The 72089-nt window shown below is 39.9% G+C and overlaps 3 protein-coding genes and 1 long non-coding RNA gene across 4 annotated transcripts; all 4 read left to right on the top strand.

Annotated features, from left to right (window-relative positions):
- The first annotated feature begins 25502 nt into the window (after window positions 1-25502).
- Window positions 25503-26078, top strand: LOC138897714 (uncharacterized). Its single transcript, XM_070183721.1, has 2 exons — window positions 25503-25928; window positions 25995-26078. Exons 1-2 carry the CDS (start codon window positions 25503-25505, stop codon window positions 26076-26078), a joined length of 510 nt encoding a protein of 169 aa, XP_070039822.1.
- A 788-nt stretch (window positions 26079-26866) lies between these two features.
- LOC138897713 (uncharacterized) lies at window positions 26867-28860 on the top strand. The gene is made up of 2 exons (XM_070183720.1): window positions 26867-27596; window positions 28547-28860. Exons 1-2 carry the CDS (start codon window positions 26867-26869, stop codon window positions 28858-28860), a joined length of 1044 nt encoding a protein of 347 aa, XP_070039821.1.
- A 6039-nt stretch (window positions 28861-34899) lies between these two features.
- Window positions 34900-37461, top strand: LOC138896673 (uncharacterized). The gene is made up of 3 exons (XR_011410065.1): window positions 34900-35139; window positions 36031-36098; window positions 37265-37461. It is a non-coding gene; the product is annotated as an uncharacterized lncRNA (long non-coding RNA).
- Window positions 37462-47625: 10164 nt separating this feature from the next.
- Window positions 47626-61019, top strand: LOC104092888 (delta-aminolevulinic acid dehydratase, chloroplastic). Its single transcript, XM_009598573.4, has 13 exons — window positions 47626-47767; window positions 48603-48916; window positions 49944-50055; window positions 50136-50209; window positions 55778-55846; window positions 55921-56004; window positions 56121-56190; window positions 58042-58097; window positions 59084-59205; window positions 59633-59704; window positions 59799-59880; window positions 59963-60040; window positions 60596-61019. The coding sequence occupies exons 2-13, from the start codon at window positions 48623-48625 to the stop codon at window positions 60761-60763; spliced, it is 1281 nt and encodes a 426-aa protein (XP_009596868.1). The 5' UTR covers window positions 47626-47767; window positions 48603-48622; the 3' UTR covers window positions 60764-61019.
- The last annotated feature ends 11070 nt before the right edge of the window (window positions 61020-72089 follow it).

The following is a 72089-nucleotide window of genomic DNA, read 5'->3' as shown; positions in this document are numbered from 1 at the left end:
CATACACCTATGCCGAAATCGCACCATGCACCACATAAGTCGGTTGCCCATAATAACATCCTCCGACCACAATAGCTGTAATTTCACGAATCTGATGTCCGCAATACATCTCATGACGTATATAATCCTTTTCCAAATCTCACAATACTGCCACAATGAAAAAGACGTGTAGAAACTCATAACCACCTACCGAATCAATAATTCATGGAGTCTCTCCTCCTGACAAAAACCATTACCTTATTCTGAACTGAATAACGATATTTTCTCTTTAATGTATCTTATATAAATCTGGTTGCGCTTATTTCAGGTCCAATAATCTCGTCTCACCCCGTACAAGCTTCTCAGGCAATAAGCCATCTCAGACACTGCCAAAAATCTTATATGTCGCCCACAATGCGCCAACAAGATATAATTCGAATGTGATACATAATGAAGAATAATCTCTGGGGAAGGACTACCCAGCATGCGTAACGAATAAAACGGCCGAATAGATGTCGTGAACCCACCTCAGGTGTGAAAAACAAGACACACAAAATAAGTGTAAGGAGATATGCTCAACATCTCGTTGTTACGGCATGCAACCCGATCCACATAACATGCCCGTGGCTGCGTGCCACCCGATCCACACATAAAAATCACGATGAAAACACACATACCAAGCCGTAACGCTTAAAATTATGAAAAACCCGAATATCGACCACGAGCACGCCAAGTGCATAATACCAAATCTTGGGGAGAAGGATAGCACCATATGTTATGAAACCCAAGCACAACTAAGGTGCAATGATGACCTGCATCTTGAGAGCCACCTGCTCACATAAAACCACGAGCTACACGGGACCTCAACACGTGTGCGAATAATCAAGCCGCCTCACAACCCACATGGCATAATAGAGATTTATATGGAATAGCCGACGACAGGCATAATATCCAATGCCTGACGAATCCTCCGTAAGCAATGCTTATGACGAATGAACACATCTGACCTGACATAGAGCACACACTCACATTAGGCCCACTAATGGACCTTTAACTTTCCAAAGATCCACAATGGACCTATTCATGACACATAAGAATAGCCGCCCAATCCGGGACGAACTCACACAGCCCACAACCCAAGGAATAGAATGCCTCTCAGGCATAAACTCTCACATTAATGATAGTACCATAATCTTCATACTTGATTTCAATCCTTAACAATCAAGTGACTAACATGTCACACTGATACAGATCTCCCAGTGGGATACTCTCACATGACCTTTCGCACCAGTTAGCAAGGTCTGCATATCCATACCACCAACCATTCTAATCTATAAAGTAATTCACAATCCGCAACTCAATACACAATGCCTCTTCCACATAACACCATTCTCAGGTGACATTAAGATAACGCCAGCTTACTCTAAACATCTGAATTCTTCCCTGCTTATCCGAGCTCGTGACATTCTTATCAATACCGAACTGCAACCTTGATCCTCAACTTCCAATTCCCATGCCGCTCACTGCACCTATCATGCTGCTACGCGACAATACACGCATTTACCATAACCCTTGAATTACTAGTGGAATAAATACTTCATTGGCTAGAAACCTTTCACTTAACTCATTTCAGAAGAACCAATGCAACACGCAACTGAATTCCCAAACCACAGAAAATACAACCTCAAGTTGTGATCTAAACTGTCATAACTCTTCCGGAATCCATTTACATAACAAAACAAAATGGGCAGCCCGGTGCACTAAGCTCCTGCTATGCACGGGGTCCGGGGAAGGGCTGTACCACAAGGGTCTATTGTACGCAGCCTTACCCTGCATTTCTGCAAAAGGTTATTTCCACGGCTTGAACCTGTGACCTCCTGGTTACATAGCAACAACTTTACTAGTTACGCTAAGGCTCCCCTTCCCAATGGAAATCAAATACTTCCCAAATCAATCAGGTCATAGTGGATATTAAGTCCGCACGTACAACCACAAACTACATGTATGAATTCACTCGCCGAAGGAACTGATCATTGCCACAATCATGCCGACTCAACCATTATTAACCGACCCAACTTCTCTCAATGTACTCTTGACCTGGCTTAGAAATATAATAGCTCCATTCACAACATAATGAACTCAATCTGAACTCATCCCGAGTGACTCGAATCGCGAGACCACATCGTCTCAATACCCATGAATCATCTCATACCTCCTTACGCGCACAATAGCATCTTTAACTGGCACACCCGTTCTGCAAGACCTTCTGCGAAACCGAAGCTATCTCTTCCCTTCCTCCAATACTGCATCGTATACCCGATGATAACGTAGAACATTCCAAGTCCCATTCATAATCCACTATGAAAACTCGATCCTTAACCATACAACAAGCCCGAAATTCTTAGGCACTGCAATTTAATTCTGGAATCCACTTGAACAGTTGTTGAGAGTCAACCACTCCGACCTGGTCCCGAATATAACCAAACTTCAATGCTCTGCTAGCACATGAACACCCCTTCAAAGAGGCGACCGGCTGAATTCTTTTCCTTGTACATTACATCCACAAGAAACATAAACTCTGGGTCTTCCCGAAACCTGCACCTTAATCGATAAGGTAAAGTATAGCACACATTCATCAAGTTTTTTTGCTGAATTACCCCTGATGGTTCCTTTTCTTAGTCATAAGTAATCCACCAACGCATTGATAACCAGAAACCGCACAAGCAGACCGCCACGTGATCCACTCGTAGACGATGGGGCTCCCCAACTTAGCTTTAAGCTACCATCATATAATGTAGAGCCCATAACGATTCCTCCTTCTTATTTACCATGATCCTGTACTGTTAACCCGCCAAATTTCTTGAAGTCTTTTGTTAAGCTTTTCATGAACATTCCGAATCATCAGTCACAATTACATATTCGACCTCATACCGGGTAGCAAGTAGTATTCCTTGCAGAAGCTTCATCAATATCATGCAACTGCTAACCTGCTCACATGAGATAATCCACTTATGGAATTCCTTACTGACATCTTCCAATGACGCTGCACTGGGTACAACTACCACAAAATCAAAAAATTCTCCTGAGCTCATACTCGCCCACCAGCTGTATAAGTATGCTTCTTCCCTATTGACATCAACTGAAAGTTCAACAATACCTTCCGAACTCAAGTCATATTACATCTGGAACGATCATCAAATCTTCACATGTCACGACCCAAAACCAACCGTCGTGATAATGCCTATCGTGGAACTAGGCAAGCCAACTACTTAACCAGGTCAACCAAATAAAATCTTTAAAAATTAAACGGAAGTAGTTAATATTTAAGAAAAACCATTTTAAAACCGAAATAAAACCATAACGCAATACAAATCTCTCCCAAAACTGGGGTGTCACCGAGTACATGAGCATCTATACCAGGATATAGCCTACTACAATGTTTGAGGAATAAGAACTGAAATACAAATAAAGATAATGAAGGAGAGGTAGCTGCGAATGCCATGCAACTACCTCGATAGTCTCTGAGATCCTGACTCCTCACTCAGCAGCCGTTATAACCGGAAGCACCTGGATCTGCATACGAGATGCAGGGTGTAGCGTGAGTACAACCAACTCAATAAGTATCAAATCCAAACTTTGGACTGAAAGTAATGACGAACTCAACCGGCACAGTTCAATATAGAAATAACAGTTCAGAAATGTAGACATGCTTTCAAGTTCGTTAGATATCTCAAAACAGTAAAATGGATCAAATTTGAATAATATGAAGAATATAACTCTTGTACTTCTACATGCCAATGCACATGCTGTATATGACACGCCATGCTGACAACCTCATGTGCTCACACTCTCAAATGCTAAATCATTCAGTACTGTATATGGCCCATACGGCCCAGGGAAGATCCATCCCGGAATATATACATCACTGCCTATCAGTCACCAAGTACTGAGTAGGGACAATCCAGCCCGTGGGGAATATCCATCCCCAGGTATATAATGCTTCGGACAATATCCATGTCGAGGGAAGATCCATCCCTCAATATAATTAATCGCGTTCACTGGGGGTGTGTGCAGACTCCGAAGGGGCTCCTTCAGCCCAAGCGTTATCATAATCAGTATAACTTTTGCGGCGTGCAGCCCGATCCCATAAATGTCACTCATAATCTGGCCCTCTACCTCACTCAGTCATCAATCTCTCCAGTTTCTCTCTCACGGGCTCATAGTGTCATGATACTAGCCCGAAAATAATGATATGATGTATCAATAAATAACAAGAGAGACTGAGATATGCTATGAAATGAATGAATATAACTGAGTACAGAATATCAATGAAATCAGTAAGACAACAGTAAGAAATGACCACTATGGGTCCCAACAGTACCGGCATAATGACTAAATATGATATCTAGCATGAGTGACAGCTCAATTACTTTATCACATGATGAAAATACGGATATCAACAAGATAGAACTACTAGACAGTGCCGTGGAATCGACCAGGTCATAATTTTCACGGTGCATACCCGCACGCCCATCACTTGGCATGTGCGTCACCTCAATACCAATTACATAACACATATATTCGAGGTTTCGAACCCTTAGAACCAAATTTAGAAGTGTTAACCTCAATTCGGGCAAAACTCTACTCCAACACGCCTTTGCCTAAAAAATCGACCTCCAAATGATCCGAATCTAGCCACAAGCAGTACAATACAATCAATATGGCTAAAGGAATCAATTCTATAAGAAATTACGAAGCTATAACTCAAACATCCGAAATTAGCTCTAAACAGGCCCCTAGGCCCACATCTCGAAATATGAAAAAAATTACAAAATCCGAAAGCCCATTCACTCCCGAGTCTAGTCATACCAAATTCATCAAAATCCGACACCAATTGGTTATTCAAATCCCCAAATTCAACTCTCCAAATCCCTAGCCTCAAACCCCCAAATTACACCTCAAAAACACACCAACTAGGTGAAAAATCAATGAGGAAACATAATTATTGAAGAAAGATGAACACAAGGAACTTACCTCAAGAATTCCCTTGAAAATCCTCTCAAAAACCTCCAAAATCCGAGCTCAAAACATTAGAAATGATGAAAATCTCGGAACCCTCGCTTATATAGTGTCTGCTCAGGCTTTCCGTACCTGCGACCACTTACCCGCATCTGCGGCTTCGCGGGTGCGACCAAGTCACCCACTTCCGCGAAGGGTTCCACTCCTGTGGACCAAAATCCCGCTCCTGCGGGCTCGTTTCTGCAAGGAAATGTCCGCTTCTGCGGAGTCCAGTCCACAGTCCACTTCCGCTTCTGCAGTTCTACTACCGTATTTGCGGTCACGCAAGTGCGGGAAAACCATCTCACCTTTGGCCATCTGCTGCCTCACCATAAACTCCTCATATGCGCTACCCTATCCGCATCTACACCAGCAGCCTTCAAACTTCAGCAACTTCAAACCTTGGTCCGTTAACCACCGGAAATCAACCCGAGGCCCCCGGGACATCAACCAAACATACCAACAAGTCTTAAAACATCATACGAACTTAGTCGAGTCTTTAAATCACCTCAGACAACATCAAAAACATGAATCACACCCCAATTCAAGTCTAATGAACTTTGAAATTTCCAAATTCTACAAACGATGCCAAAACCTATCAAATCACGTCTGATTGACCTAAAGCTTTGCACACAAGTCATAAATGACACTACGAACCTACTCCCACTTCCGGAAATCCAATCCGACTCTGATATCATAAAGTCTACCCCCAGTCAAATATTACAAAATTCTAACTTTTGCCATTTCAGGCCTAATTCTATTACGTACCTCCAAATCACAATCCGGACACGCTCCTAAGTCTAAAATCCCCCAACGGATCTAACGGAAACATCAAAATTCAAATCCGGGGTCGTTTACACATAAGTCAATATCCGGTCAACTTTTCCAACTTAAGCTTTCCATTATGAGACTAAGTGTCTCAATTCATTCTGAAATCTCTCCGGACCCGAACCAACTAACCCGATAAGTCATATAATAGCTATAAAGCACAAATGAAGCAGTAAATGGGGGAACGGGACTACAACTCTCAAAACGACCGGCCGGGTCGTTACATCACACCCCTCTTCATTTCAAGTAAATTATTTTTTGCCGTATTCAATCTTTCTCTATACACCAACCACCATCCTAACTAAAATTCGTAGACCAAATCACCTTCCATCACGATTCCCAAAATCACTCTAAACTCTCTCAAAGCACGCGACTATCATGCCACGGAATCCATAGGCTAATCTGCCACTCTCAATTCGGTTAAACCATCTCTTTTAAGCAACTTCTCAATCTCTGCTTTTCATGCTTGACTTTCTAGTACTTCAACAACCGTGAAGCACTTCCCGCCATGTCCTCCCTCATACTTTGTTACCTAAATGTTGCATCAAACCAAAATCTATCTCTGTAGCACCTGAACCAATAGATTGTTACCGACTCTATAGCTCTTCGAAGATCATCTCCCTCGAGCCATCAACATTAGAAATACCAATTCGATTCTGAACCGCTTAACACCGCTATCTCTGACAATCGCCCCTCAGGCACCATTTCGCAACACTCTGCTCCGAAGGAAAAATCAAAGGAGACCATAACACCGATGAACCGTAATGCGTTCAAACAAGGATGACGACACCGCATCACAATGAAAATTTCCAACACGCTCGAAGATATCAAGTCTCGTCGTTACTCTATCAACCAAAATCTAAACATCCATCTTTAGTTTGCCTTTCCTTGGCTGGAATTAAATATTGAACCTCTAAATCATCTACTGATAAATCCTCCTTTTAAATCATTCTCAACCTCGACACATAAACAAGCACCTTACCATTACACCAACACAGTGTGATAACAACGCCTGAACATCATAATGATCTGCACATAGCCTCGAAACCATAGGAAATACATATACTGGGCTGAAACGACAGTACATTATTCCGCAAGGCGATGACAATAGTCTGCCCGAATACGCAGGGAGAAATATCTTGCACCATGTCTGCAGTACCACTACAACTCCTCGACACCCAATTGATAAGAAGCGCTTCGCGTCGCATAAGATTGAGTAGGAAGGAATTAAAGGCACAAGCCTCAATGGAATCAAACCGCACGATGAGGAAATAAAGAAGGGAAGTGCTCCTAACAGGCCTATAGCCTCTCGAAGATAAGTACAAACATTTCTGTACCGATCCGCAAGACTCTACTAGACTTGCTCATGACTCGTGAGACCTAAGTGAACCTAACGCTCTGATACCAAGCTGTCACGATCCAAAATCTACTATAGGTCGTGATGGAGCCTAACACCGCCGTCAGGCAAGTCAACGGTAATTTACCAATTTAATTTCTCATTTTAGTATTTTGAAATCATAATTTTCCTTAACTGAACAGTATAAAATTGAATTTATAGAGTAAATGAAAATATTTACATGAACCACAATAATTAATAACAAGAAGGAACCCCCAAAATCCGGTGTCATAAGTGCATGAGTATTTTCTATGAAGCACAACAACAATACAACATCTGCCCAGAATATAAATAAGACAGGATAAAATAACTAGTACGATGGAGACTCGGTGGACTGCAATGCGTATCCTGGGTTGCAGCTCACATAAAGTATCCTCAACAGATGCGCCTACGCGCCAAGATGATCATCTAGTGAACCTATTAGTTCCTGCACATTTAGTGCACAAGTGCAGCATGAGTACGTAAATCAATGCGTACCCAATAAGTATCTAGCATAACCTCGGAGAAGTAGTGATGAGGGATCGACATCGACACTTACTAGAGGTCCAAATAAATAACATGATAATTCATAACAGATATGATGTGCACAACAATATGGGAGTAAATCTGAAATTTCAAAATTTTCCAATTATTTCTTTTAACGTATAAATTTCTCGATCTTGCAATCTACCTTAATAGCTCAAAAATTGCCAAGTGCCAATACTAAATAAATAAGGAATACCATAAAATGCCGGACATCAGTGGAAGGTTTATCTCGTGAACATTCACACTACTAGCGATATAACGTACGATTTCGTCGAGGTCATTCGTCCCGATCCAGAATAACGTGTACACTACCGAGGGACGTGCGACACGATCCATAGATACATCTATATACTACCGAGGCATTCGGCCCTCTCCACAAGAAAAGGAAGGAAGTTACCAAATTACGAGACACGTATTTACAATACCATACATGGGTACAAAATGAATATAATCTTTACCGTTTCTCAAATAACTCGCCCACAACTCAAAGTGTTAAGGCTTGGCCTAGTATTTGATGTTTGGCATATTTCGATATGTGTTGATGTTACTTTGCCCATGTTTTAACCACTTTTTGATGTTATTTAATCTTTAAAACACCCAACATGGTGTAATTATTGGTTTGATGACTAATTAAGTTATGTGTGACGATTTAAGGTGTTCGGAGTGCAAAATATGAAGAAAAGGTGGTTTAGCCAGAGGAAGAAGGGTTGGATGCATCGCATCCAACCTAGGAAAACATCATCCTGCATGCAACCTTAGCAGTGAAGTTGGGCCATAGCGTCCGCCATCGCGTGCGAAACTGGGAAGTAGAAGAGAAGGCTGGATGCGTCGCGTCCACCATCGCGTGCAAAGCTGAGAAATAGAGGACAAGGTGGATGCGTCGCATCCACCTTCGCAGAAAAAATTGAAATGGAGGACAAGGTGGATGCGTCGCATCCACCTTAGCATCAATCCCTGAAGCCGAATTGGACTAGGAATAGGAGAGCTTTGGCCCACGACTTTTATACGCAATATATAAGCTAAAAGCGCCTCTTTTAGGTTATCTAACATATTGGGAAGGGGGAAAAAGCCACGAAAAAGTTGTGGAGGCCGGAATTCATCGAGTTTCATCTTTCTCCCACCAAACTTAGTAATTTTTATGTTTCTTTATATGATTTGTTGTTTGGCTACCATGTCTATGTGGAGCTAAACTTCACGTTCTAGGGTTGTGGTTCTTTCATGACTATTGTTATTCGGATATTGATTTTGACTTCTTGATTTATCATATTAGTTTATTTATTCAATCTTGCACTTAATTATTTAATTGCTTGATCACCAATTGAATATTATCTACGAATCTAGAATTGAACTCGAAAGTGGGAATTCTATATTGCATATAGGATTGAGTAGGGCAAGTTCTTGAACTCGGGCATCGGGGAACAGATTCGTGGTTAGGATAGACATATACCTAATTTCCTTGCTTGGTTGATTTACAGGAATTATAAATGCGTTCTTGTTGATTCTAACTCCATAGACATATAGGCGTTAGGTTAGCTTGAATAGGCGAGTAAGAACTCGACAGATTCTTATGAGCATTAACCCTGTCAACCAATAAGCTAGATAAATTAGTCGGTCAATTCAATTGAAGAATACAATAGGATTGTTAGATAGCCCATAACCCTAGATCGTTTTCATTACATTGATATCATTAAAAATCTGCTCTTTCTCTGTTCAAAGTTTATTATTTATATTTTTCTTATTTAATTAGTTTAGAATAAAATATTTTTAGATTTAATTCTTGTTTAGATAATTAGGATAGTCTAATTTAGTTAATAGTTAATCATAAGTCCTCGTGGGTTCGACATCCGACTTTTAGTCACTTTATTACTTGACGACCGCGTATACTTGCGTGAGTGTGTTTGGTCGCAACAAGTTTTTGGCGCCGTTGCCGGGGACTTAGAAATTAGCTACGTGACTAAGTTAAGCTTTTATTAGATATTTGTTTTCAAGTTTTAATTTTTAGTTTGCCTGGTTTGTGTCAACGCAGGGTTTTCTCTCGAATGCAGAGGAGTAGAAGTGCAAACAACCTCATTCCTCTTGATCCAGAAATCGAACGAACACTACATAGAGTGAGAAGGGAACACGAAGCTAGAACGAGAATAGAAAGAGATTTGGACATCGCAGTCCAACCACAGCCAATAGATATGGCAGGCAATGAAGAGCGTCCGGTAATTGAAGCCGCAAGGCCCAATCTTGCGAATATGACTCAGGCTATTGTGAAGCCTGATATCACTGGGCATTTTGAACTCAAACAGTACATGGTACAGCTGATTCAGTCCACAGGACAATATGTGGGTCTATCTCATGAGGACCCGCAGAGGCATATTCAGAACTTCTTGGAAATCACGGACACTTACAATTATCCGAACGTCTCCAAGGACTATGTCAGGCTGACACTATTCCCTTTTTCACTGTTGGGGGAAGCTAAAGAATGGTTGCAAAAGGAGCCCGCGAACTCTATCCACACTTGGGATGATCTAGCAAGGAAATTCCTGATCAAGTTTTTCCCAACTAAGAAGACAAAGTCGTTGAGGAGCCAAATTCTTGGGTTCCAACAACGGGATGGCGAGACACTTCGTCAAGCTTGGGAAAGATACAAGAAGCTACTCAGAGACTGCCCGCATCATTGTCAAACTGATGAGGTATTGGGTCACACTTTTGTTGATGGGTTAGATGAAGCATCAAAGATGAATCTTGACTCAGCTTGTGGGGGTAGTTGCATGGCAAGACCGTATAGTGAAATACAACTCTTGCTAAATAATTTCACTGCTAATGACCATAATTGGCAAGGAGAGGGGGATTCACGAAGGGGAATTAAACAGAAGGCCGCCGGTTTGATTGAGCTTGATGACTTTTCCGCCATGAGAGCCGATATAGCAAAATTGGCAAATCAGATGAATAGAATGACAACACAACAAATGCAACATGTACAGCAGATGTCTATTTGTTGCGAACTATGCATCTGATGCCGTTATCCTTGTTTAAGCAATTAGGTCTGGGAGCTCCGAGACCAACCACCGTGATGTTGCAATTAGCTGATAGGTCCATAGCCTACCCCGAAGGAGTGATTGAAGATGTGCTGCTGCAAATTGGAAAATTCATCTTCCCAGCTGACTTCATTATTCTAGACTTCGAGGCTGATGAACAAGTTCCAATCATATTGGGACGACCTCTCTTGGCTACTGGCGATGCAATAATTAAAGTGAGAGAAGGGAAAATGATTATGAGAGTGGACAACGAGGAGGCAGTCTTCAATGTCTACAAAGCAATCCAACTCCCCCGCCACTATGAGGAGCTCTCTATGATATCTGTGGTGGAGGTGGATGAGAAACTTCTTGACACGAGTGTATATCTAGGCGACTGTTTAGAAAAAGCAATCATGATGTTTGATAGCTTGGAGATGGATGATGAGGTTGAGGAGATGAAGGGAATCCTAGATACATCATGTGGTTACATGCAAGGAATAATCCCGTTTGAGCCCCTGAATAGGCCAAGTGGCCCCCACCAAAGCCGTCAATTGAAAAAGCTCCAAATTTGGAACTTAAACCCCTACCCCCTCACCTTCAATATGCTTATTTGGGAAGTTCTGACACTTTACCTGTTATTATTTCTGCTCACTTGTCTAAATTACAGGAAGAAAAGCTATTAAGGGTGCTACGTGAGCACAAGCGAGCAATTGGGTGGACAATGTCTGACATTAAAGGCATTAGTCCAGCTTTCTGCATGCACAAAATCCTCATGGAGGACGGACACAAGCCAAGTGTAGAACACCAACGCCGACTAAATCCAATCATGAAAGAAGTGGTAAGGAAAGAAGTGATTAAGTGGCTTGATGCAGGTATTGTATTTCCAATCTCTGATAGTAAATGGGTAAGCCCCGTTCAATGTGTGCCGAAGAAAGGGGGGATAACCGTAGTAGTTAATGAAAATAATGACTTAATTCCTACAAGAACTGTAACTGGATGGAGAATTTGCATAGATTACAGAAAACTGAACAATGCCACCCGGAAAGACCACTTTCCCCTTCCTTTTATTGACCAAATGCTTGATAGATTAGCTGGCCAGGAATACTACTGTTTCCTGGACGGTTATTCGGGGTATAATCAGATTGCTATAGCCCCAGAAGACCAAGAGAAAACTACATTTACATGTCCTTATGGCACGTATGCGTTCAAGAGAATGCCCTTCGGTCTTTGTAATGCACCTGCGACTTTTCAAAGGTGTATGATGGCTATTTTCACTGACATGGTTGAAAGATATGTAGAAGTATTCATGGACGATTTTTCTGTGTTTGGATGTTCTTTTGATAGTTGTTTGATGAACCTTGATAAAGTGCTAGCTAGGTGTGAAGAGACGAACTTGGTGCTAAACTGGGAAAAGTGCCATTTCATGGTACGTGAAGGTATAGTTTTGGGGCACAAGGTTTCAAAAGATGGTCTACAGGTGGATAAAGCAAAGGTGGAGACGATCGAAAAATTGCCCCCGCCGACATCCATCAAAGGCATTCGCAGTTTCTTGGGTCATGCAGGTTTTTATCATCGTTTCATTAAAAAGATTTTTCGAAAATTTCTTCCCCTTTGTGCAGGCTTCTAGAGAAAGACGTTACCTTCAAGTTTGATAATGCATGTCTGAAAGCATTTGAGGAGCTGAAGGGAAGATTGGTGACTGCACCAATTATCATTGGCCCCGATTGGGCACAACCATTTGAGTTGATGTGCGATGCAAGTGACATAGCAATTGGAGCGGTGTTGGGGCAAAGGAGGGATAAAATCTTTCACTCCATTTATTATGCAAGCAAAACTATGAATCCAGCTCAGATGAATTATACAGTGACTGAAAAGGAGTTGCTTGCAGTGGTGTGGGCGTTTGACAAGTTCAGATCCTATCTAGTGGGAACCAAAGTCATCATCTACACAGATCATTCAGCTATCAGATACCTATTTAAAAAGAAAGACGCCAAGCCGAGGCTGATTCGTTGGGTCCTCCTCTTGCAAGAATTTGACTTAGAGATCCGAGATCGAAAAGGGACAGAAAATCAAGTGGCCGATCATTTGTCCAGATTAGAGAGCCGGAACCATGTAGCTGAAGGAGGGTCAATTAAAGAAACATTTCCGGATGAGCAAATATTAGCAATCACCTCAGGTGAAGCCCCATGGTATGCAGATTATGTGAATTTTATCGCAAGTGGGGTAACGCCACTAGAATGGACAGCTGACAATAGAAGAAGATTCCTACATGATGTAAGGTTCTACGTGTGGGATGAGCCATTCCTATATAGGCAGTGTGCAGATCAGTTGGTGAGAAGGTGTGTTCCTGAGGAAGAGATGAAGGCTATACTACATGACTGCCATGCGTCACCATATGGAGGTCATCACGGCGGGGATAGAACCGCCCAAAAAGTGCTACAATCAGGTTTTTATTGGCCAAAATTGTTTAAGGATGCACATGCCTTCGTTAAAAATTGTGATAGATGCCAAAGAACTGGAACTATCACGAGGAAGCACGAGATGCCCTTGCAAAATATACTGGCGGTAGAACTTTTTGATGTTTGGGGGATTGATTTTATGGGACCATTCCCATATTCTAACGGACACAGATACATCTTGGTGGCGGTCGACTATGTTTCTAAGTGGGTAGAGGCCATAGCTCTTCCTACTAACGACGCAAAGGTTGTGGTAGGCTTTGTAAAGAAGCACATCTTCACACGTTTTGGGACCCCAAGAGTGTTGATAAGCGACGGGGGAACTCACTTTTGTAACAAACTGCTGAATAATATTCTTGCAAAATACGGAGTCAAGCACAAAGTTTCCACTGCCTATCATCCCCAAACGAGTGGTCAAGTAGAAGTTTCCAACAGAGAGGTCAAGCAGATTTTGGAAAAGACAGTAAGTATGAATAGAAAGGACTGGGCCGGGAAGCTGGATGACGCATTATGGGCATATCGCACTGCGTACAAGACCCCAATAGGCACTTCTCCGTACAGGTTGGTTTATGGGAAGGCCTGCCATCTGCCCGTCGAGCTTGAACACAAAGCATATTGGGCGATTAAAAAGCTAAATATGGAGATGGACTTGGCCGGTGAGAAGAGATTGCTACAACTCAACGAGCTTGATGAGTTTCGATTGCATGCGTATGAAAATGCCAAATTGTATAAAGAGAAGACCAAAAGATGGCATGATAAGCATATCCAACATCGTGAGTTTGAACCAGGTCAAGAAATTCTACTGTTTAATTCAAGGCTAAAGCTTTTTCCAGGAAAGCTTAAATCTCGATGGTCGGGTCCGTTTGAAGTGGTTAGTGTGAAACCTCATGGTGCGATAGAATTGTGTGATAAGGGGTCCAATACGACATTCTTGGTAAATGGCCAAAGAGTAAAACACTATTGGGGTGGTGACATTGCACGTCACAAGACCACAATGGATTTAGTGGAGGCATGAAGAACATGTTGCGTCGTGCCGCGACGTTAAATCAGGCGCTTCTTGGGAGGCCACCCAAGTTAGTTAGTTTATTTTTATTTTTATTTTTAAATTTTTTTTTTCTTCTTTTCGTAGGACATAGATCTTTTTGTAGGACATAGATCTTATTCAAAAAAATAAAAAATAAAACTAAAAAGTTCCCCAGATATGAGAAAACGAGGCGGATGCGTCGCGTCCCCCTCAGCAAAAAAAAAAAAAATTTTTTTGACGGGCCAATTGCTCAAGGCAGTGAAGTCTGCCTATCGCGCCCGTATCGCGTCCGAAAATTTTTGAAGGAAGACAAGGGGATGCGTCGCGTCAAAGCTCGCACGCACAGGTAAGTAATATATATTTTAACACATCTTAAGATAACCTATTCGAAAAAAAATGTTTCTTGCGACGCATCCACTCGTCTCTTTTTGGCGACGCCTACGAACGCAGAACAGAATTCTCTCATCGAAATTGTAACGCATACAAACGCAATAAGCTCAAACGCGACAGGTACGCATCATCCTCTTCGTTCTTCCGTTGGCTTCTCTCCTAATTCGTCTCTCCTCCCTCCTTCAATGGTAGCAACAAGTAGGTTTTGCAATTTCAAGATTTTTAGGGCTGTCGTTCTTGGTAGTTGTAATGGTTGCGAGATGATAAACTATAATTCCCTTCATCTCGTCCAACTTTGGGAGGGTAGTTGCATTGCTCAACTGATAGAATGAACTAGGCACACTTGTTGCATACCACATGTTCGACGAATTGTCCCTGAGGAAAATTTAGGCGTCGGTGAAGTCTGAGTAACCGAGCAACATTGGTGTATGCTTGAGAATAAGTGTGGGGTCGAGTGAGGGGCTATGTGAAATTGAATTTTTGAAGAGAGTTATCACATACTTGCTGAAAGTCATGAGCTACAATTCCATGAAGAGTGAATGGCATGACTTTACGAATAAATTGAAGTCTGCAAGCTGTTGCAATTGCTTTCAAGCTGAACTTCGCTGTTTCATCTGCTAATTGTTGAATTCTTTGCATTGCAGGTACTTAGATTCGTAAAATGACAACAGCGAGTAAACCATCCAAGCAACAAGACAAAGATGGTAACAAGCAACCGCCCAAAAAGCCTACCGGAAGGGCAGCGGGCGGTCCAAATCCACAGAAAAAAGGAAGCGGACGGAGAAGGAAATGGAACTGCTGCCTAGGCAGTTAAGTGATGATTCAGAGCAAGAGGAGGAGGAAACATTGGTCAGGAGGACAGTGAAGAAGGGTATTACACCAAGCAAAGGAATAAAGATACGAGAGCCTGTGACATACCAAAGAAAAGCTTCGAGAATGAGTGCTCCAACTGATAAAGGGAAGGAGAAGATTACTACAGAATCTGAATCCGATTCCGATTCGGACAATGACCACCTACAGATCAACATGAGTGATGAAGACGAAGGTGAACCCATAGACCGAGTTGATTGGGAGAAATACTTTGTTAATGAGAAGGCATTCCGAGCCTATAAGAAGATATTGGTTTCAAAGAAGTACATTCCGGAAAAGCCGATAAACATCGGACCACTTAAGACAAAGTACTCAGAGTTTCTCAAGTCAATTCGAGAGGTGCAAAAATGGGGACCCATTCTGAAAGGTCATGGCAAAGCCAACCTCACCATTGTTAGAGAGCTCTACGCCAATTGGCGTCACGCAAGGGGAAACATTGTGCGAGTAAGAGGGGTAGATATTAATGTGTCAGCTGAAGCTCTGAATAACTTCTTAAGGGTGCCACACACACTCACAGACAGGTTTGACGCCATATGCAAAACACCAGATTATGCACACATTAAGTCTGTCCTATGCCCTACCAGGAAGGATGCAGAATGGAAGCATGGGAGTATGGAGTACCACTCTATAGCAAAGGAATTCATGAGTGCGTTAGCACGTGTGGCTCTAAATTTCATTTGTAACCGCCTGCTGCCATGCCAACATAAAACTGATGTCCCTCGTTACCGCGCACTCGTATTATATGCTTTATTAGAGGGGATACCACTCAACTTCGGAGCCATCATGCATGATCAAATGCAGCGAACCAGGATGAATTACAAGTGGAGGCTGTTCTTTGCTAATACCCTAACGGCTTTTTTAACAGAGAGGGGAGTACTATGGGACAAGGAGAATGACGACATTGAGGCTAAAGCTCCAGGACCATATGATGTCACTCATGTTCTAGAGCCGAACAAGGGAAGGTCTTCTAAGCTCACCATCCAACAATTATTTGAGCATATGCAAGCAGATATGCAAGAGAACAGGGCTGAGCTGATAGCGACTCGTGTCGAGTTGAGTGCCACCAGGGATGAGTTGAGACAGACTCGTGCGGATCTAAGCCGAGTTCAGACCGAGCAGGCCACGATGATGAAGGAGATATCATTACTCCTCAGAGCTCTGGTTCAATGTGCAGGTACAGACATCTCCCAGCTGATTGCATCATCCACTGCCGGACCATCCACTCCTGTTCCTCCCATAGTCACCGAGGCTCCACTCAACAGGCCTATTGAGGTCGCTGTAACACCTGATACAGAATCCGCACCAGTTGTTGATGATAGGAATGCTATGGATGCAGATGCTCCTCCACAGACTGCGGATGAGCCCTCCACCTTGACTTGAGGGAGTTCTTCTCACCCTACTTTACCTTGTTTGTGTGCGTTGGGGACAACGCACAGTCCTAAGTGTGGGGTGGGGGTGATTTATGTTTGATGTATGGATGAATGTACTAATATATTCACTGGATTAATGGCATAAAATAGCAGTAAATTCATCTATATGGAGTAACTATCAGTTTATCTATCAGTTTATCATTATTCAAAAAAAACAAAAAAAAACAAAAAAAACAAATATATATATATATATATATATATATATAGTATCTTTGTAGATAGTAATAATCCCCTGTGGTTTTTCTTTGTGCCTCGGTTCTTTTCCATGGGATGTAGTTTGAACCGGGTAATTTTGTTTTCTTTTTAGAGTAGAGTAGGAATGTAGGGAATAAAAGGAGGAAGAATGATGAACCTAGGTGACCTTGACTTGGTTGATACTGGCATATTTAAGCTTTTACATATGTAATATCTTCCCTTCTCACTCTGAAATTATTGATGATGCCTTGTTAAAACGGATAGCATGTTTTGTGGCGCCTATTTCTCATTTTCTTGACTTGTGTTCACTTTGCGCTTAATGCTTAATATCTCGTTGCTCCGTGAATACTTGCATTGTTTGAGAGTCGGAATGTGACCGTCCTTAGCGAGTCATGTGCCATGTGTGGTGAGGTTTTTGTGTAGTCCATGTAGTGTACTTGTGTCTAGAACTTGCCCGGTATGTGAGTTGAAGCGAAATTTTAGGTGATGCTCGGTTTGAAAAATGATTTTAGGCTTTCTTTGATCTTTTTGAGCTTATTGCTTATCACAAATAGAATCTATCCCTAGTTAAACCTTTTGAGCCTGTAGACCTTTTATTTGGTACCCACATTACAAGCCTATACCCTTTTTATTCTTAATTGACATTGTTTTGATCCTTTTACCTCTTAAAGCACTTTAAGTGTTATATGAGCGCTAAAAGAAGTAAGAAGGGATTAAGTGTGGGGTGACTTTTGAGTGGAACCAATGAAAGAAAGAAGGGTACACTTATTTTGTAAAATAATACACCACTAGCGAAAATTGAAAAGAAAAAAAAAAGAAAGAAAAATATAGAGGAATAAATTGTTGTTTTATTCTTGCTAGTGGGTATGAATTAAAGTAGTGCTTAAAGAAAGAGGAAATATTGTTGGGGTGATATTATTTGTGGAATTGAAGTGGTGTTGAAGAATTTGCGCTTAAGTTATTTGATGATGTGTTAAAGTGCTTAGGAGGTTGAGTCACTATTCCTAAAATATATCCTACCCGTCCCTTAGCCCACATTACAACCATGAAAAAGTCCTAATTGATTTTAGATCGAGCGAGCTTACATTAGTAGAGATTTACATTAAGGGCAAGCCTATGGTACCAACTACATGCATGTGACTTCTTTTGTGAGAGTGAGCGATTTTCTTTGTGAGCATGAGATTCGAATGTGTGGATTGATTCTACTCTCTCTGCTTTTGTTGTGAGGGCACATGGTTTCACGAGGGATAGGTAACGTTATTAGACTTCTCTATGATGTTGGTTGTTCAAGCCATGAGTGCATTGTGACATTGAGTCGGTTTTTGAGGTTAGGGTTGTTGTGAGCACGTTGTCTTTGTTCGAATATGTTTAAAGAAGGGCATAAGTAAAGGGAAGTGTATGTGATGCATAGTCTAGAGCCTAATTGTAGCAAATAACCACGGTCAGAGGTGCAGTGTGCTTTGAATGATAAGAGCTTAATTTTGTTTCGTCTACTATAGGATGGTTTGTTCGAGGACGAACAAAGGTTTAAGTGTGGGGTAGTGATGTTTGGCATATTTCGATATGTGTTGATGTTACTTTGCCCATGTTTTAACCACTTTTTGATGTTATTTAATCTTTAAAACACCCAACATGGTGTAATTATTGGTTTGATGACTAATTAAGTTATGTGTGACGATTTAAGGTGTTCGGAGTGCAAAATATGAAGAAAAGGTGGTTTAGCCAGAGGAAGAAGGGTTGGATGCGTCGCATCCAACCTAGGAAAACATCATCCTGCATGCAACCTTAGCAGTGAAGTTGGGCCATAGCGTCCGCCATCGCGTGCGAAACTGGGAAGTAGAAGAGAAGGCTGGATGCGTCGCGTCCACCATCGCGTGCAAAGCTGAGAAATAGAGGACAAGGTGGATGCGTCGCATCCACCTTCGCAGAAAAAAATTGAAATGGAGGACAAGGTGGATGCGTCGCATCCACCTTAGCATCAATCCCTGAAGCCGAATTGGACTAGGAATAGGAGAGCTTTGGCCCACGACTTTTGTACGCAATATATAAGCTAAAAGCGCCTCTTTTAGGTTATCTAACATATTGGGAAGGGGGAAAAAGCCACGAAAAAGTTGTGGAGGCCGGAATTCATCGAGTTTCATCTTTCTCCCACCAAACTTAGTAATTTTTATGTTTCTTTATATGATTTGTTGTTTGGCTACCATGTCTATGTGGAGCTAAACTTCACGTTCTAGGATTGTGGTTCTTTCATGACTATTGTTATTCGGATATTGATTTTGACTTCTTGATTTATCATATTAGTTTATTTATTCAATCTTGCACTTAATTATTTAATTGCTTGATCACCAATTGAATATTATCTACGAATCTAGAATTGAACTCAAAAGTGGGAATTCTATATTGCATATAGGATTGAGTAGGGCAAGTTCTTGAACTCGGGCATCGGGGAACAGATTCGTGGTTAGGATAGACATATACCTAATTGCCTTGCTTGGTTGATTTACAGGAATTATAAATGCGTTCTTGTTGATTCTAACTCCATAGACATATAGGCGTTAGGTTAGCTTGAATAGGCGAGTAAGAACTCGACAGATTCTTATGAGCAATATTAACCCTGTCAACCAATAAGCTAGATAAATTAGTCGGTCAATTCAATTGAAGAATACAATAGGATTGTTAGATAGCCCATAACCCTAGATCGTTTTCATTACATTGATATCATTAAAAATCTGCTCTTTCTCTGTTCAAAGTTTATTATTTATATTTTTCTTATTTAATTAGTTTAGAATAAAATATTTTTAGATTTAATTCTTGTTTAGATAATTAGGATAGTCTAATTTAGTTAATAGTTAATCATAAGTCCTCGTGGGTTCGACATCCGACTTTTAGTCACTTTATTACTTGACGACCGCGTATACTTGCGTGAGTGTGTTTGGTCGCAACAGTATTCATATATTTATTTCTAAATCAATTTCATTTATAACTTCATTTAATTAAGACAGCAACATGAGTTCAAATAATTCAAATATTACAAAATATGTTCCTAAGTCTACCCGGACATAAGTATGCTTTAGCTACGTACAGATTCTCGTCATCTCGTGCACACGTAGCACCCACAACTAGTTGCACATAATAATAAATATCAGCTAGGGGCTAGTTTCCCCCTCACAAGATTAGACAGGAGGCTTACCTCGCTCCGAAGTTCCATAACCGGCTCCAAAGCCTCTCTAACACATCAAACCAATGCCCGTCGATCCGAAACTATTCAAACAATGTGCAAACCAATCAAAATATATTCCAATACCCATAATTAATCAATTTAAATAATTTCCAACTCCGCTCGAAAAGTCGATAAAGACAACCCTCGGGCCTACGTGCCCGGATTCCTAATATTTTCGAAGATAAACTTTACCCATAACACCATAAACTAAAATATATAACTTATTCCAAATTCCATGTCCAATTTCGTGGTCAAAATCTAAAAATATCAAAATTTTAGGTTTTCTTCAAAATCCTATAATTTCCACCAATTTTCATGTTCCTATCCATGAATAATTAATGTATTTTAACTCACAATATGAAGGAATCACTTACCTATTGATGGGTGACGAAGAAGCTCATCCAAAAATCGCCCCAAGCTCGGCTCCAATGGAAGATTTGAGATAAAATAAGCCAAAACCCGTTTTGGCAAATTTATACACTGCCCAGGCGACCTTCATCGCGAACGCAGCACTGCCCTCACGTTCGCGAAGCTCAACAAACTCATGACTCAAACTCTTCTCCGTGAACGCGAGGTTGGACTCGCGAACGCGATGCTTCACCAAGTTGCTCTATCGCGAGCGCGTCTGCTTCATCGCAGACACGAAGACCAATCTCCCCCAGGCCAACTTTTCCTTTCGCGAACGCAATGCCCCAATCGCGAACGCGTATCTTTGCCTGTCGAACCTTTGCGAACGTGTGCCCTCAGTCGCTAACGTGAAGCACAAATATCCAGCAGCCAAAAATCCTTCCTCGTGAACGCGATTACCCCTACACGTTCACGATGAACAACACTAGAACCAGCAACAGCAGCAACAAAACATCCAAACTTGGTCCGAATAACACCCGAGGCCCCCGGGACCTCGTCCAATCACACCAACCAGTCCCAATACCTAACACGAACCTGATCGAGGCCTCGAATCACATCAAACAATGCTAAAACCATGAATCTCACCCCAATTCATGCTTAGTGAACTTTAGAACTTTAAACTTCTACTTTCGATGGCGAAACCTACCAAATCAAGTCCGATTGACCTCAAATTTTGTACACAAGTTATAATTGACATTACGGACCAAATCCCACTTCTGGAATCGGAATCCAATCTTGATATCAAAAAGTTCACTTCCGGTCAAACTTCCCAAAAAGTCATCCAATTTCCAACTTTCTCCAATAGACGCCGAAACGAGCTACGAACTTCCAAATCAATGTCCGTACATGCTCCTAAGACCAAAATCAACATGCGGAACTATTCCCAGGCTTGGAATACCAAATGGACATCGATAACATCAAAATCCACTTCAATCCAAACTTAGGAAATTCTTAAACCTTCAAAATGCCAACCTTCCGTAACAAGCGTCAAAATACTCCCGGGCCACCCGATACTCAACCCGAACATACGCCCAAGTCCAAAATTATCATACAAATATATTGAAACTTTTAAAACCCTATTCCGAGGCCGTTTACTCAAAATTCAAATCTTAGTCAATTCTTCCAACTTAAAGCTTCCGAAATTAGAATTTTTCCATCCGAATCAACTATGAACTTCCCGAAATTCAATTCCGACCACACGTACAAGTCATAATACCTGAAGTGAAGCTACTCAAGGCCTCAAACTGCCGAACGACGTACTAGAGATCGAAACGACCGGTCGGTTCATTACAGCCTTTATATGCTAAGACAGATTCTACGGGACAAAAATATTTTAATACATAAGATATAAAATTAGTTCAGAAAATTAAAGATAAAATAAAAAATATTCTTAATTTAAACATGCCCTTAGAAACAGACTATCTAATTATAGAATCATATGGAAGTTTTGAAAGATGGGGAGCAGTACTAAAAGCAAAACCCAATAAATACAGTGATAAAAGTGAAGAGAAAATATGTGCTTATCAAAGCGGTAAATATAAAAAAAAAAGGAAATATGAGCAGTAGGGGTGTTCATGGTTCGGTTTGGGTCGGTTTTTTCCTAAAAAGAAACCAAACTAAGTAAGTCGATTTTTTAAATATTGGAACCAAACCAAACCAATTTACTCGATTTTTTATCGATTCGATTTTTGTCGGTTTTTCGATTTTTTCGGTTTTTTGTCGGCTTTTTCTTAAATATGAGACTTACACTACCAAACACGTATTCCGACGAGTACATTTTCAATATAACACTATCAAACCAATTGCTCTTTAAGAAATCTATCATTTACCAAGATATATTGATGATAATTGACTCAAATAGTGATGAATAATTTAAGTAAAAATCGATTATTTTTAACATGAAATAAATTCTTGTACTTAATAAAAGAAAACTACCAATCAAACTAGAAGGCAAAGAATTAGATTATTACAATAGCAAAGAACTAGACTAAAAATACAAATGACTAATATGTACCATAAAATTTTAGAAACTTTATATAAAAATATACATATATATAGGTGTAATAATAAATTTAAATAGCTACTTTTATAGTCGGTTTGGTTCGGTTTTTTTTTATTAAAACTAAAACCAAATCAAATTTGATCGGTTTTTAAAATTTAAAACCAAAACCAAACCAAACCTAAAAATATTGGTTTTTTTTTTTGTCAGTTTGGTTTGGTTTTCGGTTTGGTTCGATTTTTCGGATTTTTATGAACACCCCTAATGAGCAGTATAGATGCAGAAATTTTAGTTGTAATATATGGACTAAATAGTTTCAAACTCTATATATTAAACAAACCAGAAATATTAATTAGAACTGACTGTGAAACTATAGTAAAGTTCTACCAAAAGATAAATGAAAAGAATAGCAGTAGAAGAAGATGGTTAAATTTCGTTGATACTATATCAATCTATAACATAATATTTGAACATATTAAAGGAAAAGATAATAACTTAGCAGACCAGTTAAGTAGGTTAAAAATTACTATTAGCTAATAGACATATTTTGCATTGACAGCATGAGACCAACAACCCCAAGACTGAAGACAAGGGAAAAGACATCAAAGCCTCACCCTCAGACACGTATTCCCAGACAATGTTAGGTAATCTTTTATTTAAGCCAAAAATATTAGTAGAACAGACTAGTATGGATAGAATATATTTTGGAAAATATAATTTAATATTCTTTCTACCGTCAAATATGTCATTTAGAGTTTTAGCATAATGTATAATAAATAGACCACAGAGATGCCTGGTAAACAATTTATGGATAGCATATAATTAAAAAGATACTAAATATTTTATAGCAGTTTTAAATGCTTTATGCCAATATTTTACAGACAAAATTCAAGAAATATTTTTCAAATATTATGCAGTAATACATGGTAAGACCAATGTTATTTTCCAGACTTGGATAGAAGTTTTAGACTCCATAAAAGATTTAGAAAAACTTTTTTTTAAAGGTTTTAATGATTTCACTGAAGCATTAGACTATGCAAGAGGTATATTAGGACCAAATTATTATATTTCTCCAGAACTCATACAAAACCCAGAAAAAACTCCTCAATATAATATCCAAAAAGATACAGATAAGATAATTTTCTGCGATCATTGCTCCTCAATGACTGAAGCCTTCAAGAGACTCGATTAAAAAATGAGTCTTTAGTACAGGAAAAGGCAAGACTAATGGAGCAGGTTAATGTATTAGAACAAAGACTCCAAGCAGTAAAGTTTGAGTTAGCACAATCTCAGACTCAAGTGGTCTCTCAACTAAGGTATTATTCACATTTATTGAGTTCTCCATCTCAATCTCAAAATAAAATGGATGGGAAGGGTGTGCATTCTCCAATGAATGCAATGAAATCCACTGTATCGGATAGAGATACAACTAGTCTGATTCAAACAATAGCCGGTAAAGACTCATCAAATCCGTTTATGGTTGTCACTTTGCCAAAAAGTAAAGATGAAGGCTCATCATGCCAAACAAGAAGAAGAATACCTAGAACATTGGCACAAGGAGAAGCATTAAGAAAGAAAGGAATAATTTCAAAACAGAAAAAAAAAATGATAAAATAGAAGATATGTTACATCTAAATTTCAATGATGACAATTGTGCAAAATTAATTTCTATCTACTTTGATTGTAGGAATCAAGGCACCAACAGAAGGAAATGAGATCCAAGAAAAGTTGGTGATACTAAATCAAAGGAGGAGATGCTAGGACAAGAAGCTATCAAAAAGGAAACTAAATCCCAGAAGATTCAGCAAAAGCACAAGCCAAGAATACCAAGAAGGAAGGACGAAAGCAATAGGAGACAATTTAAGTGGGAAACACAACATAGTGAGAGACAATTGGAAGTGCTGCTCCTTTCTTTGATAAAACAATGAAGCACTCCTTGGATTAATTAATCCACCCTACCAAATAAGACAACTTGAAGTGCTGCTCATTTTCGGCATGGAACAGAGCACTTCTTGGATTAATAAATCTAGCCCATCTCTCTTGAAGGAATCTGAGATACATTCCTCGAACCAAATACCAAATACACAACAATACTCATCTATAAGAACACTGGCAAACTCAAGGACTGAACTGCGCAAATACAAACACTGTCTTCTAAGTCTCTCTAGTTCTTATACAAATACTGTATTCTTAAGTCTATAAGTGCCACAAAAGATAGGAAGAACTAGAACACAAAAGAGAGTTGTGTCAACATCCAGAAATTATTGTTGCTAAAATATCGTTGGTGGTGAACGAGCTAAAATCATCACTGTTGTAATTCTTTATCAAAGATCTAAGAGAACCATTGTAACCCAAAAGAAACTGGACGTAAGTACCACACCAATACTGAACCAGTATAAGAACCATTGTATCTTGTTCTGCTTTCAATTCATTGCATTCATCTCTATCTTATCTGTGTGTTGTTCGAAAACCAGTCGACTAAACTCAAACTTAGTCAACTAAGTTTTAATAGCCCACAATTCACCCCTCCCCCTATTGTACTTTCAATTAGTATCAGAGCCAAACTCACAAACTTTGCTTAACAACTAGTGAGGAAAAGATCATGGGATCAAACACAATCGCCGGTGCATTATTTCAAGAAGGAATCTCTCAGGTATGACCTCCATATTTCAACGGACAACATTTTTCTCACTGAAAAGTTCGTATGGAAACATACACTATGTCATATGACATCAAAGTTTGGCGCGTTATAAAAAAGGAAAATCTTCCAATTCTGCCAATAAAAGATGAAAATGGTCAAGTCATTGTATCAACTGATCCACTTGACTTAGATGATTACACTAATGAACAAGTTGTTGTTATAACTGTGAATGCCAAAGCAAAAAATCTACTATATAATGCTATCAGTGGAGAAGAGTATGAAAAAATTTCAAGCTGTGAAACTGCCAAGGAAATGTGGGATAAATTGGAGATCACATATAAAGGAACCAACAAGGTGAAAGAAACAAGTATTAATCTTCTAGTTCGTGACTATGAACTATTTCAAATGAAGGATGGAGAATCAGTGAAAAAAATATTCTCCAGGTTTAGCAAAATTCTTGGAGATCTAAAATCCTTTGGTAGACCAATAAAGAGCGGAGAACAGGTCAGAAAAATTCTTAGAAGTCTGCCCACAATTTGGCAGCCCAAGTTTATTGCTCTGTAATGTCAGGACCTTGACAAAGTGTCTTATGATGAACTTAGAGGTGATCTAATTGCCTTTGAGAAAACTCACTTCGACAGGCAAATTCAATAAGAAAAGAAAAAAATAGTAGCCTTTAAAGCAACTGTGGCTGAACCAGAAAATGAAGAGGAAAAGGAAGGAGGAGAACAGGATGAAAACATAGCCATGCTTTCCCAAGTTGTAGCAAACATGATGAGGAAGAACAGATATAGCATAAAGGGAAAATCAAACTTCAGAAAATGAATGAAAAATAATGAAAATGATAAAAATAATAGAAGATGCTATGAACGTGAAAAACATGGACATATTCAAGCTGATTGTCCTGTACTGAAGAAGAAACTCAGCAGGAACCTTCAAAAGAAGAAGTCTTTTGGAGCCCGGAGTGATGAAGAAGAATCTGACCATGAAGAAGTTGCAAACATGTGTTTCATGGCCATAAAAGAAGATAGAAATAAGGACTCAGGAGAGCTCGGGCTCATGACGGATGAAGGAGCAGATGAGGAAGAAAACTCAGGTGAACTTGGTCTTATGGCAGACGAGGGAACCAGTGAGGTAGGTCTCCTTACATGTCCCAATTGTTATGAACTTCAAGAATTTGTTGATATTGCTCTTACAGATATTGAAAGAGCTTTAAATGAACTTAGAAAAATCCAAAGAGAAAAAAAAAGATTGGGCTTTGCAGCTGGAAGTTTGTGAAATTGAGCGTGACATGCTTTAAGATGAAGTAAATGAACTTCAACTTCAACTAAATGGATTACAAAAATTCACTAGTCATAGTTCTGTCAAATCAAATCAGACTACTCCTCATAACTCTTTGATTAGAACTAGAAACTCTCATGCATGCTCTTACTGTGGTAAAAATGGTCACAACACTAACCAATGCAGGAACAAAATTAGAGCAGAAAAAGGCTATGAAAATTTCAATAATCCGTTGTGTTTTTATTGTGAAAAACGTGGTCACACCTCTAACCATTGCAAGTTCAAGGACAACAGGAGATGGGTCTGGCGACCTAAATCCTTTCGTCAAGCTAACACTCAGAAATCTAACCATTCAGGACCCAAGCAGGCTTGGGTACCTAAAAATAAGCAATCTTGTTTTGCAGGAATACCGCAAGAAGAATCGAAAAGGAAAATGGTATCTTGACAGCGCGTGTTCCAGACATATGACTGGTGACAAACAATTATTCAAAACAGTCACCAAACTAGATGGAGGAACATTTTCCTTTGGAGATAAATCAAAAGGAAACGTAATTGGAGTTGGAAAAGTTCCTCTAAGCTCAACATGTGATGTGGACGAAGTATACCTGGTCAATGAACTCGGTTACAATCTTCTCAGTATCAGTCAACTATGTGACAATGACTGTGAAGTTCGTTTTAAGAAACATGGCTGGTTTATAGAAGACAAATCAGGTAAAGTTATTCTTTCAGGTAATAGAGACAGGAATGTCTATACTATCAGTAATGTAGATAGTCTTGGTGATCAAATTTGTCTTGCTTCTATGATTGATGACCCTTGGGTTTGGCATAGAAAGCTTGGACATGCTAGCATGCATACTATTAAAAAACTTTCTAAACATGATCTTGTCATTGGTCTTCCAAAGCTAGATTTTTTAAAAGATCATATTTGTGATGCATGTCAACTAGGAAAACAAACTCGCTCATCCATCAAATCAAAAACATTGTTTCTACTACTAAACCACTTCAACTTTTGCATATGGATTTGTTTGGTCCAACTAGAACTGCTAGTATAGGTGGTAGAAAATATGCTTTTGTCATTATGAATGATTTTTCTCGATTTACGTGCGTTATTTTTCTAAGTCATAAAGATGAAGCCCTAAGGAATTTTGAAGTTTTTTGTAAGAAGGTCCAACATAAAAAAGGATACTACATTTCCACTATCAGAAGTGATCACGGAGGAGAATTTGAAAGCAGAGCTTTTGAAAACTTTTGCAATGACCAAGGAATCTCTCATAACTTCTCTTCACCAAGATCGTCTCAACATAATGGAGTGGTAGAACATAAAAATAGAACCTTACAGGACATGGCAAGAACCATGATTGTGGAAAACTCTCTACCTCACCACTTCTGGGCAGAAGCTATGAGCACAGCATGTCATATTATTAACAGGTGTTTGATTCGACCCATTCTTAAAAAGACTTCATATGAGCTATGAAATAGTAAGAAACCCAACATCAGTTACTTTCATCCTTTTGGATGCAAATTCTTCATTCACAATAATGGAAAGGACAATCTGGGTAAGTTTGATCTAAAAAGAAACGAAGGTATATTTCTTGGATATTCTCCCTCAAGTAGAGCATATAGAGTTTATAATAAAAGAACCTTATGCATAGAAGAATCAATTCATGTTATTTTTATTGATACTAACCCCCGTTCAAGGAATGAAAAACTTCCTGAAGATGAGGAAATTTCTATTGTTCCAAAGTCTGTTGTTGTAGGAAAAGACTGTCAAGAGGAGTCAACTGGTCACCAAAATTAGTCAATTGAGGAACATAATAAAATCCAGGAATCTTCTTCAACAGAACAATCGACTACTGAGGAAAGGGAACCAACCACAAACATCCCAAATGAATGGAAAAGTGAACCTGGATATCCTCACAAATTCATTATTGGAAATCCACAGGAAGGAATCACTACCAGAAGATCTCAAAAGCTCAACTCTCACATGGCTCTAATTTCTCAACTTGAGCCAAAGAAAGTGGATGAAGCACTGAAAGACGTTTACTGGATCAAAGCAATGAAAGATGAACTTAATCAATTTGAAAGAAATAAAGTAAGGAAACTAGTTCCAAAACCTTCAAGTGCTTCTATTGTAGGAACCAAATGGGTAACATAAATAAATTAAATGAATCCGGACTAGTGGTACGAAATAAAGCATGGCTTATTGCGCAAGGTTATTCCCAGCAAGAAGGAATCGACTACGATGAAATATTCGCACCTGTAGCAAGATTGAAATCTATTCGAATATTACTTGCCTTTGCTTCTCATAAAGGATTCAAACTATTCCAAATGGATGTAAAAAGTGCTTTTCTAAATGGATACATCTCTGGAAAAGTTTACGTAAAGCAACCTCCTAGATTTGTAAATGACACTCTCCCAGATCATGTATATAAGTTGACTAAAGCTCTATACAGACTCAAGCAAGCTCCCCAAGCCTGGTATGAAAGATTAAATTCCTTCCTTCTAAATCAAGGTTTCAAACGAGGTAATATCGATACAACTCTATTTATTAAGCACACAAATTCACGTAATCTTATTACTCAAATTTATGTTGACGATATTATTTTTGGAAGCCCTAACTCTGTTCTATGTGAAGAATTTGCCCATTCTATGAAAGGAGAATTCGAAATGAGTATGATGGGAGAGCTAACTTACTTTCTTGGACTACAAATCAAATAGTCTCTCAAAGGGATATTTATCAGTCAAAACCAAGTACATCAAGGAGCTTATAAAGAAATTTGGCATAGAAAATGATAAGCCCATTGGGACTCCAATGAGTCCAACAACTATGCTTGATGAAGATAACAATGGAAAAAGTGTTGATCAAACTATGTATAGAGGAATGATTGGATCTTTACTATATCTCACTACTATTCGACCAGATATAATGTTCACTGTGTGTAAATGTATAAGGTTTCAGTCAGCTCCAAAGGAATCCCATCTTACTGTTGTTAAACGCATTATGAGATATCTTATTGGGACCTCTAAATTAGGATTATGGTATGCTCACTCTAACAATTTTGTCTTAAAAGGTTTTTCAGATGCAGATTTTGCAGGTGATAAGACGACAGAAAAAGTACTAGTGGCACATGCCAACTGTTGGGAAATGCACTAGTTTCCTAGCATAGCAAGAAACAAAATTGTGTTGCCTTGTCAACAAATGAAGCGAAATATTTAGCTGTTGGAAGTTGCTGTACACAAGTTCTTTGGATCATGCATCAACTTCTCGACTATGATTTATCTCTTACCTCTACTCCTATATGTTATGATAATACGAGTGCTATATGTTTGGCAAAACATTTTGTGCATCACTCCAAAGCAAAGTATATAGAAATCAAGCATCATTTTATCCGTGATCATATTGCTAAAGGTGATATTGTATTAGAGTTCATTGGTACTGAATCTCAACTTGCTGGTATTTTTATAAAACCACATTTAGAAGAAAGATTTTGTCTACTACGGAAAAAGATTGGCATTATGTCTGTTTTATAAAACAAATCATTTGTATATGTTTGAAATATTTTATTTTCATTATTATGTGTGTTTAATTTTACCTTGATGTAAGTATAATTATTACACCTCCATCAGTACCGCCGAAACATCTCCTCAGAAAAGTCACTTCCTTCTGAATCTGTCCTTTCTTTTAACCAATGCAACTCTTAAACCTTCCCAACGCCTAGATAAGAACCCTCTTCTCTTCCTCTCACTCTTCATCCTTTCTAAAGAAACCCTCACCATGGAAAAAAGAAACCTCTCATCTACCACTACCACCAGACGAAGCAGAAGGTTTCGAAAAACCCTCAACCTTGAAGAAACTGTAGACTTGAAATCATCCATCGACTCAGATTTTCTCAAAATCGACAATGAAAACAGTAAATCTTCTGAGGACCTTCTTATTAGCCAAAAAAAGGCAGTAAAGAGGCCCATGGAGCAGACCCCCAAAAAATCTGCATGCAAGAAAGGGAAAGTGGAGAGTACAGAATTTGGGTCAGAGGAAAAATTAATATTCTATGGTCCAAGTGAGAAATCAAGGTTTGAGTGCTATAAGTCAAAATCTATGGCTTATGGACGCACTGTAATCTCTCTCTTATGAAAAATCTGCATTATGATGTGATTGCTATTTTTGATTTTCAACATCTTTCCTCTCTGTTCGATACTATTGAGAGCTCTGTGTATGAAGAACATGTGAGAATGTTCTATGCAAATTTGTTTGTGAATGATAAAGATGACTTGGAATCCATGGTTTTAGGCACTCAAATTGTTCTTGACTCTTATAAATTTGAGAAGATTTTTTCTGCTAAGTTTAATGGGTATGAGGTTTTTGTGCAAAATTCCTGGCCAAAAGACTTTAAAGTTTCCTTAGAAGAAGTAAAAGCCTTCCTGTCTGATAATCCTCTCGACATTGGTCCCAAAAATCTAAAATTTGAACTCCGGGTTTTGGCCCACATGATAGCCACCACTTTACTTCCTATAACTGGGTCCCTCAGCACTTTGTCTACCAGAGATATCTTTGTTCTTTACTATCTTGTGAACGATAAAAGACTCAACTAATTTGTATGGATTCGCCAATATATGCTTGAGAGTATCAGGGATATATCCTCTTCTGATGCTTGTCTACCCTATGGCCTACTTATCTCACATATTCTCGAAGTTATGAAGGTTGATCTGGCACCTTTTACACCCAAGCATATTACCAATACCTATGATAAGACAGCTTTTTCTATGATGGGTTACACTTTAAGTAATGATGGATGGATCAAGTGCGCCAAAGTTTAAAGTGTCCCAGCACTGGTTGAAGCTCCCACTGAACCACCAGAATCTCAGTCAACCGCCTCTCAAAATCTTCAGCAGATTCAGCAATATCTAGATGGTATAAAACTCATGCTCGTGGAGATGAAAGAGCAGGTAGACAAAATCAGGGAAGTTACCAAGGAAACAGGTACATGTGTGGCCAAGCTTAGGATAGATATGGGAGCCACACGGAGACAAGGAACCAGGGCATTCAACTCTATGACAGAAAAAATGGACAAGCTCGTCAAAGATGTTGAAACCTCCTATGACTCTTTCTATACCAAAGTGATCAATACCCTCAAGTACTTCCTGAGGAGAAATTAAGGCATGTTTGTGTGTGTTAAAAACAATCTTTTTTGTGCTTGCTTTTGTTTTAGGACCTTTTTTTTTTTTGCATTGGTCTGTATAAACCATCACTCTATGCCTCTGCTGAAGGCATTACTTTTGTTGTCCTAACTAGTATGCATATTCTCTGTATATATTTTCCTGTGTTATATATACTGGGCTTGCATTTTCTTTTCTTTTTATTGATGTCAAAGTGGGAGAACAATATGGAGAAGTAAATCAACAACTCAGGGGAGCAGTAATGAGTACAACAACTCAGGAGGAGCAAGGGAGCAGGCATCTCAAAGTGATGAAAGGGAAGTATACTTTATTTACTCTCTCTTTATTGTCTTCATCAAAAAGGGAGAGATTATTACATCTAAGTTTCAATGATGACAATTGTGCAAAACTAATTCCTATCTAGTTTGATTGTAGGAATCAAGGCACCAACAGAAGAAAATGAGATCAAAGAAAAGTTGGTGATGCTAAATCAAAGGAGATGATACTAGGACAAGAAGCTATCAAAAAGGAAACCAAATTCCAAAAGATTCAGCAGAAGCACAAGCCAAAACGACCAAGAAGGAATGACAAAAGCAATGGGAGACAATTTAAGTGGGAAACATAACATAATGGGAGACAATTGGAAGTGTTGCTCTTTTCTTTGATAAAACAATGAAGCACTCCTTGGATTAATTAATCCACCCACCAAATGAGACAACTTGAAGTGCTGCTCATTTTCGGCATGGAACAGAGCACTCCTTGGATTAATAAATCTAGCCTATCTCTCTTGAAGGAATGTGAGATACCTTCCTCGAATCAAATATCAAATACACAATAATACTCACCTATAAGAACATTGTCAACTCAAGGACTGAACTGTGTAATCACAAACACTGTTTTCTAAGTTTCTCTAGTTCTTAGTACAAGCACTTTATTCTTAATTCTATAAGTGCCACAAAAGATAGGAAGAATTAGAACACCAAAGAGAGTTGTGTCAACATCCAGAAATTATTGTTGCTAAAACATCATTGGTGGTGAACGAGCTAAAATCATCACTGTTGTAATTCTTTATCAAAGATCTAAGAGAACCCTTCTGACCCAAGGGAAACTGGACGTAAGTACCACACAGGTACTGAACCAGTATAAAAACTGTTGTGTCTTGTTCTGCTTTCAATTCATTGCATTCATCTCTATCTTATATGTGTGTTATTCGAAAACCAGTCGACTAAACTCAAACTTAGTCAAGTAAGTTTTAATAGTCCACAATTCATCCCCCTCCCCCTTACTTTCAAGATATAGTTAAGCAAACATTAGAAAGATTCTTTCAAGACAAAGACAAGCAAGACAAACATATTATCAAAAATCCCAGAAAGAAATCCCAGTCCAGAAATAAATCTCAGTCCAGAAATGTCCCAAAGATCAAGAGAAGATGATAATTACGAAGATGAGAACTACCTAGACTATCAAGATGCTCAGGATCCAAATGATGATTCGAAAATGAGTTTCGACTCAATAGCTCTACATAATCTTGACACGTAGAATAAAATTTTGAGAACAAAACAGAAGACAAAACGACAAATAGTGAAGAATCACTCTGGCACAGAAGGTACAATAATGCAAAAGACATGTGAAAAAAGAAGAAACGACATAAAGTAGTGATGAGAAGACGTTAGAGTGTTTGAGTGGAAAAAATAATTACAAAGTGACAAATAAAAAGGAATCATCTTTGCTCAAGCCATGTGACGATGGGGCCTAATGAAGTACCCGACAAGGCTAGAAAAGAAAGGTTTCTGAAGATGTTTGAAGTCTGTTTTAAAATCTGCTAAAAAGACTCGGCTATATAAGAAGAGCAAGAATGAAGAAGAAACAACACAACTACAACAGCCATCCGAAGAAAACACACTCTCTCCTTCACCATTTCCTTCACCCAAACCCACCAAAAAACCATCCTCCATCCATAACTCCCTTTGTAAAATATTTCCCTATGTATACTTTAGTATTATCTGTCTCAAACCTGTAAAATAAATAAAAGTTTTATGCTTTAGTGTGCAAGTTTTTATTCAAGTCAAGTAAACTCTTTTGGGTTTACCGAAAGAGAAATCTCTCTCCTGTAAACATGTAAGTTACTGTTTTATCTATAAATTATGTTACTGTTTATTATCCCGATTTATTTATAGCTTTATATTATGTCCATGTCTTATATATTTAATTTCTTAGTTGCTAGTTTGTAAATAATCAAAAAATCACTCTAAGTATATGGTTATCTTTTCAATTTCTTAATAACTCTAATGGATTAACCTGTAAATTCCTAGGAGAGACCAGTTAAAGCCCAAAATATTACCACAAAAGTGTTAGAATGGGCAAATGTGTTTAACTGTGGCCAGGGTGATGTTAAAAAAAGAGATATTAAGAAAAGATCCAAATCTTTAAAAAAATTGGAGAAAAGATATGAACAGAGTTAAAAAATTTAAAAATTTAAAAAAAAAAGAGTATATTAAGGGGTAATATCAGTTCATATAATTTTGATAAAATATTAACAATACAAGTTTATAAATTAAGAGAGAGAGAGAGAGAGAGAGAGAGAGAGAGAGAGAGAGAGAGAGAGAGAGTTATGCTGGGATTATTGCATTCAAAAAATAAGGGGTCGTTTGGTTTGAATATAGATTATGCTGGGATTAGTTATATTGAAATTAGTTATGCTGGAATTATTTTTTATCCACTGTTTGGTATGTTGTATTAAAAATGACATTTGCATAATTTCTAAGAAGAAGGTATAAGTTATCCCGGCACTAATTACCCTACCCCCTACAAGGTATAATTTATTCTGGTATTAATTTTAATTCTGGGATAACTTATCCCAGATTTGCTAACCAAATAAAGTATTAAGGTGATATTAAATTTTTATCTCAATATTATTTGTACTTATACCTCATACCAAACGATCCCTAAGGATATTAGTTGTACCCTAATAAATAAGAAAAGTTGCTGCTTCAAACTTTAACCAAACGTTCCTTTCAAAATGTAATCAGACGTACCGTTTCAAAATTTTATCAAACGCCAATTTAAGAGGTTTGCCTTTTCAATTTCTCAATTTAAGAGGTGCAGGGTATAAATAAAAATAAAGAGAATTCCAGAATGTCCGCAAGCCAATCATCAAATAGTCCCCCACACACAAAAAGAACACAAGAACGTTTTCATTCTCAAGGAACTCTCAAAAGATTTGTGATGAATTCTACACCAGCTTTAAATTGTGATTGGGGAACAAGTCAAGAAGATATCAGTAATAACTCACTTTTGTTATCTGCTTACTTTGCATATATTTATGATTATTCTCAATATGATCTTCATTCACATGTGTTTGAGTCGAATATGACTGTAACTCAGAAACTGAGTTGTGCGAGTTCTGAGGCTTTCTATTTGGAGAAGTATTTTTGTAAGTTCTGACGTGTAACGACCCAGATGGTTCTGGAAATTGGAATAGGTCAGTTATTTCATTTATAATTTGTGTGCAAAATTTGAGGTCAATCGGATTTGATTTGATAGGTTTCGGCATCGAATATAGAAGTTAGAATTTTTTAGTTACATTAAGCTTTAATTGGGGTATGATTCATATTTTTAGCGTTGTTTGATGTGATTTAGAGGTTCGACTAAGTTCGTATGATGTTTTAGGACTTGTTGGTGCATTTAGTTGACGTCCCGGGGGCCTCGGGTGAGTTTCGGATGGTTAACGGATTGAATTTTGGACTTTGAACTTTGTTGGAATTTTTCTGATGCACTGTCTGATTTTCTTCTTCGCGTTCGCGATGGGGTTCCCGCGTTCGCGAAGGAAAACTGGAGGCAAATTGTTCTTAACTCAATTTTGGTCAAATTACCCGAATCTATTGCTATTTTTAGCATTTAATTGGTGTTTTAAGTTGGGAAAATTTTGAAAACCCTTAAGTTTAAATTGACGATTTGAGGGTCGAGTTGATATCAGAATTTGGTAAAATTGGTATGGTTGGACTCGTGGTCAAATGAGCGTTCATATTTTGTAACTTTTGTCGAGTTACGAGATGTGGGCCCCACTATCAATGTTTGAGTGGAATTTCGGATTTTATTGGAAAATTAGTATTTTCATATGGAATTAAATTTCTATAATTTATATTGACTGAATCTAATTAATTGTGACTAGATTCAAGGCGTTCGAAAGCCGATTCGCGAGGCAAGGGCATAATGGAATAAAGAATTACACGGTTTGAGGTAAGTAACATTTCTAAACTTGGTCCTGAGGGTATGAATCCCTGAATTTTGTGTTATATCAATTATTTGGAGGTGACGCACACGCTAGGTAACGGGCGTGTGGGCGTGCATCGTAGAAATTATTATTTAATTGATTCCGTGGAGTTGTATAATTAAATAAATATCATTATCCACATATCCTCCACGTGTTAGAGAAATTGAGCTGAGACTCATATTGAAGATCATGTTCAGGCTACGTGCCGATATTTTTGGGACCCACATGGGTCGTGTTGTTGTGGAATTATTTGTTTAAATTGTAATTGTGTACTCAGTCACATCCATCATTTGCATATCATATCTTAGTCTCTTTGTCATTCATTGATACATCAAATCATCATGTCGGGTTGATTTTCATGTCATTGAGAGCCCGAGAGACTGGAGATTTTGAGTGATATTTATGGGATCGGGCTGCACGCCGCAACATATTTTATTTATTTATGCCTGAATCTGGCTTATTATAGCGTTTGGGCTGAAGGAGCTCCTCCGGAGTCTGCACCCCCACAGTGAGCGCAGTTTATTTATTTTTGGGATTGAGTTCCTAGGCATGGAGTTGCCTTATTTATTTATATTAGGGATGGAGTTCTCTAGCATGGAGTTACCTTATTTATTTACATTTGGGATGGAGTTCCCTAGGCATGGAGTTGCCTTAATTTACTTATACTTGGGGTAGAGTTCCCTAGGCTAGATTGGCCTTGTATAATACTGAGTGACTGATTGACAGTTGATATATATATATATATATATATATATATATATATATATATATATATATATATATATATATATATATATATCTGTGATGGAGTTCCCTGGGCTAGATTGGACATATACAGTACTAAGTGATTGAGTATTCGGAGAGTGTGAATACACGAAGTTTCCATTGTGGTACATCACATACATCATATATTTTGGCATGTAGATATAGAAATGTCATATTACTCATATCATGCAGAATTTATCTATTTTACCTGTACTGAGTTTAACTGGAAAACATGCCTACATTTCTGTACTATTATTTCTATATTAAATTGTACCTGTTGAGCTCGTCACTACTTTCAGCCCAAAGGTTAGTCTTGTTACTTATTGAGTTGGTTGTACTCATATTACACTCTGCACCTCGTGTGCAGATCTAGGTACTTCCGGATACGGCGGTTGCCAGATTTGAGGATTTATCTATTGGAGACTATCAAAGTAGTTGTTTGGCGTCCGCAGACCTTGACTCTCTTTCCTTTCAGTTATTGTATTGTTCTATATTTTCACATAGTGTTCTTATCAGTCAGACTTTGTTACTATTTAGATGCTCATGTACTTAGTGACACCGGGTTTTGGGAGTATTTTATATAAGTATTTGTAAGATTTTCTTATATTGAATGTTAATATTATGTTTTCAAACTTATATTGAGATTGTCGGCTTGCCTAGTATTGAGATAGGCGCCATCACGATATGCGAATTTTGGGTCATGAAAAGTTGGTATCACATCCTAGGTTACATAGGTCTCCCGAGTCATGAGCAGGTTTAGTAGAGTCTTGCAGATCGGTACAGAGACATTTGTACTTATTTTCGAGAGGCTACCGAACCCTTAGGAAAACTTTCACTTTCTTGCATTCTGTCGTGAGAATTTGTTTATTTTGAAAACTAAACTTTTGTTATTCTATTCCCTCTCAAATGGTGAGGACACGTACTACCGGATCGAATGGTTAGCCACCAGTGCCACCAGTTAGGGCCATGAGAGGTCGGGATCATGGTAGAGGCCGGGGCTGTGGTAGAGGTCGAGGTGTAGCTCGTACAACAGTAAGAGCAGCACCTGTAGAACCACCAGTTGCTCCAGCTCAAGAGCAGGTTCCAGATATAGTAGAGCCGGCGGGGCCAACTTAGGTACCAGCTATGCCTATTGTGATCCCAGGCCTTCAGGAGGCTTTAACACAGATATTGACTGTTTGCACTAGCCTTGCTCGGGTGGTTACGGGTCAGGCCGCACCAGCCACTTCTCAGGACGGGGGAGGTACTCATACCCCTGTCGCCCGTACTCCAGAGTAGGTAGTGCTGGGACTTCAGATATCGGGGGAATTACCAGTCCAGCCTGTTGTAGTTGCTCAGGCCCAGGTGGGTCCTATTCTGAATGACGAGGAGTAAAAGAGATTAGAGAGATTTGGTAGACTTCATCCTCTAACTTTCAGTGGAACTGAGTGAGAGGATGTTCAGGATTTCTTGGACAGATGCCAATGAATGCTTCGTAAAGCGGGTATTCTGAAGACCAGTGGGGTCTCATCTACTACTTTTCAGCTGACCGGGGCAGCCTTCAGATTGTGGGAGACTTATGAGAGGAGCAGACCAGTTGGTGCAGCACCACTATCATGGCATGAGTTCTCCGTATTATGTTTGGAGAAGTTTGTGCCGCAGACCTGCAGAGAGGAACTGCATAGGCAATTCGAGTATTTACATCAGGAGGGCCTGTCCGTGACTCAGTATGAGATGCAATTTTCAGAATTGGCTCGTCATGCAGTTTGGTTGGTTCCCACTGAGAGGGAAAATATAAAGAGGTTCATTAATGGCCTCAACCATTAGTTCCGTTTTGTTATGACTCTGGGAAATGTAGTGGGTGCTAAATTCGAGGAGGTGGTTGATAGTGCTCGACGGCTAGAAATGGTCCGTACTTCGGAGCGTAAGGAGAGGGAGGCCAAGAGGTCTCATGGTCTGGGTAATTTCAGCGGTGTTTCTTTTGGGGGACAGACCTATCACAGTAGGGGTCGACCTTAAAGGCCCACTCAGATGGCTCGTCCAGCTCATCGTGGCGCATCAGCTAGCCATGGTTCATATAGTGCTCGATCGAGTCAGTCTTCTCTTAGTGCACTTCCAGCTCAGAATTCATCTCGTGCACCATCAGTTCAGGGTTCATCTATACCAGGTTCTTCTGGTAACTATTCTTAGCAGAGGAGTCAGGTTGCGGCTCCCGCACCAGTTAATTCACTACTCGCCCAGCCAGCACGGGGTAGGGCACATGCAGCTAGAGGTCGCCCTAGAGGGGGAGGTCGATCCGGTGGCGGTCAGTCCCGATTTTATGTTATTCCTCTCAGGCCAGATACTATTGCTTTAGATGTAGTGATCACATGTATTGTCTCAGTGTGCCACATGGAAGCTTCTATATTATTTGACCCTGGTTCCACATATTCGTATGCTTTCTCATATTTTTTTTGTTATCTGGATATGACCCGTGAGTCCTTAGTTTTACCTGTTCGTGTATCTTTGCCTGTGGGCGATACTATTATTGTGGACCGTGTGTATTGGTCATGTGTGGTAAGTATTAGGGAATTAGAGACTAGAGTGGATCTCTTATTGCTTAGTATGGTTGATTTCGATGTAATCTTGGGTATGGATTAGTTGTCTCCATGTCATTCTATTCTGGACTGTCACGTAAAAATCGTGACGTCGGCGATACCAGGATTGCCGAAGGTTGAGTGGAGAGGTTCTCTAGATTATGTTCCCAGTAGGATAATTTCTTATTTGAAGGCCCAACAGATGGTCGGGAAGGGGTGTTTGTCATATCTGGCCTTTGTGAGAGATGTTGATGCAGACACTCCTACTATTGATTCTGTACCGGTAGTGCAAGATTTTTCGGATCTATTTCCTGCAGACCTGCCGGGTATGCCACCTGACAGGGATATTGACTTTGGTATTGACTTGGTGTCGGGCACTCAGCCCATTTCTATTCCTCTGTATCGTATGGCACCTACCGAATTGAAAGAGCAACTTCAGGAACTTCTTGATAAGGGGTTTATTATGCCTAGTGTGTCGCCTTGGGGTGCACTGATTCTATTTGTGAAAAAAAAGATGGTACTATGTGGATGTGCATCGACTACAAGTAGTTGAACAACGTTACAATCAAGAACAAGTATCCTTTGCCCCGTATTGATGATTTATTTGATCAGCTCCAGGGAGCGAGGTTGTTCTCTAAGATTGATTTGAGATTTGGTACCACTAGTTGAAAATTCAGGACTCGGATATTATAAAGACGGCATTCAGGACCCGTTGTGGTCACTATGAATTTCTCGTGATATCTTTTGGGCTAACCAACGCCCCAACAATATTTATGCACTTGATGAATAGTGTGTTCCAGTCGTATCTTGATTTGTTTGTCGTAGTATTTATTGATGATATCCTGGTGTACTCACGTAGCCAGGAGGAATATGCACAGCACTTGAGTATTGTACTACAAAGGCTGAGGGAGGAGAAACTTTATGCCAAATTCTCCAAGTGTGAGTTTTGGCTTAGTTCGGTAGCATTGTTGGGACACATAGTGTCCAGTGGGGGAATTAAGATGGATCCGAAGAAGATAGAGGCAGTTCAGAGTTGGCCCAGGCCATCTTCAGCTACTGAGATTCGGAGTTTTCTCGGCTTGGCTGGTTATTATTATCACTTTATGAAGGGCTTCTCGTCTATTGCAGCACCTATGACTAAATTGACCAAGAAAGGTGCTCCATTCAGGTGGTCGGATGAGTGTGAAGAGAGCTTTTAGAAGCTCAAGACTGCCTTAACCACAGCTCCAGTTCTAGTTTTGCCTTCAGCTTCAGGCTCTTATACAATGTATTATGATGCTTCTCGGATTGGTATTGGGTATGTCTTAATGCAGGAAGGTAGAGTGATTGCTTATGCTTCGCGCCAGTTGAAGCCACATGAAAAGAACTACCCTGTTCATGATTTAGAATTGGCAGCCATTGTTCATACATTGAAGATTTGGAGGCACTATCTCTATGGTGTGTCTTGTGAGGTATGTACAGATCATCGGAGCCTTCAGCACTTATTCAAACAGAAGGATCTAAATTTTAGGCAGCGGAGATGGTTGGAGCTGCTAAAGGATTATGATATTACTATTCTGTATCATCCCAGAAAGGCAGTGTGGTGGCCGATGCCTTGAGTAGAAAGGCGGTGAGTATGGGTAGCCTTGCATTCATTCCTATTGGTGAGAGGCCCCTTGCAGTTGATGTTCAAGCCTTGGCCAACCAGTTCGTGAGATTAGATGTTTCGAAGCCCAGTCGGGTTCTAGCTTGTGTGGTTTCTCGGTCTTCTTTATATGATCGCATCAGAAAGCGCCAGTATGATGATTCTCATTTGCTTGTCCTTAAGGACACCGTTCAGCATGGTGATGCCATAGATGTTACTATTGGGGATGATGGGGTATTGAGGATGCAAGGTTAGATTTGTGCGCCAAATGTAGATGGGCAGCGTGAATTGATTCTTGAAGAAGCCCACAGTTCGCGGTATTCCATTCATCCGGGTGCCGCTAAGATGTACCAGGATTTGAGGCAGCACTATTGGTGGAGAAAAATGAAGAAAGATATAGTTGGGTATGTAGCTCGGTGTTTAAATTTCAACAGGTGCAGTACAAACATCAGAGACCGGGCGGATTACTTCAGAGACTTGAAATTCTTGAATGGAAATGGGAGCGTATTACCATGGACTTCGTAGTTGAACTCCCACGGACTTTGAGGAAGTTTGATGTTATTTGGGTGATTGTGGATCGGTTGACCAAGTTCACGCATTTTATTCCGGTCGGCACTACTTATTCTTCAGAGCGGTTGGCCAAGATTTATATCCGCGAGATTGTTCGCCTACACGGTGTGCCAGTGTCATTCATTTCAGATCGGGGCACACAGTTCACATCACAGGTTTGGAGAGCAGTGCAACAAGAATTAGGCATACAGGTTCAGTTGAGTACATTATTTCACCATCAGACGGATGGACAGTCCGAGCACACTATTCAGATATTAAGATATGCTACGTTCTTGTGTTATAGATTTTGGGGGTTCTTGGGATCAGTTTCTTCCACATGCAGAGTTTGCCTATAACAACAGCTACCAATCGAGCATTCAGATGGCTCTGTATGAGGCTTTATATGGGAGACGGTGTCAGTTTTCGGTGGGTTAGTTTGAGCCGAGTGAGGCTAGGCTATTGGGTACTGATTTAGTTTAGGATGCTTTGGAAAAAGGTTAAATTAATTCAGGATAGACTTCGCACGGCACAGTATAGACAAAAGAGTTATGCCGACCGGAAGGTTCGCGATGTTACTTCAATGGTAGGAGAGAGGGTACTACTTTGAGTTTCACCTATGAAGGGTGTTATGAGATTTGGGAAGAAGGGCAAGTTGAGTCCTAGGTATATTGGGCCTTTTGAAATACATAAGAAGATTGGAGAGGTGGCTTATAAACTTGCATTGCCACCTAGTCTATCGGGTGTTCATCTAGTGTTTCATGTATCTATGTTCCGGAAGTATGTCAAAGATCCGTCTCATGTTTTGGATTTCAGTACAGTGCAGTTGGATGATAATTTGACTTATGATGTGGAGCTAGTGGCCATTTTGGATCGACAGGTTTGAATGTTGAGGTCAACTAACATAGCTTTAGTGAAAGTACAGTGGAGAGGTCAGCCAGTCGGAGAAGCTACTTGGGAGACTGAACGGGAGATGCAGAGCAAATATCCACACCTATTTGAGACTCCAGGTATAATTCTAAACCTGTTCGAGGATGAACGTTTGTTTAAGAAGAGGAGAATGTAATGACCCGGCCGGTCGTTTTGAGTATTACAGCACCGTTCCCTCATTTATTGCTTATCCTGTGTCAAATTATAATTATGTGACTTGTCGAGGAGGTTTCAGAATGAATTTGGAACACTTAGTTCCAAGATTTAAAGCTTAAGTAAAAAAAAAATAGGCTGGATGTCGACTTATGTGTAAACGACTCCGGAATAGAGTTTTGATGATTCCAATAGCTCCGTATGGTGATTTTGGACTTAGGAGTATGTCTGCAAAATTATTTGGAAGTTTGTTGTTAAATTAGGCTTGAAATGGCTAAAATAGAAATTTAAGTTTGGAAGTTTGACCGAGGAGTTGACTTTATGATATCGGGGTCGGAATCTGATTCTAGAAATTAGAATAGATCCGTTATTTCATTTATGACTTGTGTGCAAAATTTGAGGTCAATCGGACTTGATTTGATAGGTTTCGGCATCGAATGTAGAAGTTAGAATTTCTTAGTTTCATTAAGCTTGAATTGGGGTATGATTCGTGTTTTTAGCGTTGTTTGATGTGATTTAGAGGTTCGACTAAGTTCGTATGATGTTTTAGGATTTGTTGTTGTATTTGGTTGAGGTCCCGAGAGCTTCGAGTGAGTTTCGGATAATTAACGGATTGAATTTTGGACTTTGAACTTTGCTGAAATTTTTCTGATGCACTGTCTGGTTTCTTTCTTCGCGTTCGCGATGGGGTTCCCGCGTTCGCGAAGGTTGAGGGTCAGTGTGCATCGCGAACGATAGAAGGCGGTCGTGTTCACGAAGAAGAAGAGAGAGGGCTGGAGTGTTGGCCTACGCATTCGCGAGTGAGGCTCCGCGTTCGCGGAGACCTGGGATCTCTGGTCATCGCGTTCGTGTAAGAGAAATTTTTGGGCAGTGAAGTTTTGTGCTTCGCGAACGTGAGGGAGCTTCCGCGTTCGCGAAGAAGGAATGCCTGGGCAGAGAGTTTAAGTTCTGAAAATGGGACTTCTATTTTTAATGATTTGGAGCTCGGGGAGAGGCAATTTTCGGGAGATTTTCAAGAAAAACAACGGGGTAAGTGTTCTTAACTCAATTTTGGTCAAATTACCCGAATCTATTGCTATTTTGAACATTTAATTGGTACTTTAAGTTGGGAAAATTTTGAAAACCCTTAAGTTTAAATTGACGATTTGAGGGTCGAGTTGATATCAGAATTTGATAAAATAAGTATGGTTGGACTCGTGGTCGAATGTGCATTCATATTTTATATCTTTTGGTGGGTTCCGAGACGTGCCCCCGCCCCGGCAATTTTTGAGTAAAATTTCGGATTTTATTAAAAAATTATTATTTTCATATGGAATTAAATTCCTATAATTTATATTGACTGAATCGAATTAATTTTGACTAGATTCAAGGCGTTCGGAGGCAGATTCGAGAGGTAAGGGCATATTGGAATAAAGAATTACACGGTTTGAGGTAAGTAACATTTCTAAACTTGGTCTTGAGGGTATGAATTCCTGAATTTTATGTTATATCAATTATTTGGAGGTGATGCACACGCTAGGTGACGGGCGTGTGGGCGTACACCGTAGAAATTGTGATTTAATTGATTCCGTGGAGTTGAATAATTAAATAAATGTCATTATCCACATATCCTCCACGTGTTAGAGAAATTGAGCTGAGACTCATATTGAAGTACATGTTCAGGCTACGTGTCGATATTTTTGGGACCCACATGGGTCGTGTTGCTGTGGAATTATTTGTTTAAATTGTAATTGTGTACTCAGTCACATCCATCATTTGTATATCATATCTCAGTCTCTGTTGTCATTCATTCATACATCATATCATCATGTCAAGTTGATTTTCATGTGTTTGAGAGCCTGAGAGACTAGAGATTTTGAGTGATATTTATGGGATCGGGTTGCATGCCGCATCATATTTTATTTATTTATGCCTGGATCTAACTTATTATAGCGCTTGGGCTGAAGGAGCCCCTCCGAAGTCTGCACCCCCCACAGTGAGCGTAATTTATTTATATTAGGGATGGAGTTCCCTAGGCATGGAGTTGCCTTATTTATTTATATTAGGGATAGAGTTCCCTAGGCATGGAGTTATCTTATTTATTTACATTTGGGATGGAGTTGCCTTAATTTACTTATACTTGGGATGAAGTTCCCTGGGTTAGATTGGCCTTGTACAGTACTGAGTGACTGATTGTCAGATAATATATATATATATATATATATATATATATATATATATATATATATATATATATATATATCTGGGATGGAGTTCCCCAAGGTGGATTGACCATATACAGTACTGAGTGATTGAGTAATCGGAGAGTGTGAGTACACAAGGTTTCCATTGTGCTACATCACATACAGCATATATTTTGGCATGTAGATATAAAGATGTCACATTCCTCATATCATGCAGAATTTGTCTATTTTACCTGTACTGAGTATAACTGTTGAATTGGAAAACATGCCTACATTTTTGTACTGTTATTTCTATACTAGACTATACTTGTTGAGCTCGTCACTACTTCCAGCCCAAAGGTTAGTCTTGTTACTTATTGAGTTGGTTGCACTCATACTACACTCTGCACCTCGTGTGCAGATTCAGGTACTTCCGGATACAGCGGTTGCCAGATTTGAGGATTTATCTGTTGGAGACTATCAAGGTAGCTGCTTGGAGTCCGCAAACCTTGACTCTCTTTCCTTTCAGTTATTATACTGTTTTATATTTTCAGATAGTATTCTTATCAGTCAGACTTTGTTACTATTTAGATGCTCATGTACTTAGTGACACCGGGTTTTGGGAGCGTTTTATATCAGTATTTGTGAGATTATTTTTATATTGAATGTAAATATTATATTTTCAAGCTTATATTGAGATTGTCGGCTTGCCTAGTATTGAGATAAACGTCATCACGACATGCGAATTTTGGGCTGTGACTTGAGGCTTTCTAAAGGGAGCAAGCCTTAGGTGATCAGGGTCCAATGGCTTGACATAAAGAGTGAGTCATAGACTTGTAGCTAATTAGTTGTTTACAGAACTTAAAATTGCAGTATCCTCCGAAGTGGACATATAGGATGCTAGCCCTTTTCTTTTGCTTGTAATAATCACATGCTGACTGAAACTTAATAATTGGTAAGCCATCAAGAAGTGTAAATTGAGACTTAGATCAAATTATCAAGTTTGCTTTAGGTGGGAATTAGATCATGTTTGTCCTCTATCCTTAGGTATTTCTCTTTGTTGCTCAAGTTTTTTTGGCCAAAATGGAATATGGGCATGTTTCGGATGCCAAAGTACGACTGTCTTCTTTTTGGTATGTTATTTTTTCTGAAAGAATTATTGGTGGTCAAAGTCTCATTTCTTCAATTCATTCGTTTGATCTCTTATTTTTTTTGCAAGTTTGATATAGCATTTAGAATTTACAGATCTGTTCTTCAAAGTTCTAAGAATAAATACCTTTTAAAATAGTTATTTGGTGCCTAATTGAGGAATTAATGTGCCGCTGCAGATTATATTATCGAAAAGCTTGGTTATCATTCTTGTGAAAGTTGTTAGTACGTTTCTTTCTCTCTTTTTCTATAAAGGCGGGCTAAGATTAAGTTCTTATTGAGATGCTGCAATATAATGCAAAGTCCAAACTTTTGCTGATAAGGCTATGGATATTTGGTGGCACATAACGAAAATGTATCCTTTTGCAAGTGTTTTAAACGCGAAAAATAGATTTTGATACCTCATTATCACTATACCACTGTGGACAAATATCACACACTTCACCAACCAAAAAAAAAAAAAATCACATGCATATGCTTCACAAACTTAGAGTATATATAGATCTCCATATAAACCATGTTTCACCCTAATGCAAAATCTATTATCTGTAAGAACCCATAGTAATCAACATTCAGTCTAGAGAAAGAAGCCTCTGAACAAATCAACTGTTTAATTTCGACAAACTGAAAAGACTCAAATTCAAAGAATACACTAACATTCATTTTCACTCTAATTCTGATGCACGACTATACTTGCTTTGCATAGAGTTGGTGGTCGCGAGGACTTTTAGAGTTGATTCTAATATAAATCGTTTACCATATATTGGAGACATTTGAAGGATTTAATTTCCTTTATTCTAACCTTATTGTCGAATAACTTGTCTTTCCTTTTTATTTTTCATCGTAACTTTATGGTCAAAGAGTAATTTATTTTGTTTGAAATACTAAAACAAATTTAGTAGAAAAAATGTAGTCGACCTTTAAAATAAGTAAAAAGCATATGAAAGAATTTATGATTTTGAAAGTTTGTAACCATAATAGAAACATCAAGTGTTTTTAAGAAATCAACGTAGGATGCTCAACTTGAAACTAAATCTTGATGAGAACTATTTCTAGAATAAATTACAAATACGAAATTGGTTTTGAGAAATTTAATTTAGGGTAAGCTAATGTGAAAGTTAAAATCTGATGTTGTTTTTAGTCAAATATCTTAACATAATTGATTTATTCACGTTGTGCACTGGTATGTCAAATTGATGATATGAAGAGGGTTCGAGCTAATTGTAAAAAGAGTATTTGCTGTTATCAATATATAAAACTAATTTTTTGGCATACATATACGTGAAAACTTTATATTTATATTGACTACATTTAAAGAGAAAACTTATGTAATAATTTTACTGATTTCTTCATCATTGCGCGAAGCGCAGACAATATTCTAGTTTTGTTAATTAATTTCGAAACAGTAATAATAAAAGAAACTTACACCAAATCAACATTGACAAACAAATAATAATTCAAAGTTATATCCCTAAATCCAAAATTCAAGATTTCTTTTGTTACCGTCGAAAATTCAAGATTATGAGTGATAAAGTACTCAAACGGACGGTAAGAAACTAACAAAACAGGGCCCCAACAAGAAGCATACGATATTTGACTGGACGAATAGAATGGAATAGATTTTATATGTACTTAGAAAATGCCAACCGAAATCTAATCTTCTTGTCAGAAGTTCACGTCAATTGGCCTTCTTTATTGATAAGATTCTTCAATTCTCCTTCTCCCTCTCCCTCTCTTCCTCTATTCTGAAGGTAAACTTTTCCTTCTCTTTTTCTAGATTTTTTCTGCTAAATTACTTGCGAAAAATCACATCCTTAGCTCAATTTTGCTCTTCAATGCCTCAAATTTTAATTCTTATAATATAAGCTAGTTGGGTTTTACTGCAGTTCATTGATGCATATTAGAATTTATTGTGTTCTGCAAAAATTACTTGAGAAAAATCACATCTTTACCTCAATTTTGCTTTTCGATGCCTTAAAGATGAATTCTTCTAATATAATCTCTGTTGGGTTTTACTACAATTCATTGATGCATATTGGAATTTTAACCAAATTTTCAACAAAAAAAAATCATATCTTTAGCTCAATTGTGGTTTGGAAAGCTCAAATTCAATTCTTGTAATTCAATCCTTTTTTGGGGTTTTTTGTTATTGGATTTGCTTAAGTGGATAGATGAATTTGAAAGTTTCCATCTTTTTTGGGTTTTCTCCAAATAACTTAAGAAATCATATGTTCATCTCCATTGTGCTTACTAATGCTAAAATTTCTAGCCTTGTAGTGAAACTTTTTCTTGGTTCTTTTTGTTATTGGTTTTACTAATAGAATCATTAGACATTTTCTGGGTTTTGGTCAAATTTTGGAGATAATCACAACTTAATCTGAATTATGTTTTGGAATGCTCAAATTTCAATCTTAGTGATATATTTTTTTTCTTGGGCTTTTGCCAAGTTAATTAAGAAATCACTTCTGTTGCTAAATTATGCTTTGTAAAGCTCAAATTCCAATTTGTTTTATAATGTAATCTTTTTTGGTTCTTCATGTTATGGATTTGGGACCCTAATTTGTGCATTTTTCGTCATACTTGTAGAGCTGCTTATCTGAGCAATAATGGCTTCCGCAGCAATGTTGAACTCACCTTGTAATATTGGAGCTGTGAAGTTTGAGGTGACAGTGAAGCCATCGCCAAATTTGTTTTGTGCACGGCCTTCTATTAGGTTGAACCGTAGGAGGGTGTTGACCATAAGGGCTAGCAGTGAAGGGTCTGGTTCAGGGCCCTTGAGAAAGATGGGCTTGACTGATGAGGAGTGTGAGGCTGCTGTGGTTGCTGGAAATGCGCCTGAAGCTCCTCCAGTTCCACCAAGGCCGGCTGCACCTGCCGGTACTCCTGCCGTGTCTTCACTGGTTAGTTTGAGGCTTATCATTACTTGTAAATTTGTTGAATGTCCATTTTGGAAATGGTGAGGAAGTGTTCAAAATATCCATCTTTTTCATTCTATGCTGCTGAAAGTCAGTTTCTAATTTCTTATCAAATTGTTATCAGAATTAGATATTAAAGAGTTCAGAATGTTCTATTTGTTTTTAATTGAACTTGCCAGATGTATTTGACTGTGGTGTAATTACATTTCTTTTACATTGTTTCTGAATGAAATCTAACTTACCAACTGTACATGGGAATAGCAAAAGATGTGGAGAACAAATATGATGTGATAACTTAGTCACAATTGAGTACAGGCATCTCAATAAATGATAACTAGCTTAGGATATAAAAAATTTGTTCACCTACTCAATTGAAATGATATAATGGGAGTTTCATAAATAATACTTAGTATGGTATTGGAAGACTGCGAAACTGATGCTGAAGGGTGTTATTACATTTTGAGGCATTATCTAACCTTTCCAAGATTTTGTGTAACATTTTCAAGAGTTCCTGCTACAGAAAGCCTTATAGCGGAAAGCAACCACACTTTAAAAATTATATCGAACTATAAAATCTTGAAGTGTACATATAAGGTCTAACAACTTCTTTGAACATCTTTGGCTATTCTTATCTGGACGCAGGGTGCGGAATGTTCAAATTGATACTTGCAAATTAAATGACATTTATGTATAGGGTGTTTCTGGTAATTTTAGAAACGTCAAAGTGTCTTAATTCCATTTACACAATCAAAACTTGACTTTGAAGATGGTGTAACTAAAGCTTAATCCTTCAAGTTCTAGTATGTTTTCAGTGCGTACCACGTTTATTATTTAGTAAGTAGTATAGTTTTTACTTGTTTTTTGTATAAATGATATCATCTTGGTTGAATTGGCAGACTGTATTGTGAATTTTTGGTGGTAATGTTTTTATATTGACGCAATACTGCATTGGAAGTTGATGTGATTGATTTTCTATGTGCCTGTAGCTAATGATCAGATTTCTCTTGTATAGCCAATTAATAGGCGACCACGCCGTAATCGTAAGTCTCCAGCAGTTAGGGCTGCATTCCAGGAAACAAATATAAGCCCTGCGAATCTTGTATATCCACTATTTATTCATGAGGGTGAGTATCTGACTGAACTATGTTCTTCTCTACTAAAACACCTCTCTCAATCTGTTTTTACAAATTGCACGCACTTGCAGGTGAAGAGGACACACCTATTGGAGCAATGCCTGGATGTTATAGGCTTGGATGGAGGCATGGTCTTGTTGAAGAGGTCGGTGACTCAGCTATTCCTAGGATTCTTCATCCTCCATTTTGGCTTTGCCTTCTTTGACCAGAGTTTCAGCATTTTGATTCCTTAATTCGATTCTTCTCTCCCTAATTGATCTGGTAGTATAATAAATCCACTTCCCCCTCCTCTTCAAAGTTTTAGCTGGTGAAAAATGAAGTAACTGATGCATTAGATCACATAAATAGCAAGCAAACATACTCTATCAAGTATCTAATGTGTAGCATAGGTGGGAGGTGGTGACAAACAATGACCACTCCTGAAAGACCACCTTTTGTCTAAGGATGACAAACCGCCGCACCTCCACTTTGGGCCATAAGTAGCTCTCTCCTTAATTTTGATATGATCGACTTTGTAGGCATGCTTTGTATTGGTTTCATAGTGTTCCTAATTTGATGATGATGTGCTGCAATAATTGTCATGTTGCTATGATTATGCTAAATCTCGATGGTGATGTATTTTCCGTTGTCTATGTTATTATGACTAAGACCACTATCATAACAATATTGCTACTATTAATGATAAAACTTTTGCGATAGCATTAGATTTACAAAACGCTATCCTTGTTGTAGGTTTTATTGTTTCTGGGCTGGGCAGATAAACTACTTGATCTGTTAGGAACTGAGGGTGTTGCACATAGACTTGGAGCGTAGGTTATATAACGACTATGATCCTTTTTGGGTATCACTCAATCTTGTCAGTAATATCAACAAACATGAATGTCTATGTTCTCTTTTCTATTTATATAGTTCTGAGAATCATACATACTTTGCTCTTCTTTGGCAAAATATCAAAATAACACTGTCAGAATTTCTGCTATTAGATTCTTTACAGTCACTTTACTGTGTGTAATAATGGTCCCTACTTTGATTAGGATAGGCGTGCAAGCTGGATATGCGTTTCAGTATTCTAGATATATACAAGACTTCAATTTTAGCTACCGGAACTATGTTTAAACTGGGATTCAGGTCTAGATATTCATTTTCACTTTTAAGGGGTTGAGCAGGGTGAAAGACTGATTTATTCACTGGAAGAGGATTATTAAGTACTGTTTTGGTAGAAATTTCTGTAGGTGCAGGTATGAGCGCGCAGATATCAGGAACAAGGAAAAGAGTATAAACAGAGAAACAAAGAAACTCATGTATGTACTTAAAAGCTGCTAATAGTTTAAGAATGTATAGGACGAGTCTTCTAATGGAGGAATCACCTTGGGACTAAGAACTGCTTTTGGCAATAATTGGTACTAAACAATTCTTATTGTCCTACTTATAAAAAATAAAAAAAAATCTTCCTCACATGCAATACTTGAGGAGACTCACATTTGATAAAGCAGAAATTAAATACATGGAAAATAAAATTAGATACTGTAAATCTGTTGTAACAGAAATGAGGTCTGCTAAATAAGAACAACAACAACGACGAACCCAGTGTAATCCCATAATATGGGGTTTGGGGAGAGTAGTGTGTACGCAGACCTTACCCCTACCTTATAAAGATAGAGAGACTGTTTCCGATAGACCCTCGGCTCAAGGAACAATGGAGATAAGGCAAAAGTAGCAAACAATAGTAACAACAATATATTAAGGTAACATGCACGAATGACACAACATGTAATAGTAAAGAATCATGAATAAGATAACACAAAAATAGTCCTAGTACTACTGGTAAGCCTAGGAGGAACACACTACTATCTGACAACCTACAATCGTAATTCTCGACCTCCACGTCTTTCTATCGTGGGTCATATCCTCGGTAAGGTGGAGTAATGACATGTCCCGCCTAACTACCTGTCCCCAATACTTCTTAGGCCTGCACCTTCCCTTTCTCAGACCCGCAATGGACAACCTCTCACACCTCACACCTCATGACCGAAGCATCTATGTCTCTCCTCTTCACATGCCCGAACCATCTCAGCCTCGACTCCCGCAACTTGTCCTCCGCAGATGCTACTCCTACCTTGTCCCTAATAACTTCATTCCTGAACCCGTCCTTCCTGGTATGACCACACATCCATCTCAACATCTTTATTTCAGCTACTTTTATCTTCTGGACATGGGACTTCTTGACAGGCCAGCACTCAGCCCCATGCAACATAACCGGTCTAACCACCACTCTGTAGAACTTGCCGTTAAGTTCAGGTGGCACTCTTATCACACAAAACCCCCGAGGCGAGCCTCCACCTCATCCACCCCGCTCCAATACGATGGATAACATCTTCGTCAATCTCCCCATTGCCTTGAATAATCGACCCAAAATACTTGAAACTATCTCTTTTGGGGACGACTTGAGTACCAATCTTCACTTCCACTCCTTTTTCATGCATCCCATCACTGAACTTGCACTCCAAGTACTCAGTTTTCGACCTACTCAACTTAAAACCCTTAGACTCCAGCGTCTGTCTCCAAACTTCCAACCTAGCGTTAACTCTGTCACGCATCTCATCAATCAGGACTATGTCATCAGCGAATAGCATACACCATAGCACCTCCCCTTGCATGTGTCGCGTCAGCACCTCTAACGCTAAGGCAAACAAAAACGGGCAAAGAGCCAATCCCTGATGCTACCCATCTCCACTGGAAAATGATCTGAGTCTCCTCCCGCAGTCCTCACCCGAGTCTTCGCTCCCTCGTACATGTCCTTAATCACCCTAATGTACGCCACTGGGACACCGCTAGCCTCTATACATCTCCATAGGACCTCTCTCGGGACTTTATCATAGGCCTTCTCCAAGTCTATGAATACCATGTGCAAGTTCTTCTTCCTTTCCCTATACTGCTCCACCAATCTCCTCACAAGGTGAATGGCTTCTGTAGTAGACCTTCCCGGCATAAATCCGAACTGGTTCTCAGAAATAGTAACACTACGTCGCACCCTCCTCTCCATCGCCCTCTCCTAAATTGTCATAGTATGACTCAGCAGCTTGATACCTCTATAGTTGTTGCAGTCCTGAATATCACCTTCGTTCTTGTACAACGGGATCATCAAACTCCATCGCCACTCCTCGGGTATCTTCTTCCCCTTGAAAATGACATTAACCAACCCAGTAAGTCATTCCAAGCCTGCTCGCCCCACTTCCTTCTTAAATTCTACTGGGATCTCGTCAGGCCTAGTTGCCTTACCCCTGCTCATCTTCCGCATTGCCCTCTCAACCTACTCGCTCCTAATGCGCTTGCAAAACCCAAAATCGCTCTGACTCCCTGAGTTTTCCACTCTCCTAGCATGATGTTCCTGTCCCCTTCCTCGTTCAGGAGTCTATGAAATCACTCCTACCATCTACGTTTAATACACGCCTCTTCCACCAGAACCCTACCATCTTCGTCTTTGATGCACCGCACTTGATACAGGTCCCGAGCCTTCCTCTCCCTAATCTTGGCTAACCTGTACAGTTTCATGTCGCCTTCTTTGCCCCCAAGATCCTCATACAATCGCTCAAAAGCTGCAGTCTTAGCCGCAGTGACTGCCAATTTTACCTCTTTCCTTGCCATCTTATAATGCTCCCTACACGTCCTCTGCTCCTCATCTGTGCTCCCCACTAGCTTCAGATATGCCGCTTTCTTAGCTTCCACTTTTCTTTGGACCTCCTCATTCCACCACCAGTCCCCTTTGTAGCCTCCCGAATAACCCTTCGATACCCCTAACATCTCTCTAGCAGCTTCCCTAATACAGTTCACTATCGTGGTCCACATACTACTCGCGTTCCCATTACTCCTCTAGGCCCCCATGGCCAACATCTTTTCCCCCAACTCCTGCGCCTTTGCCTTAGTCAAGGCTCCCTACTTAATCTTCGGCTGGCCGTACACTGCTCTCTTCTTCCTTACTCTCTTGACCTCCAAGTCCATTATCAAGAGTCTATGCTGCGTCGACAGACACTCACTCGGGATAACCTTGCAATCAATACAAAGGCCCCTATCACCCCTCCTAAGGAGAAGGTAATCAATCTGAGTCCTGGAAACCTTACTCCGAAAAGTGACCAAGTGTTCCTCCCTCTTCTGGAAACACGAATTAGCTAACACCAGGTCAAACACTTTAGCAAAATACAACAAAGAGGTACCACCCCCATTCCTAACTCCGAAACCGAACCCGTCATGCACCTCGTCATAACCCCTAGCAGTCACCCCTATATGGCCATTAAAATCACCCCAATGACGAGCTTCTCGGAGTGTGGAATACCACGCACAACCTCATCTAAATCCTCCCAGAAGTGTCTTTTGACTTCCTTGCCCAGGCTCACCTGAGACACGTAAGCGCTAATCACATTAAAAGTGACCCCACCAACCACTAGTTTAATACTCCTTCCGTTCCAGTTTATGTGAATTTATTTCCTTTTTGGCCCGTTCCAAAAAAAATGACCTCTTTCTAAATTTGGAAATAATTTAGCTTAAACTTTCAATTCTACCCTTAATGAGAAACTTTTATAACCACACAAATACTCTGGACCCATTTCTGACATGTTTAGGACCACAAATTCCAAAAGTCTTCAATTTTTCTTAAACTTCGTGCCCAGTCAAACAGGTTCACATAAATTGAAACGGAGGGAGTAGTAATTAGTCTATCATTCACCCTCCTAACATACCGACCCCATTCTTGCCCGTTGCTCCTCCTGAATACCATAGCTTAAACCTGTTAACATCCCGTGCCCTCGTACCTTTCCATCTAGTCTCCTGAACACATGCTATATTAATCTCCCTCTTATGAAGAATCTTCCCTAAAAGGAGATATAAAGGGTAAAGAAATGGACATGCTAAAATCTAGTGGGTGATAAATGGATAGGCTATAGATGGGTTTGTACTTTGTAGGCAACAATTAATTCCTATGCTTGCTGCCTCAGACTGAGAACTAAATACCAAATGGAACTGCAGCATTTCTAGAATTTAACCAGCTTTCAGAATGTCACCATTCTATTTTATGCTTTTAGATGCCCATATAAATTTTCTTAGTGCTTCAATTTCAATCTGGCCATTTGCCAAAGATGGCTTGGTTAAATACTATGTCGCGCGGACTCTTCATTTTAGCCGCCGCACTTATGTCGACATGGCACTAGTACTAGTAAGTGTGTGGGATTCGTACTGGGTGTGGTCAATCAAGATATGGGTACTTTGACCACAATCCATGGACAAATTTGACGAAAAATGGAAGATTGAATTGTAGTTGCTGCCTACTAGTGCCTAGTGCCTACAACCTGAGAAATTCTCAAAATGAAAGATTGAATTATTGGCTGCACTCCATTACCAATAAGTTTCCACATAATATCTCTCATAACTTTAGATATTTTTATAGATCTATTTGTAGAATTTTGAATTATTTTTAGCCGAATTCTCGCACCCATATATGTACTTGGATCTGTATCCCCGAATAAAATTTAGATCACGAAGAATCCGACCTCTAGATCCGCACCCGAATCGGGTACTTGCACCCGAGTCCGATCAACGTAGGCTAAATATACAAAGAATATCATATTCACAAATTCATAATTTACTACAATAATAATGGCGCCTTTGCAATACTTTTGTGCATTTTCTTGAAACAGTTAGAGGTACATTTTTTCTTTTGCAGGTCTCAAAGGCGAGGGATGTTGGCGTCAACAGCATTGTGCTCTTCCCAAAAGTGCCAGATGCTTTAAAGGTCTTCTTTTACCAGCATAAATTTCCATGTACCATCTGAATTGCGATTACATAACTTTTTTTTTGTAACTTCAGACCTCTACAGGAGATGAAGCATACAATGAAAATGGATTAGTGCCTCGAGCTATACGCTTGTTGAAAGACAAATACCCCGATCTTGTATGTATATACACATTACCGGGTTTCATTTTATCTGCTTAGACTGCTAATTAAACAGCTAAATTTTTCTGTGGGGATGTCTGGATCTTCCTCTGATGTTTTATGCTCGTCGACAGGTTATCTACACTGATGTTGCTTTGGATCCATATTCATCTGATGGGCATGATGGCATTGTCAGAGAAGATGGTAATACATAATTTTCCATTCATCCCAGCCTAAAAGAAAAACCGTTTATTGCAGAATTACATCGAACCAACTATGTCAGTTTGCTAGATACATACCAAACCAAACCAAATTTAAATATACAATCAAAACCAAACCAAATAGAATCGGTTTCATGATTTCAGTTTTTTATCAAATGAAATACAAATTCAATCCACAGCTAAGGATAAAACTTCTCGTATGCCAATTTATGTTTAGCAAGAATCCAACAGAAAATGGCCCCCAGGGCTTGGTTCAAGTGGCAAAGGTTGAGGGACTTGTGACTAAGAATAAGCATAGTATTTAAGTGGAGAAGGGTGAGGGGCTGGCCCATTATCCCCGTTTTCGAAGGCTGCGGTAGGTCGGCCCCAGACAGATTTCTCTTCATCAAAAACAAAAACAAAAAATCCAACAAATAGATGAACTTATTATCTGTTGAAACTTCCGTAGGTGAGAAGTTCACTGTGAGACATGATAGCTATTCAAATTCATAAATCAAACAACGATCTAACATCCATATATACTTCCAAACTCAACTAACTTTAGTGAATAAAACAATAAACAAATCACTCCTAAATAATTTCAATGTAAAAAAATAAAAGAATCGAGCAAGCATCATGAATATGTTTAGATGACTTTTTTTGTTTGCTAAAAATATATAAAGTTCTCAAAGATCTCAGTAAAATAAGTAGTAAATTGATTATATATATAGTCAGTTCAGTTTTTTTTCCTCCTTTCTAACAGTGAACCAAACCTAACATTATGGGTTTTATTTATTTAATACTCAAACCCAGAGGCGGACCCAGGATAAGAAGATGGGCACTATTACAATTTACAAAGAGATGAATCTAGAATTTATATTTGACAGGTTCAACCTTTAGATTCTTACCATGAATCCATTATCACTTAGAAATTGCAGGTTAAAATTTAAAAAATTCTTGTAATTTTGGTAATTTTTAACATATATATCTATACTCCATATCAAAAATGCCGGAATCATTGATTCGTGCTACATCATCTACTGCTACTAGTTTTAATTATATAAAATTTTGCAATGACAAAAGGAGATCAATGATTTCAATGTGTTAGATTTGGGGAATTTGAATGAATAACCAAATAAAAAAAGATAGAAACAAAAATAATGTTTAATTAAAACACAAGAGGGACACTAGACATGCCTACAAACTGAGATTTGAACCTCTAACTTCACTTGTAAAGATGCACCGAATAATCATTGCACCATAGGATTCTTTGAGCTTGGGTGCAACAACAACAACATACCCAGTGTAATCCCACAAGTGGGGTCTGGGGAAGGTAGAGTATACGCAGACCTTATCCCTGTCTTTAAGAAGGCAGAGAGGGTGCCCTAAAGGAATTTTCAAGAAATATAACATTATTATACATGGTATCGAGAGAGGAGCATGGTTTCACGTGCCCCATGCTCCAACACATAGATACGCCCCTACCCAAACCAAGTCAAAGGGCATGCCCGTATTTTGGTCTCAACGGTTGATAGCTTTAGCATGGTGTCAGTTGTGAATGATCGTTAAAATTGTGTTGGGAAATTTGTACTTATCCCCCGTTTGATTGTGTATCTCTTTTCTCCATCAATGATATTTCCTTTTCCATAAAAGGAACTTAATTGGACTAATTTTCTTGTTAATGGCAGTCGAGGGAAGACTGAAAGTATAAAGACAAAGAAACATGAAAATTTTTGCCTTTTGTTGTTTCTTATGAATGAATGACCACACATATACAGTGTTAAATTTGACATGCTGAATAAGTTTCATTGAGGCATGGATTATGAACTATTTTGTCAACTGTAATGGCGTCCAGGAGTTATCATGAATGACGAGACTGTGCATCAGTTGTGCAAGCAGGCGGTTGCCCAGGTTATCTTTTATCTCATATGATAGTGTTTCTTCATTCACACAATCTTCTGTCACTCTTTATACACTTAATGTGTACATATTGTTTGCTTTCACCTTAGTTGAGTTGCACCAGTTTTTCGTGGTCCTTGAAAATTATTTCTACGAGTTATCGCCAACATCTCTTTCTTTTGTATTGTTTTAAGACTGAACATGATTTTAGTCATTACAAAGTACAGAATTTGCAACTCAAAAAGGTTAAGTCATCCCAAGTGGGACACAACTACATGGAGGGAGAAAGTAACATAAAGGAACAGCTGGCTAAGTGGGTGTAAGAGGGTGAAGGCAATGGCGCTGCAGCCCTGGCAGGGGGGAGACTGTCAAAGAGAATAATGGAAAAAGAAAAACCATCATTATAAGCGGCAGTACATGTAGTAGTGGATGCTACTCTGGAACTTTTTTGCAAGAGTGTTTGGTTAGGAACTTCTCTGTCATAAAAGACAAGGGACCTCACTGGAGAGTGTTGCTCGAATACTACTTTTAAATCTTCTCTAAGTGAATCATGTAACTTGCAAAACGGCTTTGGTTAGTCAAACCAGCTTGCCATGAATTCTTCTAGTGTTTTCAATTGCTGCTCTAGTGTCTACTTGTTTGCCTTCATATCCACAAGAATCCCAATAAGATCTCAAAACAACAGAGAAGAAGGAACCAGCAGCGCACCAAATATGCCAGAAGTGTACTATAACAGTAAAGCAGTAAAATTCAACATACAACATGGAATAAAATATCCTAAAATATAATTGGGTTGAGTAATCCTTCAAATTGATGATGCTGCTCTTGAACTTGGCTTCTCCTTGAACATGTAATGCTTTTCAAACCTAAAAACATATATGCATCAGGTGTCCGTTTGTCTTTTCCTTTGCAAGTTTTTATGCTTGCATGCAATTCTTTAGAACTTCTAATTAGAAATGCAATTTCCAATCTTGTTACTCTCCTTTTCTTTGCCTTAGGCCAGAGCAGGAGCAGATGTTGTCAGTCCGAGTGACATGATGGACGGTCGCGTGGGAGCAATTCGAGCAGCTCTTGATGCTGAAGGGTTTCAGCATGTCTCTATCATGTCCTATACGGCAAAGTAATTGTCAAAACTCATAAGTTCTGTTATGCAAATGCGTATTATATATTTGTTCTGGAATATTTAGCCGTCTGCACATTGATTCTCTATTCAGTTAAGCAGCTTTCCTATGTTTTGCCTTTTCCTATATTGTACATTGAGCAGCATGGTTTCGGTCGTGCTTAAATGGATAAACAGCATTTTATAGTAATTTTCTCATGTTATTGTTTAATATAAGCACTGACCGGAAGCTTTAAAAAAACTAGTTCCTTTCGCGCAATATAACTTCGATAATCAGTCATTGTGATGGTTTCGGGCACTAGTAGTCTAATAACTTAGAATGCAGACTTTTTTTTTTCAGATTTTCTTCTTTCTTTTTATAGCTTCTTTGTTATTGAAACTCGACTTCCATCTCTTTCTCAACTTGTAAGCTTGAACCATAATGCAGGTATGCAAGCTCGTTTTATGGACCTTTCAGAGAGGCTTTAGATTCAAATCCACGTTTTGGAGACAAGAAAACGTACTGAACAACAAACTAAAACAGATTTTCCTTTTTACAGATATATCATTCATTATATAGCTTACTTTTCCATGAACTTGGTTTTCACATGCAGTTATCAGATGAACCCTGCAAATTACAGAGAAGCACTAGTTGAGCTGCAAGCAGATGAGTCTGAAGGAGCTGATATTCTTCTTGTCAGTATTGCTTTTGTTGTTCTGCATAATAGTGGATGTATACTACTCATTCTGTTCTAAAGTTGCTTTATTTGCATATCAGGTTAAACCAGGTTTGCCTTATTTGGATATTATAAGGCTTCTTCGGGATAAATCTGCCTTGCCCATTGCTGCCTATCAGGTACTCACATGTTCGTTTAGCTTGTTTGTCATCATTCAAAAATTCCATTGAACATTACGTGATGCTCAATCTTAGCGATACTTGTCAAAAGCGATGATCTAATTGTTGCTCCGTCGGATCTGTAACATTATGATGAAGCAGTAGGCTATATTGAAGGCTTTAGAGGGGATAAAATGAAATATCTAAGGTTGCTGTGGAACTTCAGAACATTTGTCTTTGCGTTTGTGCTTAAGATGGTTTACTTCATATTCAGCATTGTCATTTAGATGGATTGCACTAATAAGAAATCCAGCGAGTTCACTCAAGGTTTTCAGTGCTTCTGTGTGACCAATTAGAGATCTCGTCGATTTACTGAACGCTTTGCTAAGTGAATCATTTTGATGAATGATGCTTTGAATCTCGTTTTTTCAAAACTGCCGAATTGTTCAGTTCTGTCAAGTATAAGCGTATAAATAAAGTAGCATCCTGGTGTATTGATGACAACCATTGCTAGTTGAACACTAGTTTTTGCCTTCAATTCTGCACTATCATTTTCTAAAGTTTCTTTCTCTATAGGTTTCAGGTGAATATTCGATGATTAAAGCAGGTGGGGTTCTAAAAATGATCGATGAAGAAAGGGTTATGATGGAATCATTGATGTGCCTTCGACGAGCTGGAGCTGACATCATTTTGACCTATTTCGCTCTGCAAGCTGGTAGATGTTTGTGCGGAGAGAAGAGGTGAAAGCTAGCCGTACCATAAAAGGAACCTGTGTACCAAGAAGAATTTTGAGCCAACTCTTTAGATTAGTTTATGTAGCCTCAATTTCACTTTCTTCTTTCTCTATTGTCTAATTTTCTTGCTAACTCGAGCACGAATGAGTTTAGATTATTTGAGTGAGCTTTAGAGGGAGGCTATTGTCTCTTTGTAACCATTTTGTGCATTAGTTATTATATTATTATTATTAATAAAATAATAACAGATCAGTAATTTGTTTAAACTTCCACAATTTGGCAGTACTACTTCTGCATACCTATTTCGTTTCATTTCCCTAAAGTCCATTGCTGTTAAATTCTTTACTCCCTAGGTTATCATGATATTTACATTGATATTATAAGTTGAGTGAATTTGGTCCTTTCACATTAAAAATTGGATATAATTCAACAGAATATAAGTAATGCTGCAGGCATCTGTGTTTCTTAAACATCTGAATGTCATGTCTTACACTCTTTACCATTACCCAAAAATCATCATGGAACCCTGCAAAATGACTTAAGCTTGCATTCAACAGCTTGTATTGGACCGGGGTGGATGAAAAAGAGGCTCTTATCCGGTGTCTTGTGTGATAAGAACGTGCTACCAAGACTTAAAGGTAAGTGTATAGGTTAAAACCGGGCTCATGGTACGCCCCGGTCTCCGACAAAATAAGCCAAGCTCGAGTCATGATGACAGAGGACCGAAATCGAGGCAAAAGTCTCATTGAGTTAGAATCCGGGGGCATGACGCCCGCCCTCGAGAATATCGGGGTCATGGTTCGGAATCGGTCCTAGCCTTGAATGACTTAGAAGAACATTGTCGGGCAATCAAGCACGGCCAGCGGAAGGCCGTTATATCCTTGACCGACCGGATATCACGGCGGGGATCTCGGCACGTATCAATGAAGAACCGACAATCAGTTAATCAGAGAATTTTTTTACCTTTTATAGAGTTGTACCTAGAGTAGGATTCCCCTACTATATAAAGGGGGTCTGATAATTTATGACATCCATGGTAACATGCATTCCAAAGCAATATATTATTATTTTCTCTATTATTAGTTCTTTCTCTTGTTCATAAGTGCTGGCCATAGCCAGTCCGGATCGAGGGTGAATATTTCACTAAGGCTGGAACTATCCTCCTCGTGTGGTTTGAATCTATTTTATCTTTGTTTGTTCAATTTGACTTAATTTATCGCTTTGTATCAAATTAATTCGCATATCCTTAAAATCACTTACAAATTTAATTGTTATCCGATTTTGAGAGTAAGCAGTTTGGCGTCCACCGTGGGGCTAAGGATAATAGCGACAATTTGATACAAATTCCCATAACACACCCTATTTTACACTTGTTCTTTGGAATATCATTGATTCCAGGTTAAAGTTTGAAATGTCGAACTCCCAGTCTGCCCCTCTAAACGTGGTTGCCGAATCTGGCCACCATGGCGAGAACAACAATGTAGCACCCGGTAACGAGGTTCCCCCCGTCGATCTCGGCGAAGTTCCAGCCGCGGACTCGATCGACGCTAGCTCGCATGTGGCCATCAATGCAAATTTGCCTACCAATCTTGAGAACAACGTCATCAGGGAAGTCCGATCGATTGCCCAAAATATGCACAACGGTGAAGGTGATGGGATCAATTTGCGGGTGATCTTTGAATTGTTACAGGCTCAACAGGCAGCGATATCCCAGTTGCAGAACCAAAGCCGCGTGCCGAGCAGAATTGAGCCTAAGCCATCCCGGGAAGTCACCCGCAGAAATGAACCGGTCACAGAGAGGCCGAATGAAAATGAATCGGGGACCAATCCTGAGATCATAAAGATGCTTGAGGAGCTGAAAAAACGGGTAGAATCGGGAGAAGAAAATCGAAGCCAATGACAAAAAATGTAGAAACCTACAATTCCAGGGTCGACCAAATCCCAGGAGCACCGCCGATATTAAAAGGTCTGGATTCCAAGAAGTTTGTTCAAAAACCTTTTCCTCCGAGTGCAGCTCCGAAGCCGATCCCTAAGAAGTTTTGCATGCCCGAGATTCCTAAGTACAACGGAACAACCGACCCAAATGAGCATGTGACCTCCTACACGTGTGCCATCAAAGGGAAACACTTGGAGGATGATGAGATCGAGTTTGTCCTGCTGAAAAGGTTCGGGGAAACTCTGTCAAAGGGAGCTATGATATGGTATCACAACCTACCTCCTAATTCTATTGACTCGTTTGCTATGCTTGCAGATTCCTTCGTAGAATCACACGCCGGGGCTATCAAGGTCGAGATCAGGAAGTCAAACCTTTTCAAAGTGAAACAGAGGTATAATGAGATGCTCAGAGAATTCATGTCCCGGTTTCAAATGGAACGGATGGACCTGCCTCCGGTCGAGGACGAATGGGTCATTCAGGCCTTCACCCAAGGACTCAATGTTCGAAGCTCGTTGGCTTCACAGCAGTTAAAACAAAATCTGATAGAATATCCGGCTGTTACTTAGGCCGACGTGCATAGCCGGTATCAATCAAAAATCAGGGTCGAAGATGATCACCTTGGGGCCCCTTCCGGGTCCGGTTATCCCGTCAGAGCCGTCGATGGAGTCAAGAGAGATATTGATCGTGAACCAAGATTAAACATGGATCGATATCAGCCATACAATGGAGACCGAAGAAGTAGTGGGTCTGGGCGAAACCCTGAGAAGTGAAAGGAGGAGTGATCGAGGTCAAAAAAACTGGGGACTCATGAGCAAAAACAGTTTTGACAGGCCCATCGGGCCTAAGCAAGCGCCAAGGTTATCGAAGTACAACTTTAAAATCGACTCCGCCGCCCTCGTATCTGCCATCGGGCGCATCAAAGACACCAAATGTCCTAAACCTCTACAGTCCAATCCAGCCCAAAAGGATCCTAACCTAATCTGCAAATATCATGACACTCACGGCCACAGAACAGAGGATTGCCGATAATAGAGAGAGGAAGTAGCCCGGCTATTCAACAACAGACATCTCCGAGAGTTCCTGAGCAATAGAGCCAAGAATTATTTCACGAATAGAGATTCTAATAAGCAGATCGAGCAGGAGGAACCTCAGCACATCATTAACATGATCATCGATAGGGTCGACGTTCCCTAGGGGCTGATGCTGAAGTGCACCAACGTATCCATCGTAAGGGAAAAAACGGACTCGAGATTACGTGCCAAAGGGAACCTTGTCTTTCAACGACGAGGACGATGAAGGGCTCGTGCAGCCCCACAACGATGCACTAGTAATATCTGTACTCATAAATAAATCTCGAGTTAAGCATGTGATAATTGATCCAGGTAGCTAGGACCACATCATCATATCGAGGATAGTGGAACAGCTTGGTCTACAAGATCAAATTGTGCCTGCAGTCCGAGTTATAAACGGATTCAACATGGCATGTGAGACCACTAAAGGGGAGATAACATTACCAGTGAATGCCGCAGGGGCCATTCAAGAAGCCAAGTTCTATGTAATCGAAGAAGATATGAAGTACAATGCTCTGTTCGGGAGGCCATGGATCCACAACATGAGGGCAATACCCTCGACTCTGCACCAAGTGCTGAAATTCCTAATGCCAGGAGGGATTAAAACAATCTACAGAGAACAACCGGCCGCAAAGGAAGTGTTCTTGATCGAAGAGGCGATTCTGATGTCCGCACTTACAATGACAAAAGGTCTGGGTTCGGTCGCCAAGGAAGAAGCCAAATAGCAATTACCAACATCGGCCCTGACCCAACCGGAGAAGCAAGGGACCGATGAAGATGATGACTACGGGGTTCCCAGGTCTTTTATAACCCCCGATGACTCCGACGCCACCAAATCGATGGTCGAAGAACTGGAGCAGGTCATATTGATCGAGCATTTGCCCGATCAGAAGGTATACCTGGGCACGGGGCTAAGTCTCGAGCTCAGGAACAAGATCGTTAAATTCCTTATAGCTAACATGGATTATTTCGCTTGGTCCCACCTTGATATGACAGGGATCCCCCCGGAAATAACCACTCACAAGCTGATCTTGGACCCGAAGTTCCATCCAGTCAAATAGAAAAGGTGACCTCAGTCCAAAGTCAAGCATGCATTCATCAAATATGAGGTATCTAAACTCCTTAAAATAGGGTCCATTCGAGAGGTTAAGTGCCCGGATTGGTTAGCAAACGTAGTGGTAGTCCCAAAAAAGGGGAATAAATTAAGAATGGGTGTAGATTATAGAGATTTGAATAAGGCATGTCCCAAGGACTCTTTTCCTTTGCCCAACATCGATCGCATGATTGATGCGACGGCCGGCCACGAGATCCTCAGTTTTCTCGATGCCTATTCCAGGTATAATCAAATTCGAATGGACCCGAGCGCTCAGGAAAAAACGTCCTTCATCACTAAGTACGGTACCTACTGCTATAGCGTAATTCCATTCGGACTAAAAAATTCCAATGCCACTTACCAACGCCTAGTAAATCGGATGTTCGAAGAACATATGGGAAAATCAATAGAGGTTTATATTGATGATATGTTGGTTAAGTCCATGCGAGCAAAGGACCATTTGAAGTATTTGCAGGAAACCTTTGACATATTGAAGAAATACAATATGAAGCTGAATCCAGAAAACTGTGCATTCGGAGTCAGATCAGAAAATTTTCTCGGATTCATGGTGTCCAACCGGGGGATCGAAATCAATCCTGATAAAATCAAAGAGATAGAGGACATTACCATAGTGGATAACGTCAAGGCCGTACAAAGGTTAACTAGACGCATAGCCGCTTTGGGTCGATTTATCTCGAGGACCTCCGACAAGAGCCATCGGTTCTTCTCACTGTTGAAGAAGAAGAAGAAAAATAACTTCTCGTGGACTCCGGAGTGCCAACAAGCCTTGGAGGAATTCAAACGATACCTCTCGCGCGATCCCACCTTTGCTTCACACTCCGAAGGCAGATGAACAGATATACCTATACTTAGCAGTATTCGAGGTGGCGGCAAATGGAGTCCTGGTCTGGGAAGAAGAAGGTACGCAACTTCCTATCTATTATGTTAGCAGAACTCTAGGCGAGACTGAAACTAGGTATCCTCACCTAGAAAAATTGGTGCTCACTTTGCTAAGCGCCTCTAGAAAGCTAAAACCATACTTTCAATATCACCCCATATGTGTTGTAACTACTTACCCATTGAGGAACATAATACATAAACCCGAACTCTCAGGACGACTGGCCAAATGGGCCGTGGAATTCAGTGGGTACGATATTGAATATTGATAAGTAGGGATTTTAACCTATTATTTGCTCTCTTTTACTTGTGTTTAGGGCCAAAAATGCGTGAAGGTATTCCCGGAAACTAATGTAACATGCTTGCTTGCAGGGATTATTCAAAATGAGCCAAAGGAGTCATAATCAACTCATAAAGGAGTCAAAACTTGAACAAAAGCCAAGACTAGGCCAAAATATATGAAACGCGGACTGCACAAATATTGTGCGGCCGCGAAAGCTACAACGCAGTCGCGAACACTATTTCGATGTCAGCGAAAGGAAGATTCAGAGAGATGGATTTTTGGGCCAAAATATGAACGCGGACCGCGTCAGAAAGGTGTGGTCGCGAAAGTACCTGCGCGACCACGATTGGAATTTCGCGGACCGCGGTTGCTGAGGTTCAGAGAGCTTACATTTTAAGCAAAAACAAGAAGTGCATTCCGCGTCAAGATTATGCGGCCGCGGAAGTCTCATACGCGACTGCGATGGAAATTACACAGTCCGCGAAACCATGCTCAACCCAGATCTAGAAGTGAAGAACGCGAACCGCGATCAGAATTACATGGCCACTAAAGCAAGAGTGCGGCCGCGGTCAAAATTACGTGGTCGCGTAACCTCCGCAACGGTGTTTTTGTCCAAAAATTTTAGCTTAGTATAAATAGAACTTTTTGTCATTTTTAGGGTATGGTGTATTTTGCTGAGCACATGAGATAACTGGAACTTCCCTTTTGGGCAATTTTACATTAGATTCACCTTATAATATTAGATTTTCATCTTTTAATCTAGTATTATGAATTTTATCTTCTTTTCATCTTTGATTTCTGCTATTTCTATGAGTAGCTAGACCTATAGTTATGGTTGTGACCCAACTCTAGTGTGGGTATTTAATGGGTACTAAATTTTAGGGCTTGAATGTTTATGGGTTAGTGATATTTAGCCTAGTTCTTGCTAGAATTGTAGAATTGGTGGTTGCAAACACTGATTCATGCCTTTATGACTTAGTCTCTTCTTGAGAAAGAGGGACTAAGTCTAAGAAAACTAGGCTAATAAGGAATTGGGGTGAACTCAAGAAATTGATAGCTCCAATTAAAGGGTTAAACCTAGAGATAGTAATACCCGACTTGAGCTAATATCACGTGACTTGCATAAATACCAATTTGGACTTGAGAAAGCCAAATTGGGCAAAATCACTCAAACTATCGAGAGGTATAGAGTGAGTACTTGGGTATGATAGTTATATTACGACTCCAAATTAATCAAGCTTGCCCTAGATTCTTGCTACTCGTTAGATATCCACCTAGGCGGAAGTCACTACCCTAGTCCTTTTAAACACTTGAAAACCAACATCAAAAAGATATTGTACTTAGTTTTAATCATTGCATACAATAGAATTAGAAGTAAAATCAAAACCAAAATGTGTGGAAGCATAATTAGGAACAAAACACGCATCTAGACTTAGACATAAACCTAATTCCAAATCAATTAACTCCCTGTGGATTCGATCCCGACCTTGTTGGGTAAAACTGCATCGACCATCCTCGCTACTCAATAGTAGTGCATGCTTTGATCCGATCAAATATTGACCTCAGACCGCCATCAAATCTCAAATTTTGGCAGACTTCGTGGCCGACTTTACGCCGGCCCTAATACTCGAGGTCGAAAGAGAGTTGTTGTTGAACTCGAGGACTTTTTCGGGAATCTGGACCCTCTTTACAGACTGTGCTTCGAACGCAAAGGGGTCCGGACTTGGCATCGTATTGAAGCCACTGACAGGTAATGTAGCTAGACAATATGTTAGGACTATAAAATTGACTAACAACGAGGACGAGTATGAGGCCATGATTGTAGGTCTCAGACTGGCTAAAAGCTTGGGGGCAAAGGTGATTGAAGCTAAGTGCGACTCCCTCCTTGTGGTGAACCAAGTTAATGGGACGTTCGAAGTCAGAGAGGAGTGAATGCAAAGATACCTGGATAAACTGCTGGTAACACTACACCGGTTCAAGGAGTGGACTCTGCAACATGTACCTCGGGATCAAAACAGTGAGGCCGATGCTCTTGCTAACTTGGGATCATCGGTCGACGACGATGAGTTCAACTCGGGGACGGTCGTACAACTCATAAGATCGGTAGTGGAAGAAGGTCACACCGAGATAAACTCAACAAGCCTAACTTGGGACTGGAGAAACAAATAAATAGAGTATCTGAAGACCGGAAAATTGCCCTCGGATCCTAAAGAATTGAGGGCTCTACGTATAAAGGCGACCCGATTCAACTTGTTCGAAGATGGTACCTTATTCAGGAGAACGTTCGATGGCCTACTCACAATATGTCTAGGACCGAGAGATACCGAGTATGTCATGAGGGAAGTCCACGAAGGCAGCTGCGGAAATCATTCGGGTATCGAATTATTAGTTCGAAATATAATCAGAGCCAGCTACTACTGGATTGACATGGAAAAGGACGCGAATGAGTTCGTACGAAAATGCGACGGATGTCAGAGGTACGCTCTGGTGATTCATCAGCCCGGGGAGCTTTTGTGTCCGGTCTTGTCACGCTGGTCGTTCATTAAATGGGGGATGGACATCGTCGGTCCCGTGCCACGGGCACCCGATAAGGCTCAATTTATATTATTTATGACTGACTATTTTTCTAAATGGGTGGAAGCCCAAGAATTTGAGAAAGTCAACGAGAAGGAAGTTATTGATTTCATTTAGGACCACATAATATGCCGGTTCGAAATGTCGGCCGAGATCGTGTGCGACAACGGGAAGCAGTTCATCGGCAGCAAAGTGAGCAAGTTTTTCGAGGACCATAAGATCAAAAGAATCATATAGACACCTTATCACCCTAGTGGGAACGAGAAAGCGGACTCCACGAACAAAACCATACTCCAAAACCTCAAAAAGAGGTTGACTTACGCCAAAGGAAAATGGAAAGAAATCTTGCCTGAAGTCCTATGGTCATATCGTACGACCTCAAAATCCAGTACCGGGGCCACCCTGTTCTTGTTGGTCTACGTTGCTGAAGCTCTAATACAGGTCAAAGTGGGAGAATCGAGTCTTAGGTTCTGATATGCCACCAAAGAGTCTAGAACGTTTAGACGAAAGGTGTGAGGTCGCCCTCGTCCGATTGGCCGCTCAAAACCAACAGATCGAAAGGTATTACAATCGGAGAGCCACCTTCGACACTTCAATGTCGGGAACTTGGTGTTAAGGAAGGTCACACTAAGCACCCGGAACCCGAACAAAGGGAAGCTGGGCCAAACTGGGAAGGTTCGTATCAAATTATCGAGATCATCGGAAAAAGATCGTACAAACTCGGAGCAATGAACGATGAGTGATTACCGAACAACTGGAACATAACTTACTTGAAACGATACTACTGCTAAGGTACGACCCCATTCATTTCTTTTCTTTACATATTAGACTAGCACTTGTAGGTAACGATCAAGAAATGATACAACTTTTAGATTTGAAAGCAATCGTTGCACTCTTTTTCCCTTGAACCGGTTTTGTCCCAAATAGGTTATCCGACAGGGTTTTTAACGAGGAAACATCGGATCGTGCCAACTTAGAATTGAAGACCAGCTATGAACCGGTGTCAAAGATCACGTCAATAGTATCCGAGGCTTCTCTAAAGTTCGGCCTCAAATACTGGTGGGTATCACCCTCGGACAATGATTTTAGCAAGGAAAGAAACTTTGTGCTCGAACAGTCTAGGCTCGGTGGATAGGATTTACTATAAGGGCCAAACGCTCAAATGAGTTGTTCCCTTAAGACATCGAGCCCAAGGGCCACCTCTATTCGGGTCCAAGGGATCACTCTCACTCGGGGACTGTCATCCAAAGACAGACTCGAACGACATGGGCTATCGAAGCCCGGGGGCGCAAAACCAATTAGGCAGTGCCCGAACTTTAAAGGCTACTACCATCCCCATTCGGGGACTGTTATCTTGGGCAAGCCCAGATGACTTGGGTCAAAGGGATCACTCTCACTCGGGAACTGTCGTCCAAAGATAGACTCGGACGGCCTGGGCTATCGAAGTCGGGAGCGCAAAACCTATTAGGCAGTGCCTGAACTGTAAAACTTATGGATATCCCCATTCAGGGACTGTTATCTTGAGCAAGCCCGGATGACTCGGGGTAATAAGCCCATTAGGCAACACCCAAAATTTAAAGGCTACAGTCATCCTAGAACGGATCGGAGACATCTGAGACTCGTAACCAAAACATAAGGCCTTCAAAATTTCTAAATCGGTTCAAAGGCTACCTTCGGCAAAATTATAACCTAAAAAATCCTAAGTAAATACTTCAGGGAAAGCTTCTGATCATACCGAGCCACCACGTATCTTGAGCAAAATAATATCGAGAACTATCCTTGATCGAACCTCCGAACAAGACCTAATTATTATGTGCTAGGGCATTCAAAATCTTTGCAATCGTAAACAAAAAAGCAAAAAGCTTGAAATTTGTCGAAGGAAAAAAGCTTGTATATATATTAAAAGATCTTGACAAAGGCCAAACGACCTCAACAAAAAATACAAAAGTATAAAACATCTACAAAACACCTAAGCAGCCTGGCCGCCTCATCACCAGGACCATCAGGGTCCTCTCCGGCCCCGGATAAATTAGAACCCTCGGAGTCTCCCTCGTCCTCAGGATATGCCAACTTCTTGGCCTCGACCTCGAGCTCCTTAGCATTTTTTTATCTTGCTCGATAAATCAAAACCTCGGGCATGTACCTCCTCGAGGGCCTCCCTTCAGGACTGCCACTTCCCATATCCAACGATATCTTTCAGGCGGTCCTAGGCTGCTTCAGCATCAACATTCTAGTGGGCCACCATCTCATCGATATCGGCCCTGGTTATTTTAGCCACTGAATTGACTACTTTAAGCTCTTTGGTGAGGGTATCCCAATCGGCAACAGCCGAGCCCAGTTGAGACTGGAGCTACTTGATTTTTTGGGACCGGGCCTCAACTTTCTCCCTTATCGCTCGAACATGAGCCTGCCTCCGAGGACGAACATTTATTCGGTACCTCTAAGTCACCTAACCCAGTGGCATCCTCCATGGCGGTGGAATCCACGCCGTCAAAAAAGTAGCGAAGGGGATCGTCCGCCCCGTAGGCCCCCTTGTTGGGTCGTTCTTTCACTATTTGGGCCTCGTTGTACATAGACTCGATAAACGAGGGTGACTCGGTGATGTCCACCATTTCAAGTGCCTCCTTCGGGGCACTACCCTTATCCCGGGAAGCCTCAGCCCCAGCCTCATCATCGACCTCCCTAGCCTGAGGAAGATCGGCCTCGCGGGTCTCTAGTTCAACGGCCCCCTTATCTCCGAGGGGTGATGGCTCACTGGCCACAAAAGGCTCTTCCCCTTCGGACTTGTCCCTAAGACGATAGAGCAAGTCCGGAGCTGGTGCTCGGGAGCTGGTGTTTTACTTTGGCTTGCGCACCAGCTGATTGCCCCGGAGCAGGAGACTCAACAGGTAAGTCCTCATCCCCGACCGGAGGCCTAAGCTCGACGTTCTTAGGCAAACCTACAAAATAAAGTAAAGGAAATAAAGACGCGATGTTAGAAGAAAAAGTTCAATACGACTTGTTCGGGAAAAGAACCTTACCATGGGAACAGGCCTCCCAACGGCCTTTAGAAAGTTTGTGCCATGAGCGCTCGGAGTATGGCATCTGTGATATAATGCCCTCGACCCACTCCTTAAGCCGAGGGATAGCATTCGAAACTCGAGCAAGGGCTATAACATAACAAGAACCGATAAGAAAAGGGAAGATAAGGCATAAAATCGACGCTTAAAGGGAATACTTACGTGATACGTTCCACCTTTCGGGAAACGGCCTCCACTGGGCAGGTATCAGGTCGGCGGTCCTCACCCGAAAAAAACATCCTTGCCAACCCCGATCCAGGTCCTCGTCGATACTCGAGAACGGGACTTTACTGGCCCGGCGTACTAGCTTTATTCCCCCCCCCCCCTCCCCGGAAGATTCGGGGAATGTATAAGTAGAGTAGATGATCGATGGTGAACGAGCACCCATCGATTTTGTTCACAAAGAATCGGAGGAGGATCACGA

Source organism: Nicotiana tomentosiformis, chromosome 8, assembly GCF_000390325.3.
Source record: "Nicotiana tomentosiformis chromosome 8, ASM39032v3, whole genome shotgun sequence".
In the NCBI taxonomy this organism is placed as follows: Eukaryota; Viridiplantae; Streptophyta; class Magnoliopsida; order Solanales; family Solanaceae; genus Nicotiana; species Nicotiana tomentosiformis.
This window is presented reverse-complemented; position numbering and strand designations above follow the sequence as displayed.

What these genes read in the sequence shown, in the direction of transcription:
- LOC138897714 (XM_070183721.1), top strand. Translation starts at nt 25,503, where the DNA reads ATGTCATATGACATCAAAGTTTGGCGCGTTATAAAAAAGGAAAATCTT. An exon ending in CAATAAAGAGCGGAGAACAG is followed by an intron (nt 25,929 to 25,994) that starts GTCAGAAAAATT and finishes CTGTAATGTCAG; the next exon opens with GACCTTGACAAAGTGTCTTA.
- LOC138897713 (XM_070183720.1), top strand. Translation starts at nt 26,867, where the DNA reads ATGGTCACAACACTAACCAATGCAGGAACAAAATTAGAGCAGAAAAAG. An exon ending in TAAACATGATCTTGTCATTG is followed by an intron (nt 27,597 to 28,546) that starts GTCTTCCAAAGC and finishes CTTCTTCAACAG; the next exon opens with AACAATCGACTACTGAGGAA.
- LOC104092888 (XM_009598573.4), top strand. Translation starts at nt 48,623, where the DNA reads ATGGCTTCCGCAGCAATGTTGAACTCACCTTGTAATATTGGAGCTGTG. An exon ending in AAGTGCCAGATGCTTTAAAG is followed by an intron (nt 55,847 to 55,920) that starts GTCTTCTTTTAC and finishes TTGTAACTTCAG; the next exon opens with ACCTCTACAGGAGATGAAGC. An exon ending in TGCCCATTGCTGCCTATCAG is followed by an intron (nt 60,041 to 60,595) that starts GTACTCACATGT and finishes CTTTCTCTATAG; the next exon opens with GTTTCAGGTGAATATTCGAT.